Source organism: Cricetulus griseus, chromosome 8 (genome assembly GCF_003668045.3).
Source record: "Cricetulus griseus strain 17A/GY chromosome 8, alternate assembly CriGri-PICRH-1.0, whole genome shotgun sequence".
NCBI lineage: Eukaryota > Metazoa > Chordata > Mammalia > Rodentia > Cricetidae > Cricetulus > Cricetulus griseus.
Genome location: NC_048601.1, coordinates 16,708,662 through 16,780,750, shown reverse-complemented (window position 1 = coordinate 16,780,750; position 72,089 = coordinate 16,708,662). Strand labels below are relative to the sequence as shown.

Here is a 72,089-nt window from a genome sequence, read left to right as displayed (position 1 = left end):
ATTTTAGTTCATTGGTCCTTCAAGAAACACAGTTTTAGGGGACTTAGGGAATGGTAAGATTCACAGCTAATTTCGTCAAATACTACTGTTTTATTTAGGTCACAGGTGGTTTTCTTGTATTCCTTTGTAGCCTAGATGTAGGTATACAAGCATGGGATACATATTAAAAGTACCTCTACCAGGAATACAATTTGTTTGTTTTTGAGAAAGGGTCTCAGTGTTAGACTAGGCAGGCCTTGGTATCACAGAGATTCAACAGCCTCTGCTTCCTGGGTGTTAAGGCTAAAGGTATGCACCACTGAGCCTCCTTTAGAAATGTAGATTTTAATTCTGATATTCTATCATTTATTATACAAATGTTAAGAGTGAGAAATTTACTCATTCTGAGATTTTAGATGTCAAAGATCAACACTAACTTTATAGAATGTCCCTCAAAACTTAATGATTGGTAACAAGGATGTCTTTATTGCTTGCTTGGGGGGTGAGTTTCCCTTAGGTTCATAGACACTTGTAATTAGGCACTAAAATATTGTCCTTTGTCCCTGAACTGAGAGAGGAGGTGAAATAGGCAATTCTTTCCCAACAACTGCTTCATCAGCCACCATCAGAAGTGTTCCTGGACTAGGCCCAAACTCAGTAAGACTATTGCTCACACTAGTGTTTGCCAAGACAAAGTTAAGTTATTAAAAGGAGTTTTTGAGTGAATTTTAATAATAAAGGGTGTCTCTAAATAATTCCAAGGAGCATAATACACACAAGAGAAGTGTTGAGAGCTGTGTGATAAAGAACTGAGTCTCCTGCACCAACATAACATAAAAAAAAAAAATGAGGGGAGCGTAAAAATAAAATAAAAATGAAATAAGGATTTTTTTTAAGTGTCAGCCTAGAAGGGACAAAGAGATTTCTTGTAACTTACCAGTGGTTAAAATCTTGGCCATTTGCCCATTTCCATGTCTGATTAGCTTCGTTTTTCAGCCCAATCCAGTGTTCCTGTTCACCAGCGTGTCTCTTCAGAAATATCTTAAAGCACAATGAAGTTATGTTACAAACTTAACTGGGTAAGTTGATCTTTGTTAGCTGGGCTCCTCTGAGAGGCTGGTCTCTGAAACTAGGCAGCAAAACCACACTACAAAACTATACAGCAGACTCTCATTTTGACTTTCTAGATGGTTCCTATGGCCCCCTGTGACTGAATGTTCCTGCATGCGAGATAGGTACCCAGTTTCCACTTAGAAAATAACACAGTGAAATCATAGAAGATCTAAATAAAATAGATGAAATCAGTTGTGAATCTTACCATGTCCTTTCGGGAATCGATAACAGCAAGAGTAGCACCCTCTTGAGAACAAGAGTTTTGGGCCGAGGCCCAGCTGTTGGTTGTGGTAGAGAAAAAGTAGCATTTCCTCCTGTATGCCAACCACTCATCCTCGCAGGAAGCAACAGGGTGGTCAGATGATGCCAAATTCGTATACAGGCCCGGGCAATTGTACTGGCCCACTGTGGACAGGAAGATCATTTGTGTTAGTAACAGAAGAGACCAAACCCTCTCCACAGGCAAACCTAGCCCAGGGGCATGAGCAGAGGAATGTGTCATTATACTAGAAAATGACAAGAAATGGGGAAATCTCAAAAATAACATTTGGGCTAAAGGAGGAAACATGTATTGGGAGTTCCAAGTGAGTTTTGAATCTGAATGCCCACACATAGGAATCAGAAGGCACAATCTAGGGTGTAGTTTGTGAGATAAAAGAATGAAGGACTCTTTTCAGGCTGAGAATAAAGTACATGGAGAGGTCTGGGAGGAGGTGCAGGAAAGAAAAGTGTGATCACAAGATACTATGCAAATTATTTTCAATTAAAAATGCAGTAAGATGGATTATTTGGGGTATTTCCTCAAATTGTAACATTTCTTATTTGTAAAAGACACAAATGTGTCTTGTCATGCATGGTGGCACAGCATGATCCATCTGGCCCTGGGAGTCCTGGCTGTCATAATAATTCACTTTCTAGTCTGTTGGTTTGAGATAAAAGACAAAAATATTGGCCACTTTTTGATCAATCTATAGATACTGTTTTTTTAGATACCATTTTTTCCTGTCAACTGTGAATGAAGTCTACATTTTTTCTAATTTATCCACACATAAACACACACACACACACACACACACACACACACACACACACACACACACGAGCTATATATGTATATATATTCTTTCTTATAGATGTAAACATGTTCTATTCTACATAATGGATAAATCAGACGCTTTTTGTATTTATAAAATTGTTGCAGCTGTCATTTGGGAAACATTCATTATATTTCATGCTGACCATAAAACTGGTTGTTTATGGCATATGAGTTATTTCTAAGTTGACCAGAAGGCCTAATTAACTAGATTAGACTAAGACCCATTCATTTCAGCTGTAAGTGAATGCTTACTGCTAGCAGGCTTTGAGAAAATTCATGAAGTTTAGACTCACCAAGCAAGGCAACTAGAGCTATACTTAAGGAAGTAATGATGACCACAACCAACACAGCACAAGGGATAGGAACTTGAATGGATCCTTCGTGATGTTTCTCAAAATACATATGGGTGCCATGGTCTGAAAAGGGAGAGAAGTGGCTATGAATTCAGGCTGTAAGACAGAACATTTGTTATTTCTTAAGAAGTATAAAATTTAAAATAGTAATGTGTTATCCCATAATATAAAATGTCAATAGTCAATATTACCAAATTATGAGCACATTTGGAAAATGTTTTGTTGGCTAGGCAGGCAAAATGCTGACACAGATTATATATATATATATATGGGCATTTCATAGCTATGAAAAAAATCCAAGCATATTATTTTCTTGTTTTAAATACAATATAAGACCTCTTAAACATCCAGTCACCATAGTAGATATATAAAAGGAACATTGTGGCTGTAGTTTCTTAGTCTCCTTGGAGTTTGCTACTGTTTAGAAGAGATAAAATACATGGAGTAAATGTGAACAATGCAATAGAGTGAAATGTAAGTTTGTGCATAAATATCTAAAAGTGGGATTAAATAAGAATTTTAAACTTGATTATGATTCTTGGTAATGATAGTGTAGATATGTAACACCTGGGAACTTATTATATATTATTGCTAAGCAAGGACATTGAAAAAATACTTTGAAAATATTTTTTAAATGCTATGTATACATAGGGACTGCAGAGATGCCTTAGTAGTTAAGAGCATATACTGCTCTTGTAGAAGACCAGTGCTCAGTTTCCAATACCCTTGTCAGGCAGTTCACAACCACCTATAACTTAAGCTCTAGAGGATCCAGTGCCCCTTTTAGGCTTCTGAAGAAACCTATACATATATGACCTATACTCACACAGACACAAATAAAAAACAATGTTATGCACATACCACTATATGATATAGACAGTCTTTTACACAAATACATACACTACCTTTAAGGGATATAAAACATATTCCTAAAATATCTTGCACAAGAATACTCATAGATTTATCATTAATATCAAGTCCTGAAAATAATCCAAATATCTGTCCACTTAAGAGTAAATACATGCTTTTTGATATATCCATATAAAATAATTCTTAGCAATTCAAACAAAACCCCGATGCATACAATATGATTCTTAAAAAAGATAATGTTAAATAAAAAATATACTCGATAAAGATTGCATAATACATATTTCCATATAAGTGGCACTTTAGTGTAGCCAAAATAAGACGTGGTGTGAGATCTGAGACAGTGTTTGCATTTATGCTTGTGGAAATGGGACCTGCAAATGTCCTCAGGTGATGAGAATATTCAAATATTGATGGGAACTGTGGCTACACAGTTGTCATGTCATCACACTGCAGTTCTGTGATTTGTTCATTCATTGCATGTAAATTATACCACAGTTAAAATGATAACGTAAGAATGGACAGTGAAACATTTAATTTTCTAAGATAGAATTGAATAATAAAAAGAAATAACAGTTCTATAAAGGTGCTATATTAAGCAGAATTTTTCCATTTAACTTTCTCTATAAAGGTTGAGCAAAGTCACCATTACCTTTAAATAATAAGAAATGTTTCTAGCCAGGCAGTGGTGGCCTATGCCTTTAATCCCAGGCCTCAGGGGGCAGAGAGCGGAGGATCTCTGTGAGTTAGAGGCCAGCCTGGTCTATGGAGTGAGTTCTGAGCAGCCAGGGTTACACAGAGGAAACCCTGTCTTGGAAAACAAAACAAAACAAGAACAAGAACAAAAAACCCAAACAAGTAAACAAGATGACAACAACAACACAAAAGAAACGTTTCTTTGTCAGGATTTGCATAGGTAGGAATATGTCTGTTCTAGCATGTTAGATAAGTAGACAGAGGGAGAAGTCATTTTTGGCTTCAGATTTTGATTTGTTTTTTGTAGGATGACCCTCAACATTCAACACAGTGTGGCCCCACAAGAATGCCCTTATAAGTTCCCAAATTAGATTTAAAAATGTTCACAGAAGCTACAGTGTGAAATGGCTCCATGAATGACATTATAACTGGCAGTGACAATCTGTCTCCACTGTTGTAATCCCAACAAGTAGGGGGTCAGTGAGCTTGCAGCTGGTTTTGGCTGCAAGTTGAGAACTTGTCCCAAATGATTTTTCTCATTATAGCATATAACTTTTCAATGTGGATGACTTTTTATAACTAAAAGAATCATTCTGTAGACTGTATCTTGGAATTTGTGAATTCTTTTTTTTCTTTTTCTTAAAACATCTCATTACAGGTAAAGTTGCAGAGAAGGCACAGTCTAACTAATATCACCAACCCATGCATTTCCTAGAGGTTTTCCTTTTTCTTTTTCTTGGTTAGAGTCCATTTTCAGATTTTCTAAGAGAAGACTTTATCAATCCTGCCAGGATCTGTTTTTTCCCCTGCCTCCCTTTTTACACCTACAGACTTATCTTCAGAGGTAGTCTTTGGCAGGCTGATAACAAGTCCAGAGATGGGTCTAGTTTCACTTCTCCACATATGGTAGTCAGTCACACTGTTCGTACTCCATTTGTCAATAACTCTAGCTCCACAGAAAACACATCTACATCCAAAACAACACCTAGATATCAGCAAGCTCAACACATCGACCCACCTGGTGGACAGAGTGTGGAGACAAGCTCCCACGTGACACTTTATTTCCATCACTGGGGGTCACGGCTAACCACAGCTCAACCTGTCACCTAGGCAACAAAACATTCCCCCGTAACAGCACACGTCTGAGGCCTGTGACTTATTGTAGAGGTTGAAAACAGATCCACCTATTTATCACCTTTCAGTTACCCAAGAGGAGCCTGCTGATTCCTTTACGATTACGGTTATGACAATGAGAGCATAGGCTAAACATAGAAGGGTAGATGGGTCTAATCCTAGACCAGAATGGGATTTTCTGCATTAGCCCCTTCCTTCATTCCACTATTGATTATAGTTTCATTATTATTTGTTATACTTTTTTTTCATTTTAAGTGAGACATACAGGTATGGGTGACTTAGGTCTATAAAAATGAATATTGCAAACTATTTGTCTGTACTTGATTTCATGATCTCAAATAAGGGATGGGTTTTTAAAGGTGATGGAGGCTTTTTTTTTTATAATAAACCAACCTGACAATGAAACACTCATAAAATATCTCCCTCATCACCAACGGTCCCAGCTGTGTTGGGTCTAGCACATTCCATTATTAACTGCAGAGCTCTTACTTACAATCACTCTAGTTCCCAAGTGCTAAGAGCTTGAGGGCTCCTCATCTCTCAGAAACAGCATGGGGGAATTCTGACAATAGGAAGAATAATGTGTGTAGAACAGACACAGGGAAATGTGCAGAGTGATCATGTTTGGATAAAAATGAAGAAAAACATCAAAGCTACACAGAGAAACGCTGTCTTGAGAAACAACAACAACAACAACAAAAACGAAGAAAAAACATATAGTTGTTATAGAATTTGAAATGAGCCATTGGAGGACAGAAATAGGATAAAATGGAAAGAAGGTGTTCCAAAGAGATCATGGCAGAAGATGACATTTTAAAGAAAGGAAGGGCTACATCCCAATAGGTCATCACGAGACACACTGTGAATGTTTATGTGTGTGTATAGCTGTTTTCTCTTAGACTGGAGATCTGTGTGCTTCTGCCCACTGAAGGATTTGTGATGGGAGCACTGAAGAAGCAAGACACACAGAAAGCAGGACAACATACAAGGAAAGACCAAGAACATAACTGTTCATATGAAAAGGAGCTCTTCATAAAGAGGGTTAAGACCTCCTGAATTATGCACAGATGGTTATGGGAAAATGAAAGCAAGTAAGTAGGATAAGGCAGAGAATTTTCCATTTAAATTTGATAGTTGAAATGATGTAATTGATTCGAAGGAAAAGTCATCTAAAGATCCTCTGAAACTCATATAGCTCCCTCTCTGGTATTTACCTACGGCCAGTCTCTCTTTTCCCAACTGAAATAGAACCTAACCAAGTCCTCCAAAGATATCTGTCCATTCTGCACTCTCTTCCATTCACCAGACATAGAGATCATACCAGAATGTAAGAAATCACAAGACTTACCCCTCTCCCCTCTCTCCAGATGTGAAGAGCTGTTCTCTGTTACAGAGCCCTCTTCAGAATTCATCTTCTTTTTTTCTTCTCAAAATTCCCTGGCTTCTCTGGTGTATCTTAAGAGGGCTACAGTGAGCTCTTGCTGGAGCTGTCTTGTTCAGTGTCTTGGTCTCTGAAGCGTTTCAGCTTTTAAACCCCATCAGTCTGGCCCCACCCCTTCCTCCTCTCTTCTACTCGGTCAATTCTGCCAGTTCTCTTTAATTTATGCTCCAGTGGCCCAGACACTTCACCGTGTGTTGTGGTGGTGAGCTTCGGGCTTTCCCTGCTGTCTGAAATGTGCTTTCTCACAACAGTAGTTAAGTGGGATTTTCCCAGAATTGAAGACACCTTTCCCCAAATTTTTAGAAAATCATAAATAACTTAGGAAATAGCATAATCTAAGCAAAGAGTTAATGGTTTGAGGTCACCGTATTTGATATGGAAAAACACTGGAAGAGAGAGCAAACTTTGTTTTGTAATCCTACGCATGCATTTCTTTGTACCTGTAGCTATTGGCATTTATTGGGTATCTATTGTGTGCCAGGTGCTGCTGGTAGCCAGAAGGTGCGCTGTTGAGTAGGGAATTTTAAAATCTCTATCCGCGTGGCTCTCTCTCCAACTGGGACAGGTTTTATTTATGAAATTATGAATTTAAAAAGTGTGACGTTCACTTCTTTTCCCCCACAGGGACTAGTTCTTTCAAGTGTCATTTAGTCAGGAGTTGCTTTGGTGCAGGAAATAGAAAGCTTGTGGCCTGGAACTTCCTCGATGCGTTCTAAAACTGTTTATCTTCGGTAATCTATTTCATCGTCCCTTGCTCATTTTCTTGTCATCCTCCACTGTCAGACTTCCTTTGTTTCAGTGCAGAAAGTCTTTCTGTTTTCAGTCCCCATCCTGTAAGTTATTTGTTTGGTTCAGATATCTGTGACCTCAGATATTTGAAATGTGATTCCAATACCCATATCTCCCCATTGTACCAATCTCATCCCGGTAAGTTATTAAGTACAACACAAAACAAAGTGAGAAAGTGTCCATTTGGTGACTCAGGGGTTCTAATGAAAAGGATAAAAGTATCACTCTGATTAATAACTTTGGTGCCCAAAGAACACAGTCACTCCTGGAATAAGGTTGTCAGGTTTGCAGAATAAAGCTTTAGTGACGATGCTAGCTTAGGTAGGTTGGAAGATGCCATGCAGACAACTGAGGGGAGCCAGCAGGTGCATTTTTCTGCTTGAGACACAGACAGGTGCATATTGATCCTGGTGCCACTTTGTTCCCAGTACTTTCCTGCACAGCAGCTGGGGTGAGGTTTATAAATACATCAGAGCATCTTGGTGAGACAGTCAGCTCCCAAAGGCTTCCTCCCAAAGGCTCCCTAGAATCCAAAGAGCTCCTTAAGGCCAAGAAGAACCTATACAATGGCCTCTGGCCACCTCCTCCACCACTCTCTCTCCAACAGAAAACTTTCCACAAGACTGCCTAGCAGCCCCTCACTGCCGGGCCTGTAGGCCTTTAGGTTGTTTCTCAATGGTTCTTTCTCCATGAATGTACTGCCATGCTATCTGCTAATTAATTATCCCAGTACCAACTGAAATGCAGAAAGGTCTAGATACAATGAGAAAGCACACCCATTAACACTAAGAGTGGTGCTCTTAGAACTCATGCCTGTTGAATGGGACATGGCACAGCAGTGCCTCAGTGACACAGTAGGTACCTCCTCCTTCCTTGCCATTTGCTGCCTAGGTGCTGTACACTCCCTGGGAATGGGGAAGGCCTAGCCAAACTTTCCCTTCAATTTTACCACTGTTCAGGTATTAACTGCCCAGAAGCTCCCATCTTCCATCACGTGGAACTCAGAAAACACTGTGTACCTCTACATGCCTTCATCTTCCTTCATAGCATTGTAAATGTAAATATGTCATGCAGCATCATTGTTTATCATCACTTTTCCTTCCTGGACAGTCAGCTGTTTGAGGGCAGGAACCTTGTGTGACTTGTCCCTCCCTGTTTCTAATGCCTGCCATAGTAACCAGAAGCTAGTATGTTTTCAATGCATACTTATGGAATGAATGGATGGATAGAAGGAAGGATGGATGATTGCAAATTCATAAAAATGTGCAGAAAACTCTAAAATCTCCAAAGTGTGGGTGGTTGCTACTCAGAGAAATATGTAAGCCTGTGTAGGTGACTTTTGATGGACAGTGGGGGAAACGGAACCCATGGATATTGCTAATAAATTCTGAGGATGAAGTTAAGATTCATAAGTGGAGGAAAAGCAAAATTTATTGTAATGAGTTTTCTTTATATATACTATGTTACTTACTTCACACAATCTGGATAGAAAAAATTCATGGGACAATATTGCTATTAAAGATTTTTCTCATTATTTAAATCCTTCCTAATAGGGTAAAAAGGGAGACAAGTGTCTTACTTTGTATATATATAGTAAGAATACATATTGTGATTATGTATACACTCTGATATATATCAGTGTATATAATATATATACACTCTGATATATACACACACACACACACACATATATATATATATATATATATATATATATATAATTGTGTATCATACACACACACACGTTCTGATTACTTTAGCCTTCTGCCTTTTCCTCATGCAAAGGAGGACTTTCAAAGAACTGATTAACATGGACTTTATATTCCAGTATACACATCACTAGTATGTACCCTGTCCTGACAAGTTTTATATCAACATGAGCTACAGTCATTTGGGAAGAAGAAACCTCAACTGAGAAAATGTCTCCACCAGACTGACCCATGAGCAAGTCTGAGGGCTATTTTCTTGAATGATGATTGATGTGGGAGGATCCAGAACACTGTGGACATATGTCCGTACATACATATGTATGTACACACACACACACACACACACACACACACACACACACACACACACACTCTCTCTCTCTCTCTCTCTCTCTCTCTCTCTCTCTCTCTCTCTCTCTCTCTCTCTCTCTCTCCATATATATATATATGGAGAGAGAGAGAGAGATTGGTGCTAAGTCTACTTGGCTATTTGACTTCCTTCTTTCTATTCACTCTGTGACCCCAACCCATGAGAAATAGCCAGCAACATGCCGGCTGGCCTTATCTTGTAATTTTGGTTTTAAGCCCAGCCTTTAATGGTTGTAACATCACTCCAGTCCAAAGAGTAATTCTTCTCATTGAGTTGAAGCTCTCTAGAAGTGCATTCACAGACACACCCAGAGGTCTGTTTCCTAGGTAACTAAGTCCAGTCAGGTTGTCAATGAAGGTCAGCCATCACACCACATAAATGTGAAATCTAATTCCCCTATCTAGGTGCTAAGTACCCTTGGGATTTGAATAATCCCGGACAGCTTGGCATGTAAACAAAGTATATAAATAAATTTTCCAAACAGAATCTTCATTCAGGTCTCACTTTCCCACAGACTCTGCGCAGGTCAAATGTGTTTGACTTTGTTCTGCTCCTTAAGGAAGTTAAACCTGTTTTCACTGTAGAGGGAGTGTTCTTGTTTTCGTTCTTTATGTTCTCAGTTTTTTTTTTTCATGGCTAACTCATAGTCATCTTGTTTATATTTAATGCTACACATCACCTCCACATCAAGACTTTCCCTAACCACCATGTAAAGAACCTCCCATTAACCTCTATCAGTGAATTCTCTGTTTCACTTAGTACATTATGCTACTATCTGAAGATTTTTAGTTCTTCTACTTACGGAAGCCTTTAAAATCATTATTGTCATCTGTCTCTCACTTCCAGACAGTAAGGTGTTTATGGCCAGGGACACATCTGCCCTATTAATCAGCGATCTTTGATACCTAAATAGAGCCTAGAACACTGAAGGAACCCACCAAGTGTTGATGAATGTCACATGCAAGTCTTAATTCAAGGCTTTGTTCATAGTGTGTATTTGGGAAATCTACACAACTCCATTGATTTTTGGCTTTGCTATGTGCAAATCAACACTATCTCCAGAAGTTTCTGAGAGTTGCATGAAGAACAAATTGAACTGGAAAGTTAATGTTCTATAGCTGTTAGGTGCTTGTTGCTATGTTGTAGAGTGGGAGTCTGGTGTGTGAAGGCTTTTCATTTGAGGAGAGGCACTGGGAGATGAAAACTGAAAATTCTCAGCATCATTGCTGATGCAATGCAACCAGTCTGCTGTGTGTCAGGAACTTGGGCAGACAGAGGAAGCTGCTGCATCCTTGTCAGTCACCTCTAAAAGAGTTCTTCGTGCTAAGATTCTCGCTCAAGTGCTCTAGGTTTCTCGCTTCATTAACCACAACCAACTGCACTGGTCTTCTACATACAGTTATGTATGTGTTATGTACAACATGATAAATATGATATAATATATATATATATTTCACACATATGTGATTAGTCACAAATGATATCTAGAATTCTTATTGTGTGCAATTTGACAAATATCTTTAAACATTATGACACTGATGTGCTCTCAAAATCTGAATATTCCAGGATAGTCTGGCAGGCAAGCCTTATTTAAAAAGGTTTGGTTTTCCAAGCAGTTACTCACCATCTCTCATTCTCCCCTCATATTCTGCACAGGTCAGCTGTCCTGACCTTCCCTTTGGGCTTAAGGAAGTGAAATTTGTGTTCCCTGTCAAGGGCATGTTCTTTCTTTGGTTCCCTATACTCAAAGATTGGTTTTAACGACTGGCTCTTCTTGTTTATATTTAACACCACACACCATGGCTGCAAACAATTCTCTTTCCCTAATAAAACACGTACTCTTTTTATGAAGTCACTTATCCCTACTAGGCTTTTAAAGAACAGCCAAAATATTTTATTGAAGTCAATACTCATAGGGATGGGAGAATGAAGTCACTACCAATAGGAAAAAAAAAAAACAAATTACTAAGACTATGCATTGGTGGGCCTCCTGGCTACCACTGGCTCTCTTGATCTACACAATCTTGAAAAGGTTAAAATTTGTGGCAAATTTTTGTTATCCACCATTTACTCGTTCTACTTCTCTCCTGTTCCCCATTCTCACTGTCTTCTCTCCTTTCATTAGTTTTGAGAGGGTAGGTATCTTTAGCTCTTGCAAGAGAAGGACCTATGAGAAGAGGTTGGCTAGCTTTCGTCTGGCTCCTGCCTGCTGTCCTGCTGTAATTAGTTAAAAGCCACCATTGCACTTCGAAGAGTCTCCCCTTAGCTGCTATAAGTTTTATGGTAACTCTACTAAAATTGATTTGTTAAACAAAAGCTACAAAATGGACAGGGTCAGAAAAAAATGGCAGGGATATCTGGGAGCTGGGTCTTCAGTTGCCCCCTTTGCATTCTGAACTTTCTGAGCAATCAGTGCCAAAGGGTGTAACTCTTTTTCAATCTCTATAAAACATGACATATGTGACAGCAAAGTCTTAGCTACTTTCCAATTTTTGTTTTACTTTGTTTTTTGTTTTGTTTTGTTTTGTTTTTTTTGACGGTCTTTTTCACATTATGTATCTCTGACTGACCTAGAGAACTCCTTACTCCTTATTTAGCCCAGGCTGGTCACACCACAAAGTGCAAGGATTATATGTGCCACCACGCTTCAACTTTCCACTTCTTTAGAAATATTGTATGGGTTTCATTACATGAATAATATAAAAATTAAGGTGATATCCTTATGTTCATGATCATCTCTGCTGTGACTCCACAATTCATAATTAAGAAAACTGAGGCTTAGAGACGCCAAGGCTTGGGCAGGAGTTGAGAGAGGCCATTCAGACACTAAAAAGCCAATGCAGATCTCCCTCATGTGTGACCTTATATGAAGAATCCGGAGGGAGGTTTCTAAAAGGAAATGATGTAATGTGAGGCAGATGCAAAGTGGAGCAGGAAGACAGCTTGTACAGTTTTTATCACGGCAGCTGCCATAGTGGTACATGTTCAAAGAAACCACAAACTTCCGACCTGAGGCAGTTTCCGGTGACAACCTGCTCATCATGTTTTAAAATCATTTTTTTTTTCTAAGTGGTTGAATTTGGTATCGGAATGTCTTCAGTCTTCTCATGGACCAGAATTTCAGTTCATAATGTTAAATTAAATTAATTCAAATTATGTAAACCAGTACCACTTCTTTTCATATCACAGGTGTCTGTGTTTGAAATGGTTACTACTACATAGCGCCAGTAAGGTGGCCATGAGTAAGTGGGGGATTTCCAGTTCTCAGCAATTTCCAGTCTTCTCTGAGTTCACCAAGCTTTCTTACTTTCTTCTTCTGCGGAAATGTTCCACAGACACAAAAACAAATTGGAAAGTGTGAGTTGATACATTTCTTCTTGATTTGTAGTGATAAAATGCAAAGTTCATGTGCACATAAACTTGGACTCTGAAAACTTTGACTGCGTTTGAAAGTGAATTGTACAGGAAAACTATATCATACAAAAAGACATGGTGTTTAGCTATGCCTGAGAACATTCCAAAATTTTTTTCCAGGTACTTCACACATGCAGAGTGTGTTTATGGATGACTGTCAGAGAAAATGGTGTGGAGATGGCAATCACAACATAGAAATACAGGACAAATCAAAGCCCAAGATACTAAGTGACTGAGATGTGTCCCTCTGTGTTTGTCTCTTGCTTGACAGGTATCTAGTGAACTGAACAGAGTGTTTAACTTATGTAGTGAGAGAAAACCTTAGAGGAAGACATACAACACTTAGACCTTTCCTGGAGCTCATATGCATTGGAATATTTCTCAGGCATGAGATGTGTATTCAAGGTTAAAAAAGATACAAAGAACCATAATGATGTATTGTGGATAACTTTAAGCTACTGTGCTCAAAAAATGTAAGTGAAAGGTACACTCTCAAATCCGCTCTATCCAACTTTATCCATCAACACAGGAGGGAATAAAAACAATTTTCTATAACTATTAAGAATATATATAACTAAATATACCCAACTTGGAAAATAATTCCTTTTCTTAATTTATTTTAATTATCTCTATAAATGGGCATTTTGTCTGCAAACCAGTAGAGGGAATCAGATCTTATAGGACTATAGTTAGAGTCAGTTGTGAGCAGCCTTGTGGGTGCTGGGAGTTGAACTCAGGATCTTTGGGTGAGCAACTAATGCTCTTAACCACTGAACCATCTCTCCAGTCTCAAGAATCTCTTTCTTTTTCTTCCTTCCTTCCTTCCTTCCTCCTTTCCTCCTTTCTTTTAAAGGAAAAGCAAAACAAATAAAACCTTCAGGGTCAGATGCTTTTCTATAGCTATCAATAATAAAATTTTACTAGTGAAATTGAGATTTGCAAATTAGTCAAGAATAGTAAAATAAATATTAGAAAATGAAAACCTTCAATCAGTAATTGATCAGCCTAATTTCCTAATGCAACAAACTTAAATTCATCAACAATACATCATGAAACTAGACCCATTGAAGAATGAAATGCTTGCTTTCATTCAAAATCCATTAAGACTTGCCTTATGAGGAAATTAAAAGGAAAATGATTTCAGAAGAGGGAAGTTAAAGTATTTGGTAACTGACCATTCATTATGAAAGTCTTTAATTCATTAAGAATAAAATTTCCTTGAAGTATAGGCTCTATACGGGAGGAATAGTCTTCTATGAGCTACGCCATCACTGGTGAACAGCTGAGAACATTTTCTTGTGAAATCAGGAATGAGATGAGAGGCCTACTATTTCAAATCTCTCTCTCTCTCTCTCTCTCTGTCTCTCTCTGTCTCTCTCTCTCTCTCTCAAATACACACACACACACACACACACACACACACACACACACACACACACACACTTTTTTAGATAGGTTATCACTTTGTGGCCCAGGCTGGCCTTGAACTCACAAACTCAAACTCTCCCGGTGCTGGACAGATGAGCACCATCATTTTGAACTCAATACCTCATTGTAAAATTAAGTATATTCTGATGTAATAATTCAGTGATGATAAAGATGAAAAAAAAAACCAGAAACATGGTGACTGGAAAGAAGAGTTGAATTGTTAATTTTTTTTATATATGTTTTTCAAGACAGGGTTTCTCTGTGGCTTTGGAGGCTGTTCTGGAACTAGCTCTTGTAGACCAGGCGAGTCTCAACTCATAGAGATCTGCTTGCCTCTACCTCCCGAGTGCTGGGATTAAAGGCCTGTGCCACAATATTGCCATTCTGCTAAAGAAGCATAGCAATAACATGATTCCCAATCATATTTTGCTTTACTGATAGATTATTGTCTCCCTCCAACATCATCAGAGTATTTTCCTTCTGCAGCAGATGGGGGCAAATGCAGAGATCCACTGCCTGGCAAGATACAGAGAGTGAGAAATCTTGGAACACTCATCCCTAAAAGGTATGTGTCCATGAAACTCCTTCCCTCAGGACTTAGGGAACTCTGCTGAAGAGGAGGCAGGAAAGAGTGTAAAGGACATGGAGGACCCCAAGGAATCAAGGTTTTCTAGACACACCAGGGCTGGTGCACATATGAACGCATAGAGACTGTGGTAACATGTACAGAGACTGTATGAATCTGTACTGAATGTGGTCCTCGAGCTGAAAGGAGAAGTAGACACTTGTACTCATCTCTAAACTAGAAGTTGCCTCTAATTGATAGCCATTTGCAAATGAAAAATTAGTTTCCTCCAAGGGAAGTCACCGGGGAAACAAATCACTCTCTTAAGGTTAGGCACTATGCCCAGCAGTAGAAGGCCAACACAAAATATACTCAATAACATTTTTGGAGATTCCTTGTTTTCATAATGATGTCAGGGTGTTCCCCCTACCACCTTTCAGGTCCTTTGTGTATACACAGCTGGATATCCATCAGCTGATGAGTAGTGAGTCGAAACACTATACATATGCACAACAGAATTCTATTCAGCTATGAAGAAAAGTGAAATTATGAAGTTTGCAGGTAAAATATATAGAACTGGAAGACATATGTTGGTGAGATAACCCAGGCCTGGAAAAACAAACACGGAATGTTCTCTCTTAATGCAGATATTAGCCTTCTGCCTACAGATTACTGTGTTTAAGATACAGTGCGTTCAATTTGTACTGGATTGGGGCTTACCCCCTCACTGAACTTCTCTAACTTAAAGAGCTGTAAAGACCCTCTTCCTTACTATATTTCTTCCTTCATTTTTATTAATTTGTTGGGTTTGATTTGACTTTGGTTTTGAGACTTGGTCTTTTCAGGTAGTAGTCGGTAAAAGGGTTTAGTTTATCTGAAATTTTATGTAAAAATTTATCACAGCAAGGGAGTCAAGGCAGGAACATATTACAACTAGTCAACTAATCACATCAGAGAGAGAGAGGATCACTTTTAGGTTGGATGTTCCCATGTTAAATAAGCTAGTCAAGAAAATCGTCCACAGACTTGCCCACAGGTTACTTGATCTAAACATTCCCTTATTGAGTCTCTCTTCTCTCTTCCCAGATGATGGTAGGTTTAGTTAAGACCACAATAAACTAGTCATCACACATGGTATCCTAAGTTGAAGGTCCCTAGTGATATTTCAGGTTCATAGGTTTGTCTGTGTGTTGACATGATTTTTCTTGAAGTGCAGTGGCCTGGTTTGCCCGTAATGAAAGCCTGATATTATTCTGAATCAATTGAATAAACAACCAGTAGTTACAAAAAGCAGAGAAGTGAAAACCACCTACTGCACAATGGCCAACTGAGGAGGTAGACACTGGAATGCTTCTTCAGTGGATCTTCAGCTTTCTCTTCTCAGTGTAGACTTCTAGGCCTATCCCCAGGGCTGTTTAGTGAATTCAATGATCCCATGTGAAATATAAATTAAATTTGAGTTGAAAAAATATTTTGTGTGTGTGTGTGTGTGTGTGTGTGTGTGTGTGTGTGTGTGTGTGTGTGTTGGGGTTTTTGTGGGAAAGGAAAACATACATAAATGTGAAAATAGAGGATAAAATACTATAGGTGGGAATGTTTGATCAGGAATAAGAGTAAGGATATGGGGCAAAGGTTAGGGTAAAAGTTAATCAAAATAAAAGCTGTATGGAAAAACAACACACAGAAACCCATTACTGTATAAACTAAAAATATAATTGTAAGTAGGAGTTTCAAGGGAGGTATCCTGAATGAGATAAAGTTGAAACTTTACCACATATAAGCTCTCCAAACAATAGATGATATTGCCCTTGCTCTTGATTGCCCATGAGAGCTACATGGTAAGGCTACCAATGTTCAGCCCAATGGACATGTAGCCTAACTGCCTCCTAAATTCTTGTGTTTATACTCATAGACTACTGCTACCCTCAACCCATGTCAGAGAAGCTTCTCTTTTCAGAGGATGGTGAGAAGTGCAGAGATGCACAAAAGTTCAAATTGACTGTTGAGAGCTCATCCCTAAGAGGAACATTTATAAAACCACCCTAAAGGCCCAGGAAACGTCATAGAAGAGGGACCCCAAGATTGTGAGAGCTGGAGGATGCAGGAGATCATTGTGCGATGTTCCTTCTGGCTAAGGCGTGGCTGAAACATTTCATGAACACACAGCAGCAGCGGTTACCTGCACAAGACCTTCATAAAAGAAAAAAAGACACAGGTTCAAGGGTATCCAGTTGGGAAGAAGATTGGAGCTGGCAAGAGTGAGAAAGGATAGGTGAAGCTAACAGAGGTGGCATCTGATCACAGCTCCCTCTATTCATTTACGAAATGCTAAGAAATGAATTGAAATGTCCCTTGTTTACCCATAGCGATAATTGTTTATTGTTTATATTGTTTATTGTTATAACAATATTTGTTTATAATAATTGCTTATAACAATAACAATATTGTTTATTGTTATAAAATAATAGTGCATTTTTATAGCTGGGATATGTTTTTAAATTTTTATCTATTGTTTTTACAGTCGTGTGTCTGAATTTTTGTCTGCATGTATAAAAGTGTACCACGTGTCTTCCATCACATCAATGGAAACCCTAACTAAGAAAGTCCTTGAACTTTGTCCCGGCTGGCTTCTTCTGACAGTTCTCAGGGGTGGGAAGGGGACTGCATCCTCATTCCCGCCAGGTTCCCCCCACTCAGACCGTGAACATCCGGGGTCAAAGGAGCTGTTTCCTGGTGCTTGGCAGATACGGGAGTTACAGCTCTTCCTTGGATGTGTAGTAACAACGTAGCACAGATGTCGTCATGCCCAGCTACCCAGCTATTTGTGTGTGTGCTGATGATCAGATCTCAGGCCTCCATGCTGTGCAACAAGCATTTAACCCATTAAGCCATCTCCTCACCCCTGAAAGTTTGTTCTTTAATAGACATTAGTTATTCTGTCTTAGTGACCTTTTATAAGTCAGTTGATGGCATAGAATTGATGGCACCGTGACTATCTGATTCAGTAAGGCTCTGCTTTTTAAGTTTCAGGTTGGAATCTCCTTTTCCTAAAGCCTGGTGGGTCTAAGAAAGGGGATGGAGATAAAGGAGGGAGTTGCTCATGGGTAGGAGAAAACCGTGCAAAATAATTGAAATGTTTGCCCCAAGGATGTATTTGTTATTGATCTTCATTCTCAAGTCTAGGAACTCAGTGTTCCTAACTTATATTTGTCTAAATCTCCTAACAGGAAACTCTAAAACCACATCAGATAACTTGAATTGCTGTCCAAGTCCTGTAGAGACGTCTCCTGCAAATATAGTTGAAAGAAGTGGGTGGGGAGCAGCAGGATCAGATAAAGAAGAAGCAAAAGAGCTTCATACGCACCAGCGGTAAGACACTGAAATGGAAAAGATTCAACGGGCGTCTCAGAATGCAGGGGCCAGAGCTGGATAGGGAAGCATAAACGGAATCAATTAGAATCTGCTGTTGCTGAATGCTTGGGTCTAAGAAACACACTCTATTTAGTGTGTGTTTGTGTGCATGTGCCTATGCATTTGTGCGTGCGTGCGTGCGTGCGTGCGTGTGTGTGTGTGTGTGTGTGTGTGTGTGTGGTGTAGGTCAGAGAACAACTTCATGGACTTGGTTCTTTCCTTTCACCTTTGTGAAGAATCTGGGGATCAAACTCAGATTGTGTGGCAAGCATCTTTTCTTACCGAACCGTCTCTTTGGCCCTTCTGAGCTTTACTGAGTCACATTCACTAGTACGTTTATTCATTCACACAACACACACTTAATGATCACCTACATTGTGCCAAAAACAAAAATATGCACCGCAGATTTACACTGAACAAAGTAACAATGATTTTGTGAGTTCAGAGCCTCAGCCTAACAGACCATTCGTTAATATTTCAGTCTACTCTCTCACTTTTTTCATGTCTTTTTAGATAAAACTTTATCAATCTTGTTGATCTTTGAGACAACATAATTTTTCTTAGAATGGTTTTCTCTGTTGTTTGTCTTCCTTTTTTTACTGCTTTGAGTTTTTTTTTTCATTTTTCTAGTTCTCCAAAGTAAAAGGTTAATTATTGACTCTAATTTTCTTTTTAAAAATCTAGATCATAAATTTCTATATATTTTGTACAATACATTACTGATGAGGGTTTTTCCATAATCCATAAATCTGTGTATGTTGTGTGCTTATTTTCATACATTTCAAAGTATTTTATAGTTTAATCTCATGATTTCTTCTCTGATCCTCTGATTATTTATAACTGTGTCATCTAACTTCCTTTGTTTGTGTTTTTACGTTCCATGATAGTATTGATTTTAAATATTGATTCATCTCAGCCAGAGGACACAGTTATTTTAAACTGATTAAGATTTAACTTATTCTGCCCTAACTATCCTTAATTTGGAGAATATTTCATATTGCCTTGGGAAGAATCTAGATTTTTTTAAGTAAATTTTCCTATTCATCTCGGTTAGGTCTAGTTGGTTTATATGCTCCTTCAGTATTCTATCCTCTTTTTGATATTCTATCTTACTCTGTCCTCTCCTGTGAGAGGTCTGAAACTATCCAGCCATGTTGCTCAACTGTTTTCTCCCTTCTGTTATGTAAGCTTTTTTTCAGACAATTTGGTTAGATTTTTAATGTTCTTATGTTTAAATTATTGTGCTTTTTTGATAGATTGAATCCACCAATAATTTTTTGAAGACTGTTTCATCTGATCTTGACAAACCACCTCACCATTCTTTTACTATTTTTATATCACTTTTCTTCATACCAACCATTATCCTTTTTAGTAAAGATGTGTCTTGTACACAGTATTTAGCTGGATCTTTATTGGTAGCAATTTAGCTAGTCTGTGCCTTTTGATTGAACTGTTTAATACATTTGCATTTAATAGGATTTAATGTTTTTTGAGGGATGTTCAGATCTGCCATTTTGTTACTTGTTTTCCATGTTTTATATACTGTGTTTCCTCTATGTTCTATAACTTCCACCTGTACTTGGCAGTGATTTCAATCTATCGTTTCAATCCTTGAGGATTATGATTAATCTTAATCAATTGTTCTGTTCCTTCTTCCTTACTTTGTTCAATCACCATCAAAATTACATTTCCGGCTTGTATATGTGTATGGTATATATGTTCAGATGTGTGGGGGTAGATAGATGTCTGTGTATGAGTGAACATGTATATGTATGAACATGCATGTGACTGCCAACGGTTGATAGTAGGGTCTTCCTTGATCATTTTTACTTTACTAACTGAGATAAATTCTTTCACTGAACCAGAACTCACTGTCCATTTTAGCTAGCCAGATTATTAGAGATACTAACTGCTGTGATCATAGGCAGGTCATAATGACCAATCAATGTTTTCTTTTTTTTTGCTAAATTTCATTAAATTTATTTATTGATAATTTTGTACATGTATGTAATGCATTCTGAATACTCTCAGTCCTGACCTTCCCTTCTATCCTCTCACCCCTGCCAACCCTTATTCCTCCATAAGTAACCCTTCTTCACATTCAGGCCATTTTGCTTTCTTCTGTGGACTAAGGGGTTTATGAATTTAGCTAGTGAAGTTGGTGTGATAGTGAATTTGAAACTATCCATCCAAGTCTGGTGGACTCACTAGTGGGTATGCAGCTGAAGATAATGGCTCTCCCACTCCTAGAACCCATCAGTGGTCAATAGTTTGCTAGGGGTTGATCGGCTCTGTGAGCCCCTCCATGACTCATGACTAACTATTGGCAGGTTAAGTCTTGTGTAGGTCCTGTGTATGAAACCATAGTTACCGTGAGATCATGTTTACAATGCACATGCATGCACAAAAGATAACATTTCTGGGGCCCTCATTCTTATCTTACAGGGCTTACATTCTTTCTACTCCTTCTTCCCTGAAAATTCAACCATCATTTATTCCCAGTACATTAGGCAATCTCAAGTCTTTTCATCTACTGATGTTCATTGAAAAGGTAGCATTCTCTGATTAAGGCTGAAAGTAGCATTGTTTATGAGTATAAACCTGGGAAATGGGCATTGTTTATGAGTATAAACCTGGGAAATGGGCTCCCCCATACACTGCTAGTGGGACTGTAAATTGGCACATCTTTGGAAACCACCATGACATCAGTTACACAAAACAAAACAAACCCTAGAGACAGAACTGCTATATGATCCAGCGGCTCCACCCATGTGTATGAACCCAAAGGATTCCGTATCCTACTATGAAGATAGAGCTTCAACCATGTTCATTGCTGCTCCATTCACCATAGCCAGGAAACCGAGCCAGCAGATTTCCATCAACTGATAAATCGTTAATGAAAATGAGGTACATTTTCACCAGACACTTTTTTTTCAACTACACGGAAAAAATGAAATTTGCTGCTAAAAGAATGGAACAGACCAAGTTTATACTGGGGTAAACCATACCAGAAGGACAAATGCCACATTGTTTCTCACAGGACATGCTAGTTCAATTTGTAGCACCTGTAGAAACTGGGAAAATAGAAAGGGGACATTAGCTGGGGTGTGTCTTCATGGAGGGGGATAATAGACTATACCAGCTATGGCTGGTATTGAGAGGGGCAGGGGACATGAAGTGAGGGTATATGAAAACATCATCTAGAAACCAACTACTTTGTAAGCCGATTCTTAAAGCCTAAGTTTTAAAAAAGTGCATACCATTATTATACATACCAAGATAGTGCTGTTCCTAGAAAGCATTGATTGAAAAAAAAAAAAAAGCTCCAGATATATGATCCTTTCTTATGGTTAGGGAGGCCCAAGAGATCCCCAAGACAACCCAGGTTTTTGCCATCCTTTTGGTTTCCCATTAGAACTAATTGATAAGAACCTGGTGCTGAAGAAATCACATACCTTTGTAACAAGATGTAGTGAAATCAAGCTGCCAAGTGGGAAGCTGTCCCCCTGCTGCACAGTTTTTGTCATTATGGAAGTTGCTGTGCAGGCTGCTGGGGGTGAGAAAAAAGCAAATGTGGTATCAGCCTGCTTTGAACCCTATGAACAATACCAACCTGACAGCAAGATGAGCTCTCTGACGCAATATTGGCACAGATGATACGGTGTAACCAGCCACTCTGGCTGGTTTTGAGGCATACTCACAAGAGGGAAATTGTACTGTAAACCAATTTTTAAAACAAAAATCAAAAAAACAAAAACCTAAGGTTGAGGAGATTTTAGGCCCTAGGGACCAGTTTATCATTGTTGTATAGTTAAATTGACATTGTTACACACTGCTTTCTGAATATTTGTATTTATTTACGCCCAACTTTTACGTGGGTAATAGGGATCCGAAAGTCAGTCCTCAAGCTTGGCTGGCAGGCTCTTTAGCCACTGAGCAACCTTCCCAGCCCCATGAATTCCAGCTTTATACATCGTGTATCCACACCAATTTAAAGTGAAACACTTGAGAAACTTAAATCATTTCATTACACAAGTAAAACTCATTTTCTTTTAACAAGTTAGGAAAAATAGAGCTGTAATATGTGTTCATATTATCCTTTAATTTACCACTGAAATTAATTTTAATCTTAAATGTCTTTTTACTTAGTTGAAGCTCCTATACAATATTCTGTATGGAAGGACTCCAATATTTCTTGTAAGACGTGTCATCTAGTATCTAATCCTTATAGTTTTTACTTTTCTGGTTATGCTTTATTTTCTGAAAGATAGTTTCTATGTGTATAAAATTCTTGTTGTCAATTTTTAACCCTTAACTTTGAATGTGCCAATTTATTTTTTTCTGGTCCAAACTGTTTCACCCTGAGTCACTGAATTTAGCCATCCTGCCTCTAGCTAGTCATGGTGGTGTAACACCTTTAATCCCAATACTTGGAAAGCAGGGGCAGGCAGATGAGTTCAAGGCCAGGTTGGTCTACAGAGCAAGTTCTAGGACAGAGAGGGCCACACAGTGAGATCCTGTTTCAAATGAGAACAAAATGCCCTCCTGCCCCAGCTTTCAAAGTTCTGGGAGTACAGGTAGGGGGCATCATGCTCATCTCTAGGGTAATCTTTTTGTCATCACTTTTAATACTGTGTGTGTTTAGTACTAAATCTCCTAGGATATATCATATGGTTCATTGGGCTTACTGGATTCAGATATGATTGTTCTCGTTAAATTTCAGAATACATGTCAGTTAGTTTTTCCAAATACTCTTTCTTCTCCATTCCCTTTCATTTGTCCTCAGAAACATGATGCAGATTATTTATAATGTATATGCTGACATGTATGTATGTTACCGTAACACAGCTGTTTTCTTCATACTATATTCTTTTTTATCTCCCATATTTGATAATTTTAGTTTATCTTTGCCTTAAAATTTGTTTCAATCAGTTCAAATCAGCCTTTGTGCTTCTCCACTTTGTCTTCCAACTCTAGCCTTTCTATTTGATTATTTAAACAAAAATAATCCACAAACTTCCAACATAATCTCACTATATAGCTTACACCAGTCTCGGACATCCTTTGTAGCTCAGGCTATCATCAAACTCCCAGGGATGGTCCCACCTCCACAATCCTCATGCTGGGATAACAAGAGAGATGCACCATGCCCAGGACATTTTATATTTGCACCACAGTTTGCTCCCAGTGGGAAATCACTCCTTTTTTGGAGGGGGGCATGATCATTCTTATACATCCTTTTGTTATTTTAGAAGTGGTTTGCTTTAGTTCTTTGTATTTAAAACACTTAATTTGAAAACTTTGTCTTTATTTCTGTTTGACGAGAAACATAATTAGAAGGGGAATTTAGGGTCTTTCCAACTTTACATTGGGCAAGTACATAGATTTATACAGGCACATATTATTCTTATTAATAATGTTGAATTTTTAAAGCCCCCTCTAAGCACATCTTACTCCCATCTGGATTTTTCTTTTTACTTATTAGTATTTTTTAAGTATCACAATTTCATATATTTTTCAAGTATACTAAATTGAGAGATAGGATTATTAACCCTCCTGCTCTGAATTGTTTTTATATTTCATTGCTGGTTGTTCTATTTAGGATATGAAGAGACTATCCTGATGGATTCTCATTGTTTTTTTTTTTTTCCAGATTTTTTTTATTTGAACTAGAAGAAACTATTCTGAGCCAGGTAACCCAATCACAAAAAGACAAACATGGTATGTACTCACTCATATGCAGATTTTAGACATAGAGTAAAGAATTACCAGCCTACAATCCACACTGCCAGAGAAGCTAGTAAACAAGGAGGACCCTAAGAGAGACAAACTTGGTCCCTGGAGAAGGGGACAGGGTCAAGATCCCCTGAGCAAATTGGGAGCACGGGAAGATGGGGGAGGGAGCTAGGAGAATGAGAAGGGAGATGAGGAGGGAAGCAGAGGACATGAGGGAGCAGAAAGGTTGAGTCAGGGGAAGAATAGAAGAAAACAAGAATGGAGATACCACAATATAGGGAGATATTTTAGGTTTACAGAGAAATCAGGCACTAGGGAAATGTCTGGAGATCTACAAAGATGACACCAGCTAACGATCTAAGCAACAGAGGAGAGGCTACCTTAAATGCCCTCCCCGGATAATGAGATTGATGACTGGCTTATATGCCACCCAATAGCCCTCATCCAGCAGCTGGTGGAAGTAGAAGCAGACACCCACAACTAATCACTGGACTGAACTGGAATCCAGATGCAGCGAAGGACGAGTGAAGAGCAAAGGGGTCCAGACCAGGCTGGTGAAACCCACAGAAACAGCTGACCTGAACATCAGGGAACCCTTGCTCCCCAGACTGATAGCTGGGAAACCAGCATGGGACTGATCCAGACCCAAGCAACATGGGTTTCAATGAGGAGACCTCGGAAATCTATGGGACCTCCTGTAGTAGTTCAGTACTTATTCCTAGCATAGGTGTGGACTTTGGGAGCCCATTCCACATAGAGGGATACTCCCTGAGCCAAGACACACGGGGCTGGGCCTAGGCCCTATTCCAAAGGATACGATAGATCCTGATGACACCCTATGGAAGGCCTCACCATCCAGGGGGAGCAGAAAGGATATGTGATAGGTAGGGTTTTAGTTGCCTGGGGTGGGGGGTGGGGTGGTAGGGGAGAACGAGAGGGAGAAGGGAACTGGGGTTGTCATGTAAAACAATCCTATTTCTAATCCCATCTGGATTTTTTTTGTCAACTTTTCATTTGTTCTGATGATTATTGCCATGTGTGTTAGTTAGCTTTCTTATGTGCTAACAAAATGCACAGGAATGATATATATATATATATATATATATATATATATATATATATTAAAAAAAGGTTTGTTTACATGACAGTTTTGGAGGCTGAACATCTGAGACCAGGCAACTCCATTGGTTTGGCTTGAGAACCTCAGAGCAAATGGCATCATGATGGCAGAAGCAAGTGAAAGAATGGTCACGTGGGAAGACAAGACGGCAGAGAAATTCAGAGGCCAGGATCCTTTGGTTATACCCAAATGTCATAGGTGCCCATGAGAACTACTTTCCCAGGGCAGCCCCCTGTTACCAGAATCCCACTTCTGAAAGACTTCCGAACCCTGGAGACTGAACTTGTAGCGCACAAAGCTTTGGGGGCGGCACTCAAACCATATCCAGTCACAGCACCCCTTCAGGAAGCTACCGTGTGCAGCAGCTGGTGCTGTTTTTGACAGATGTCCCTAGGGGGAAAGGCTGTTTGTACCGCAGCTCAGGTGGTGTCAAGTCATACCCTACAGGTGGGAATTTCTAGGGGAATTCCAGACAGTCCAAGTGGAAAAGCTCTCAGAAGAGTCTTTTGAAGCCCAGCACCCTTTCTGCCCCCTCACAAGCCCGCTAGGCTATTTTCCACAAGAGTGCTAGTTGTAAGCTCTTTGTTTTCAAAGCTAAAGTGAAGCTGAGTTGAGGGGGGATGGGAACGAGTCAAGCTCTCAAGAATAGCTCACTATTCTCAGTATAATCCTGCCGTGGTGGGTCGAGTTCCTGGGGAGAATGACTGAATTAGAGGTTTGTGCGCAGGAAGGAGTTTCACATCAGCACCTGTGGCTGAGAAAGATGGGACTGGGGAAGGAAGGAGGTGGTGATGGAGTGTGGCTCAGGGTTTGAAGGGGGAAACTGATTCTGTAGAAGAGAGAGAGGAATTTACCTTCATCTCAGCCTAGCACTGGGCAAAAAGTGGTATTTAAGACAAGAAGTGGACCATGGGCAAAACTCTGTCACATGAATAAGCAATGAAAGCATTAAAATTTTAAGCTATATTTATTTGTGTATTTTATGTATGTGAGGGCTCTCTGTCTTTATGCACACCCGAAGAGGGCATCAGATCCCATTACAGAAGGTTTTGAACCCACATGTGGTTGCTGGAATTTGAACTCAAGACCTGTGCAAGAGCAGTCAAGGGCTCTTAACCAGTAAGTCATCTTTCCAGTCCTCATTTCTTTATTTTGTGTGTTGAGGTTGTGCTTTTGGGGGTCAGAAAACAACTTTCCAGGAGTCTGAACCCTTCTTCGACCATGTGGGTCCTGGGGATTAGACTCAGGTCATAAGGTTTAGTGGAAAGACCCTTTATCTACTGAGCCATCTTGTGGCCTAGAAATAAAAAAAAAAAAGACTAAATAATACAGTTCTCAGAAATGAAAGGAAAGATCATTCATTAGAGGAGCGGAAAAAAGTTTCATTAGATGGAATTACATCTGAGGAAGGAGGCAGGAGACAGAAACACACAACCAAATCTAAATAAAATCTATTAAATGGTTACAGCCATTCTGAAGAAGGCAAGAAAACAGCCTCAGCGTTGTAAAATTAGTGATTAACTGTGATCAGATTCTCGTTTTTTGGAAACATCACACAGTTCGTTTGGCACAGCCAATTTAGAGCAAACTGTCCTCTTCTCAGGTCACAGCAGGGATTCCTGACTTGGCTACAGAAAAGGGTTTCAGAGGAGCAACTACGAAACTGAGCTGACATTTATTAGAAAGGTTTCTTTTTTCTTTTTTTAAAAGATGTATTTATTTATTATGTGTACAGCATTCAGCATACATGCAGGCCAGAAGAGGGCACCAAATCTCATTACAGAGGGTGGTAAGCCGCATGTGGTGGCTGGGAATTGAACTCGGGACCTTTGGAAGAGCAGGCAGTGCTTTTAACCGCTGAGCCATCTCTCCAGCCCTAGGAAGAAGTTTTAAGGTCGACTTAAAGCACAGAAGTTAGTAGAGAGGTGCCTGGGGAAAGGATAAAATACACCCAAGTGTGAATGTAGGCATTCCCAAGAGATCACCCATGGCTAGCGCAACAGCAGACTCACTTGTGCTTTTGGTGGCTCTCAAGTTGCATTTCAAAGGTTTGTTAAGTGACCTTTTTTTTTTTCTTCCTGTGAATGAGAGTGTAGGTTGGCTCTAGAGCTGTATTGGATAGGAAAGGTGAAACTAGGGGTCATAAATGTTCTTAAAGGATGGCTCGACCACTTAAGTTTTAGATCTAGGCAAGGAGGCAGGCTATATTGGATGGTCATATTCAATGAGGCTTTGAGTTTGACTCATCACCGTCTTGACATTCCTGTATGAAACCCCTGTGCAGCAGAAGGATCTTGCCTGCATGAAAACAACCTTCACAGAGAATGTCAACTGGACGTCAATTAAGAAGCTTCAACCGGGTTCTTTGAGGGGCCCCTTTCCCTTCCCTTCTTCCCTTCCCTTCCCTTCCCTTCCCTTCCCTTCCCTTCCCTTCCCTTCCCTTCCCTTCCCTTCCCTTCCCTTCCCTTCCCTTTCCCTTCCTTTCCTTCCCTTCCTTCCTTCCCTTCCCTTCCCTTCCCTTCCTTCCCTTCCCTTCCCTTCCCTTCCCTTCCCTTCCCTTCCCTTCCCTTCCCTTCCCTTCCCCTTCATTCCCCTTCATTTCCCTTACCTTTCTATCCTATCTCAAAGGGTTTGATACATAAGGAATTGTGGAAGACCAGACACTTACATTCTGTCAAGATCTATCCAAACTTGAACGACACCTCCAGGGCTTCCAATGGGTTAGTTAGCTAATGCCTTTGTAGAACATATCTATTTACCCAATCCTGTATTTCTCAGCCACAGGTGTTGGTTTGGGGGATCCCTTGCTAATTTGTATCCTGTATCAAATGCAAACCTTCATGTGAATCCTTTTTTTTTTTTCTGGAGAACTTGATCTGCAGTCAAGAAGAAATATTGAGACACAGCCTAGCAAACAGTGAGTTGTTCACCTGTGACCAATTTGTTCTTTGCATGATGATGTAATCTTTACTCCCAGAAAGCAATACCAATGACTGTCACAGAGGGATACAGAACTCTTCTCAGGCTAAACCTCAATACCAGCTACTTCTTCAGCTCCGTGAATCTAGCACCTGGGAAATAATTGCCCCAGGTGTTTTCATTCTCCAATATACACATGAAAACGAACAGTTTGTGTGAAACATACCAGATTTACAGGAACCATCAGTGTCTCAGACAAAAGAAAAGCAAACAATTTTGTTTAACAAGGTGAGCACTTGTAGATTTTAATTTATCTCATCAGCAACTCGGTCTGCCCATTTTAAGGTAAAAACTTTGAACAGAGAAAGGATGTGATCTCATTGATGGCCTCTACTGACCATAGTGTGTACATTAATATTTTTCTCTTATAAATAAATGGCAAGAAATATCTCAAAAGACAAATTTTATAAATCTGACTGTGGTGTCTGTGTCGCGCGTGTGTGTGTGTGTGTGTGTGTGTGTGTGTGTGTGTGTTCATATAAACAAATGGTAGGCTTGACTGAGGATTATGCTGAGTTGAATATGACTTAATGGTAAAATAAATGAGTATTTTATACCCAGAAATGCAATAGAGCATACTCATATTAAGTTGATGACAAAACAGGATTTTTTTTCAGGGTTAAATGCAAAAAAAAATTCATTATTGTTCTATGAGTCACAAAAATACTTGAAAGATCCAACTATTAGAGATGAGACACTCAGACCATGGCCCTGCTATGTGTGTCTATAAACTGATTTTAAGTATAAACCTCACATATAACTCATTTTATCTACAGAGTCATTGTAAAATGTAACCACACAAGGTGATTGTAGACAGTAAGTTAGTAAATAATAAAGTTTACTAGGCAATTATATGATAAACCACCTTTCAACTAATATATATATATATATAATATTTGAAAATTGAAATAACTTCTTTCTATGCTGATTTTGGAAAATTCACCTTTTACTTTTCATTAAAATTTCAGAGCTCATTTACAACCAAATGAGAATGTAAATCCTATCTCACGTGTCTGCTTCCTCTTCAGTTTCTTTTCATTTCACCACAAAACCTATGTCATTTATCAGAAGTTCATTTAGTTTCTTTTCTTAGAAACAAGAAGTCACAAATCTGAAGGGCATTTTGGGATGTCTTATGCATTCACAATTTCATCAAAAATTCAGATATGTCTAAATGAGATCATTTGCAATTCTAATCAAAGAATAATACCAACTATATACAAATCCAGCAAATAATTGAATTAATCTAAAAGAAGACAACTGAGAGGATTCACAAAGAGTATAACACAGGTGTAGTGGTTCCCAACTGTAATCCTAGGATTGTACTCAGGGGGCAGAGACAGGTAGATTGCAAGGTATTTGAGAGAAAGCAGCTTGAGCTAGGTAGTTCCAGACCACCTTGCACTACAGAGTAAAACCCTGTCTCAGCAAAAGACAAAACAAAATCAAAACCAAGCAACAAACAGATAGTGTGGGATGGTTAGGCTGGAGAGAAGGTTCAGCTATTAAGAAAACTTAACTTCCTGGATACTTGTTGGGTAGCTCTAGCTCCGGGGGGATTTAATACCTTGGGCCTCCGTGGGTTCCTGCACTCACATGAACAGTCTCATACATGATCTATATACATACAAATAATTTAAAATAATAAATATCAATCTTAAAAATTAGATTGACTGGGGGCTGGAGAGATGGCTCAGAGGTGAAGAGCACCAACTGACCTTCCAGAGGTCCTGAGTTCGATTCCCAGCAACCACACGGTGGCTCACAACCATCCCTTATGAGATCTGGTGCCCTCTTCTGGTGTGCAGATACACGTGGAAGCAGAATGTTGTATACATAATAAATAAATAAATCTTTTAAAAAAGTATTTAAAAAAATTAGATGGACTATATGTGTGCCTTTCCTCTTCATGCTGGGATGATGAACGTGGCCAAGGTATTTGTCATAGTGCAAAGATATAGTCAATGGTTTCATTTTTAATAGAATCTTCATTTCCATCTGAAATCTCATCATCATCATCATCATCACCATCATCTCCATTTCTTTTCATCATTCTGGGCTTGTGAGGCCCAAAAGAGTCAAGCACCAAGCTCCCCTTGGCTGCATTATGAGTCTTGTCTAGTTTTCTTCACCAAACTATTCCATATTTCTGACAATCACTTCCAAAATTTGATTGATATTGTTAGGAATAATCATAGAAACCACTTCACCTCAAAGGAAACCCAAGTTACATAACAGAACTTGTGGGGAAAGAAGGAAGACGTAAAAGAAAATAGATGAGAGAGAGGGGGAGGGGATGATAAAATATGTAGAGGTGATCTGGCATTCAGAAATATTTTAGCAAACTTTTGGAGGGAGGTTACCTACATAATTTAGTCTGGAATGTAGCTCAGTGATGGAGCACTTCCATAGCATGTTCCAGCTCCTGGGTTCAGTCCTCAGTATTGCCCCCCACATGGGAATAAAACAACCCAGCTTGCTGGGTGCTTCTTTCTGAACACTGGGAGCTCGGTCAAAGCCACAGAGAAACTAAGAATTACAAATGTTGTAGTCACAGTTTGCATGATAATTTGGCAACTGTTTGACAAGACAGCTGTGGCTGAGCAAAAATAGCACCTGTAACCATAATTCTGCTATTGGCTGAGCTCTACTTTGATGCTCTACTTTGTTTTCTTAGTAGATGTTGAATGGGGAAGAGGCTTCAGTTAGGACTAGGAATCCCTAGGCAAGACAGGAAGCATTATGCAGAGGCTCCAGGCAGAGCTCAGCAGCACTTATTTTGGCACAGACTGAATAAAGACTATTCAGGGGCTGGACAGGGTAGATTATGGTCTTAGTCCCAGCACTCGGGAGGCAGAGGCAGGTGAGCCTTTGCGAGTTCAAGACTAACCTAGTCTACACAGTGAGTTCCAGCACAGCCAGTGCTACCCAGTGAGCCTCTGTCTCAAAACAAATAAAACTAGACACACCTAAGGACAATTGACTCTGATACCACAGCTTATTTTCAGTCTAAACTTGATATGAGTATTTGTTTATCTAACACAGAATTTAATAATAAGGAAAAACAAATTGAAAATGTTTACACATTTAAAATGCGTGTGTATGTGTGGTGTGTACATGCACACACTATGGTGTGTGTGGAAACTCGGGCACAACTTGCAGGATATGGCTCTTTGCTTCCACTATGTGGGTCCTAAGAATCAAACTCAAGAGGTCAGGCTCAGAGGCCTGACCTTTACCGGTAGAGATATCTCACTGGCCTCCTCAAATGTAAAATATTTTAGTAACTTTTGGAAGAGAAGACAATCTCTCTGAGTTAAAAAGATGAAACTATTTCAGAGGCATTTAAGAGATGGTGTGCAGCAATCCTGATGTGATGACTGGATCAATGAAAATGCCTAATCAACATGAAAGAAATGAAACTGAATCTATAGTTTCTTTGTACCCCAAGGAAGAATTAGCCCAGTTCCTGGAACCCTCAAAGCCAGTGAATTAAGAATCACCACCTGGTGATTTTGTGTTCCTGGACATAGATTTTCAATGCCAGCTAGGTTAACTGAGGTTTTCTGGCTTGCTGGTGCCCCCTCCTGGATATATTAAGCATAAACAGGGAGCTGTTTCATAAGCTATTATGATACATGCATAAAATAGATTCATTCAAATTGAATCCTGTGGCATCACTTTCTTATGATTATGGTTTTAGCCAAATATTCTAGATATTAAGTTAATATTGAGGAGATCAATGTATGCAAGCGTGCAGGCAGGCAGAGTGAAATTAACCTCTATACACTTAACACTTATTACTAAGAGACAGGACTAAGTGATTTGTTTTAGAAATTTGCTCTTATGCACAATGTGGGTTTTAAATCATGGATTTTGTCAGATATGGTGGCATAAGCCTAGAATCCCAGCACTTGGGAAGCTGAACCAAGAGGTTTTTCATGAGATTCATGGCAGCCTGAGCTACAGCAGGAGATGCTGACTTAACAAAACAAGACAATTTTCATATCTATCTATCTATGCATATATATTAATGTTATTTTAATTTTGTGTTACATGAATTCTTTCACAAACTATTTTATCCATAGCATTGCTTTTCTATTATATTATATTGGCTACTCATAAAATACAGTGTCCTTTTGTTCACAAGCCCTGTTTTCATAGACAGCAAAAGAGCTTCGTTTGGAAAGAAGTTTTTTTTCTCGTCTTTACTTTTCAGGACAGGGTTTCTCTGAGTAGTCCCATCTGATGAGCTGCAACAGGTGTGAAGGAAGATACGCTTTGTCCTCAGACTGTGCATCTTGAGCCACAGCATGATTTCCTGCCACTCTGGGGAAAGTTGGCATCTTAGTGACAAGTAGTCTTCAATGAGAGTCTAACTTCATTGGTTTTGACTTCTATTTGTATTAAAAAAAAAAAAACACTGAGGGTTTAGCAGGCAGATTTATACCCCTGAATATTTAGTCTTGGTTTCAGTGTAAATTGTGTTATACATTTTACTCTTCAATTGTCTGTCCTTAGAAAGTAGAAATGTGGTCGACTCTGTGTTGACTTGAGATCACAGGAGTTGGGGGAACTGTTCATGTTGCTGAGTTGATTGGCTTCTTAGATTACTTAGGCTTTTTTTTTTAAGATTTGTTTATTTATTTAGAAGAGGGTGCCAGATCTGAGTAACCATGTGGTTGCTGGGAATTGAACTTAGGACTTCTGGAAGAGCAGTCAGTGCTCTTAACCGCTGAGCCATCTCTCCAGTCCCTACATAGGCTTTTTTTTCTTTTTTCTTTTTTTTTTTACATGGGTGTTTATGACACCTGAGACCTGAGGTCACTTTACTCACAATTAGTGTTGTCTTTGTCTCTCTCTCTCTTTTTTTTATCTGGTTACAGAGCCACCTCTCCAAATAAATACTGGCTGCAAGACCAAAATTTTTGGAGAAAAACATTCATTTTTTTTTCTATTAACTATGTCGGTGTAGAATTTTGTAGATGATGCTCGGCTTTTTGGAAAACTCCCCTGTATTCTCGGTTTGTTGACATGTCCAGACATTATTCTACAATACTGAAGTTTTCAGATCACCATGTAGACTTTTTCTTATTTTTTCAATTCATTTTATTTCTTGTTACTTCACCTCCACTCCTCCTTTCTTTTGCCTTGGGTTCAGTTTTCTCCACTTTTATTTTGGACACCTAGGTCAGTTTGAGGCCTTTCTTTCTTCCTGATATTGGCGACCCAATGTTTCCTTTGCTCTACACTAATTCATCCTTCCATGTGACATTTTGAGTTCATTCAACTATACTTATTTTGTGATTCTTCCACTCTTATGCATTAATTTTGAGAGTAATTTTACATTCTGCTTAGGTGTGGATCTCCTAGGTATAGTATAGGTTATTGGTTCGTTTCTAGCTCTGTTCCACTCTGGACAAAAGTAGCATTTTAAAGATTTTGAGTGGTTTGAAATTTGTTTTCTTCTGTAATTCAATTGTGGTTGACTTGAATTTTTGTGTGACCTTGAGAAAATTAAACTTTGCTATTGTTGTGTAAAGCATTCTATATCAAAGTTGGTTGGTAGTGCTATTAAGTTCCCAGTTAAAACCTATGTCTATCTTTCCTTTCAGTTCAGTTTTTGCTTCACATATTTATTTAAAGCTTAACAAGTTTTACGTGTGTAGATGTTTTGCCTGCATGTGTCTCTGCAGCATGTTTGTGTGTGGTGCCAGAGGAGGCCAGAAGAGGGCATCAGATCCCCTGGGACTGAAGCTACTGGTTGTGAGCTGCTGTGTGGGTAACTGGCTCTTAATGACGGAGCCATCTCTCCAAATGTTACATATATTCTTATTCCTATTTTGTGTGTGTGTGTGTGTGTGTGTGTGTGTGTGTGTGTGTGTGTGTGTGTGTGTTCATATGCATGTTTGCATGTGTGTGTAGTTGCAGTGTATGTGGGTGAGTGCATATGGAAGCCAGAACTGACACCAGGTATCTTCCTGGATTGGTCGTATTCCATTCAGAGTCTCTTGATGAACCCAGAGTTTGCTAATTGAGCTACTCTAACTGGTCAGCTTACACTGGTGACTCCCCTGTCTCCACCTCCTGATCACTGGGACTGTAGGTCAGGTGACATGCCTTTCAGGGTTTTAGATAGGTTCTGAGGATCTGAACTCAGGTCCTTAGTATGTAGTAAGGACTTTATCCACCGAGCCATCTAGCAGCCTGCTTCCTGTATTTAAGATCTCTTATAAGACTATACAATCCTAATAATGTCTGTTAATTAATTTCTCTGTTTGTCCTTATATCTTTTTATGCACACAAATACTCAGTAATTCCATTGAAATCTGCTTTTCTATCTAGTGTTGTGGGCAGTCAAGTTTTATTTTATGTCAGTTTTCATGCACACATATTTGTAAGCATTTGTGAACACACACACACACACACACACACACACATATATGTGTGTGTGTATTGATATCTAGCATATGTGGATATACATTTACATAGATATGCAAGTATATATATAAAGCAGTGCTTTTGAATATATGAGTAGAGTCCTATATTTACAGAACTCCTTTCCATATCTCCAGGGGCAGTCATATTTGTAAATGCCATGCAAATTAAAGCTTATATATTAAACACTAAGTTTTAAAAGATATGAAATTCTACACTAAACTCTCCCACAATATTGCACCTGTTTTCAAAAGAAACAAAATTAGAACCTAGCCCATGACCCAAGGATGCTCACTCAAACTTATGGAACAGAAATGCTTAGAGTCATGACAGTTTACACAGTGGGTTCATTACAAACCTGGTTTTGTTGCTGTTTCACAGGTGGGAAAACTATGGACTCTTTTTCTGGTTCAGAACATTAGCTTTATTGCTGAAAAGGGTGTTATTGGAGTCATAGAAGCACGTAAAAAATTGGCTTCTAATTCTGCCTCTCACAATGAAGTAGGATACCTACCAAGCAATTGCCATCACTCCAAAGGAAAGGCACTGGAGAACGAAGATGAAAATGTGGGTCTTATATAGGTAAATATGGGGCAGGACCAACTCCTGAACTGACCCCAAATTCAGATAGGTTCCCTGATGTGACTCTTGAGAGTGCTTTTGGAAAACACTGATTAAAATCAAATAACTAGTCCTTCACACTTGCCAATATTTAGTATGATGACATAAACACACAGTACTTGCTACCTTTTGAATTGATTATTTGCATACATTCATGTCTCCATCATTTCAGTTATCAAGCATAGAGTCATGTGCTTGATACTGTTCTGGATGTTCAGGATATATGCATAAAGATTAAACAGCAAGAAGTTTCTGGACTCCTGAGTTTTCCATTCCAGGAAGACAAGCTAAAACTAAAAACTGAGTTAAAAATAATAAATCCTGTTACCATAAATCTTTCTGCCAAAAGCCACTGAGCCCCACCGCCGTGTGTACGCTTTTCGCCAGCCGCCCGCCTGAGTTAGGGTCCAAATGAATACACAGAAACTTGTATTAGGTACAATGCTGCTTGGCCAATGACTAGGATTCTCATCTGTTAGCTCAGTCTCAATTATCATACATCTATATATTTTATAAGACTTATCTTATCCGACGCCTTATTGGCGTCCCTCCTTGCCGGTGGCTCACATCCTGCCGCTGGAGGAGGCGAACAGGAAAAAGGGACCCTTCCTGTTTCTCCTTCACTTAAATATGAGTCTCCTTGCTATGTCACTTCCTGCCTGGATCAGCACTTCTCTACTACATTTCCCAGAATCCTCTTGGACTCCTAGTCCTGTCTGACTTCCTGTCTCATTGGCCAAACAGTATTTTTTTTTAACAATCAATAAGATAAACATACACAGTACATCAAAACCCTATATCATCTCATTGTGCAGTAAGTTCTATTTAGAAAAAGGAAGACAAAAAAGTTGGTCACTAACAAGATAACGTTCTAAAGGCTATACTCTGTCACAAGTGTGTCAAGGTGTTAAGCAAAGGTTACCCTGTATAAAGGGTAGGAAGCCAGTTATATCTGGAGAGAGATTGCAGTGAAAGATGGCTTCAGACAACAGACCAGTTATGATTTTGCCAATCTAAGGTCTCTGGTTAGCACTCCAAGGAAAATGGTAAGATGGAAAAGAATTCTGAGCTGTGTGATCATGTGAGAGGTCCATCCTGGGTACCATCGCTGGAGCAGGTTGGGAGTGGATAAAAACCACCCACCTATCCTGCAGAAAGGCATGATCTTCACCATGAAGTTCACCCCTGCCCCTTTCTTTGCTATATTTACGAAAGGGCAGCCTGGCTCTTTCTACTATATATATTTTCTGTCTCAGTACAGTTTAGTGGCAAGCACATCATACACAGACATAAGCCATTGTCCTGCCCTGAGTTCTGGAGAGCTCCGATGTACAAGAAAGTTGAGCATGTATGAGTTCCACTCAGACAATATATGGTTCTTGCACAGCATGTTGAGTCCTATTTTTAAACAAACAAAAAACTCCAAAAAACTCTATTTCCCCTACTAACCCATTTTAAACATTGCTAAAGGCCACTCCATACAGGGAATGAAAAATGTTGATAAAATCTTCTTGTGATGAGAATGTGAATTCTATTTTTTCTATTGATTGGGTGTCTCCACTGTGCATGAAAAGGAACAGGATTTAAATTGTGGTTCTACCACCTAGTGTAATGTCAGGCAAATAATTTAAGCTTTAATTTGCCCAAAGAATTAAGCTAAAATACTGAAGGGTATAAGAATACCATAGTTTGTAGGAGATGTTGATATTCAAAGGAGAATTCTTTATTGTATCGGGAAACACCAAAATAAAGCTAAGGTAAAACATTAAACAATGGAATTTCTTTTTAATTTGGCCTGTGTATGCATATGAGCATGTAGGTGCATTGCATCTGCAACAAGTTGACACTGGGTGTCTTATTCTACTGCTTACCACTTTATTATTCTTACAAAATATTAAAAAGTGTGTATTTGTGTGCATGCATGAGCATGAACATGTCAATGCAGGTATCCTTAGAGGCCAGAAGAGGGTGTCAGATGGAGCTGGTGATGCAGGCAGAGATGGGTTCCTGGGCATGGGTTTTAGGAACAGAACTGTGGTCCTCTACAAGAGCAGCTAGTCAATCTCTTCAGCTATATGCCTTAGTCTTTAGGAAGTCTCTCACTGGAACAGGAGCTTACCTTTTCAAGACTGGCTGGCTTGCAAGCCCCAAAAATCCTTTCTCTGATTTTCCACTGATTATGAATGGCGGCTTCTAGGCTGGGCTTCTGATATGGGTGATGGAGAATAAAACTCATGTTTGCACAGCAAGCACTGAATTGACCCAGCTATCTCCCCAGCACCTTATTTTGTTTTTGAAATAGGATCTCACTATGTAGCACAGGCTGACCTGGCCTCACCGTTCTGCTTCAGCATCTGAAGTGCTGGGATTACAGACATGTCACACCTCCCTTTCCTAAAAGATGCAAGATATTTAAGTCTTTAAATTAATTTATAAGTCAGCCTGCAAAGTAATTTAATCATAACGTTTTTGTACATGCTTTGTTCTTTTATTTAGAATAAATGATTGATTATGCTTTATGTATTTTAATTAATATCTGCTGGCTACTGAACAATTAGTGGGAACTTACCTTTGTTAAAATGATTCTGGAGATGATAAAAGCTATCACAGGACACTGTAGTTAAAGCCCTGAGCTAAGGCTACTGTAAACACACCTCGGTTAATGCAGCCTGCAATCCAAAGCTGTGTCCCCCATCATAATTATTTATAGACGGTACCTCACTGAGATTAAGGAAGATGAGCAACTCTCACAGATGATAAAGGTGGAGGAAGGAATTCCTAAGAATGAAAGGAAGAGATGAGAGTCCCCAACGGAAACTGTTCTAGGATTCTCCCAACCCAATCTGAACCAGTTCCTGTCTTCCCCAAGCTCGTCTCTATTTCAATTCCACAATGCAAACCCAGGCTCCTGACCACAGAAAACCAACTGACAAACCAAACTCTGAGTCACAAAGTTGCCTGAATGCTGCACGACCTTGCCCTCCCTTCCAAGATGAGCAGTGGCTGACATTTATCTAGCCCAGTCCAGGTTTACAGGGGCTGTACATTTTATTCTTGTAAGTCCTTTGTAAAATACTGTTTGGCCAATGAGAGGGCAAGTTAGACGGGACTAGGAGTCAAAGAGGATTCTGGGAAATGTAGTAGAGAAATGGTGATCCAGGCAGGAAGCAATATAGCAAGGAGAGTCATATTTAAGCGAAAGAGAAACAGGAAGGGCCCCCTTTTCCTCTTGCTCCTCCAGCAGCACGATGTGATCCACTGGCAAGGGGGGACGCCAATAAGGCGTCCGATAAGTAAGTCTTATAAAATATATAGATTTATGATAATTGAGACTGAGCTAACAGATGAGGAATCCTAGTCATTGGCCAAGCAGCTTTGAACCTAATACAAGTTTCTGTGTATTCATTTGGGCCCTAACTCGGGCGGGCGGGCAGCTGGCGTAAAGCTCACACGTGGCGGTGGGGCTCAGGTGGCCTTTGGCGGAAAGATTTATCCTAACAGTCCTTCTGCCCCACTCTCCTCCTCTGTCCCTCTGTCCTCCTGACAGTCCCACTCCTCCTCACGGTGGTCCTCCTGGTTTCATGTGACATGTATCTACAACCCTCTTCCCTCCTTCAGAGCTCTCACCCCAGCCGTAGTCCCTTTTCTAGTTTATGTCCTATACTCCTCCACAACTGTGTATGCAAATGAAACAAACCCTAGGATCATAGATGAGAAAAGATTGTGGTGGTTGAAGAGATTTTTAATGATGACCAGTGTTAGCCTCTTCTCCCTCTTCCCTCCAAGACCATTTCCGTATTATTCAGAATCTGAGTGAAACAGCTTTGCGGATCCCTGCTAATCTCTATGGATCCTTCAAGGTCGCCAGGGTTCTTCCTTCGTGTTCCTCTCTACTTCCGACTGCTCATGTTCTGCTCACAGTGACTCATGACAATATGTGGCTCCTTCACTCTTTCTGTCATTGTGGCAACAACAGATCCAGGTTATCTTTCGTCCTTCAGTTTTAGCAGTTTGACTGAGGGTCGAGAGACCTGTGGAGAGTTGCTTGGTCCCCAGTGATGACACAAGGCCCCATCATGCCTTTGTTCACAGTTCCACATGAACCGTGTATTGGAAGCAAATGAAGCAACTTCTCAGCTCACCTCGTCTCAGAGCTCTTGTTACTCTTTTCTGAAGATTTCAATGAATTTCAGACAAGCAGAGGTCTTTCTTCCTCTTCTCTCCGCCCTCCAGTGTGCCCCACTGAGATGAATCACTTCTGAGCAAGGCCTTTCATTCCTATAGCCTCCAATGTACCAACTTCGGGGACCCAGCAGTACCGTTTCAAACTTAGCTTATTCTTTAGGCTTCTTAATAACTATTTTGATGAAGATAAAATTCATGTAAATGTTCATCAGTCAAATTAGATTTGAAAACAATTTTGATGGGAACAAAAACCACGTCACCATCGGTTTAACATGCAGGAAGGAAGACACTGCTTTCATTTTCTTTTGGATGGAAGAATTCTTCAAGGGCACTGGCCTAGTTTGCTACAAATATAGTCTCTTAGCTCATCACAATTGGTACTGTCTATACCACTTTTATGCATGAAGGCACAATCCCCATGATCTTGGACTTCCTTCCTGGAACAAAACAAAGGGTTGACTGCTTTATTTATCAGACCCAGCACAGCCTCCTAAAATGAACCTAAACTTTGGTGAACACAGTTCAAATATGCTTTGTGGAGAGGATGCTATGTAAGCCATTGCTCTCTTTTGAGCCATCACACCTAACCTCTGGACTCTGCTGGGGAGGTGGTGTGTCACTCCACTCCTCAGCAGCTCACCCTGGCACTACATGCTGCCACCAAGGAAGAAAATATCCTCATCCTTCAGGGAGGGGTCAGATTCTTCCATTTCCATTGGGAATGAAAATTAGTAAATCAACATATTTAGGTATTTAGAGGTGTTGTGTGGGGGAGTGTAACTTGCATTTCAGGGAACATTTTTCATGCTTTCCAGTACAGGCCTGTCATAACGTACAAGTACAAGTATGGATTCACTTGGCCACTTGGGAACCAATTTCATTAGGAGATAGGTATTGTTTACTAAGTAGAGTGACATGGTATATGCAAGGCACTATGCAGAGTTACTAAGAAAGGTATTTGAAGTTCCTACTTCACGTCACATATACTAACATGTAGCATTGAGAATTCAAAATTAGAAATTGCCCGACAGTGAGTCTTGGTGAAGTTCTGATTATAATGTAATCAAAATGCCTTCAGTGCCTTATTTGGAGGGGCATATGTCAGCTGTACACTTTGCTGATTTCTAGGACACCCTCGAATTTTCGTCTTATTCTTTCCTAAAATATATGTGTATAGTCAGCTCTTCAGTATCCTTGAAGAAGTAGTTGAAAGACCACCAGCCACAGATGCTCAGGTCGGGCCCCCTACATAAAGTGATGCAGTGCTTGCATAGCTCCTACACACATCCCCTCATGGGCTTCAGATTCTCCTTAAATAACTCCACTAGATTCGTCCATGTTATGTAACCACGTCCAAGTGGTAGTTATGCTCTATTATCAAGCTATTATGACAAGAAAATAAGCCAGACACGTTCAGTAGAAGCATAATTAGCTTACTTTCTATAGATTTCCATCTGTGGTTGGTTGAGCCTGCACATGGAGTCTGTAGATGGAGAGGACCTACTGTACTTGCATCCCTACGTATTCCCATATGCCCATGTGCCAGTATTCCCATCAACTGTTACAGGAATCCCATATGTGAAAGCCCTACTCTTCAGGGGTGCAGAAGGTAACTGTATTTAAATATAAGGTTTTAAAAGGACCGACTAAGTAAGATAAGATCTTTCTTAAATTAATTGATATTTTTGAAATTAGATTGCAGGCATATCACCATGCCTGGCTTAAAATACAGCCTCTCTCTCTCTCTCTCTCTCTCTCTCTCTCTCTCTCTCTCTCCATCCCTCCCTCCTTTCCTCCCTCCCTCCCTTTCTCTCTTTGTAGACAAGGTTTCTATGTGTTAACAGCCCTGGCTGTCCTGGAACTTGCTCTGTAGACCAGGCTAGCCTGGAAACCACAGATATCCATCCGCCTCTGCCTTCCAAGTGTTGGGATTAAAGTAATGACTTTTGGATAAACACTAATATCATATAATCTGACTTTTTTGTTTTTCTTTGTCCATGTTGAGTGTATACCCAGGGCTTTTTCATTGCTAGGTATATTCCACCACTGAACTACACTCTCCTACTGCATGTACCACTGATACTCTTTTAAGGAGAAGCAATTCAGGCTGAGCCACAGGAAGATAAGAGTGAGATGGCAGGCAACCACACACCAAGGCAAAAGGGAAAAAAAAAAAAAAAACAGACCCTGGCAACACCTTGACTATGGACTTCTAGACTCTAGATCCGTTGCTTAAGTTGTTCAATCTGTGTCATTTATTGTGGTGATCCTAGCAAAGTAACACACTTTCACCAGCTCATACTTTTCCTCATTGTTTTTTAAAAGTGGGAGTATATAATATCTTAAACTGGCAATATTTACCTCAAGAAAACATCATAGGCATTATGTTAACTTGCTTTATAGATGTCTTACATTGGTTTTCAGAGTGAAAAACCACAATTATTGGTTACATTGCTGCTTTCAAGTCATTGTGTGTTTTCAACCTATGCTTGATATAAGTAGAATGACCCTGAAAACTTTTCTTGTTGGAAGAAATCTTTTGGTGAGGCACAATATATTAATACCACAGAGTGAGCCAAGGAAAACACGCTCAGTGCAAGGAAGCCTGTGGTTCCTCTGTGAAAAATAGAAGCGTCTTCTAAGTCCCTCTTCTACTCTGAAGTTGAAGGAAATTTTAAATGTTTCCAGAACAAAACCAGAGTCTAACGATAACAATTAATTCGTTAGGCATGGGACAGTAGAGAAGTTCTGGAATTTTGAAAAAAGGAAATCAATCATCTATCTTCCCAATCACTTCTCATCCATATTGTTAGGCCCCTGGTGGCTAAAGACAATGTAGTCATCAGTAAATCTTCAGATACTCACTCTTCAGCAGTGAGAAGTGACCTGTGCCCACTTGTGTGTGGGCGCTCGTGAGCACACACACACACACACACACACACACACACACACACACACACACACCACATGAGTGTGCACACAGGCATACACAAGAGTAAACTGTGATCAGAACTGCCTAGCCTTCTGTCAAGTCTACATTGAAAGGAAGATATGTGCAACCCAATTAAACACCCAGAAACCAACACTGGTGCTTGAGGGCAGATGCCCCCAAAAATAACCAGTTTGTCTGAAGGATCTCCTCAGCATCTGTTGGAGGGCCAGTTTGGGAAATGTAGTTAAAGAAGCAGTAGATGTCGTCGTTTATGGAATTAGAATCTTTACCATGATTTATACCTAACACTAAATAAAGCGTATGAAGGCTTACACGTTATTGTATATACTTTCATCTGTCCAAACCCAGAATCTGCGTAAATTTCGTCTGTTCAGTCCAATCCAAAATGAAGATCGTAGTGACTGCACATGGCGCATCAAAGTTTCCTGTGACAAAACAGAGCACTATCAGGAATACCTCGTAGCAGTCTCGTTCCCAGTACATGAAAAGGCCCTGCCCTTGGCTACATTCATCACACTCCTAATGCCCCACCTTTCTATTTGCTACATCAAAAGAAAAAAGAAAAAAAAAAAGTCTGTTAAGATTGAAGTTAGAATATAGTCCTTTTGACCCGAATTCTGAAATACCTTGCTTTGCCTGAAGCAGAAACCTAAAGTCTCTGTAATGGCCTACAAGACCCTTGTAGGCATACCCGTGCTCATTCATCTGTGGCAGACAGGTTGGTTGCCTGTCTGGTTTTGGTTCCTCAACTATTCTAGGCATTTACCTATCTCAATCCTGTGATGAAGCTGGCTTCCTCCCCCCCTCCCGCCCCCAGGTTTCATCCCCTCGATGTTATTTCTGTGCTCAGATGTCGTCATTTCAAGGAAATGTGACCTCATCTCCAATCTACCCACTAGGAGAAGTGATAACATACTTTGTGTAGTTTATATATTTTCTATGAGTATGTCCAGTTGTCTATCTTCCCTTCTGAGATCCAACTTGCCCAAAGGCAAAAGATCTGTGTCTTAACTACTCAGCATGATTAGTGGGAAATCTAACCAATTCCATCTTGGTGGTGAACTTCGCCAGGTTTGCTTCATAGTGTTGACAGTTCTCCTGTGCAGAGAGCCATGCATTTTTATGTTGGAAAAGAAAGAAGCAGTTCTGATTAATTTTAAGCCAGGTACTCGAGCATATCTTTACTTCATCATCGCATGTCTTATTTCTGATGACTCTTGCGTTTCCAACTAAAATGAACATACGACATGAAGAAACTGTAAGAGAAAAACAATCTGACTTTCATTGTGAAAGATTTGCCTATATTTCACACGGATAAAGCCGCTTTCGCTTTCACAGCTGATTTAAGCCAAATCACTTTAGCCATTAACTCCAAGATGACAGGTCAAGCAAGAGCACACCAGGTGAAAGGGAAGCATTGCAGAATTAAGATCTTCCAGTAACTTAAAATAGCAGTGACCAACTTCCAGTAATGTAACATACTTGGACTCGTCTTCTGATATTTTATACTACTGGAATTTATTTATTCACTTCTCTTAAAACTGGATATGGCACCTCAGATACTTTACCACAAACAAATGGATTCCTCTATAGTCATAACATCGAAGAGTTGGTTCTCTCCCATTGACCTAACTGATATTTTTTCTTGAAAACAGCATTTCCTCAGAAATTGATGCTATTACTTTGTCCTTTGTTCTTGAGGGAGGAATCAGAAAAGGGCAAAACACTGAAATTTAACTTTAACATTTCCTATTTCCTCCTTAACTCACAGCACTAGATATATGAATGTTGTCATTTAAGAAAAGCAGTGCTCAAGAGAAAGACGCCATACCACAGGGTTCAAGCAGAGAGGTTATTAAAGGCTGACTCTGGCTTCAATGAGAACCCATACTCTTGCATGCATACACACACACACACACACACACACACACACACACCTACACACAGAAGGAGAGGAAGGGGAAAGGGAGAAAGAGAGGGAGAGGGAGAGGGAGAGGGGAGGGAGGGATGGAGGGAGAAGAAGCAGAGCTGATCTGAGCCTGATACACGGAAGCCAACATTTCATAGCTCTCTTCCGCATCCATCAGTGGCTACATAGTTTGCACTCACTGTTCTGTGACACTCTATGAGCCTTGGATGGGGGAAGGTTAGTATAGCTGACTTATCCACAGCCGTGGGCTCACAGTTACTCAGATTGGCAGCTTGACCAGTCCTCTGTGTCTGCACCAATGACTAATTGCCTTGAAAAGACTTTTCTCAATATCAAGCCAGTTAAAATTCCAACACCAGTATGGGAGTTGGAGACCCTTTCTCTGAGGCACCATCCTTGTTGGATCAACAGTGCATCCTTGCGGGGGGAGAGTGACTCGCCTTTGGCGACCTGGCTGCAAGTAGGTTGTCCATATCTAGATATAGGTAGTCCTAACTGGGTTCAGGGGGTTAGCACAACAAAATGAAGATCATGAAATTGGAAGGGAGCTGCTGTGGATGGTGCTAGGGAGATGGATATGATCAAATTATATTGTATAACAGCACGAAATTTTCCAAGTGGCTAGTAGAATTATCAGCATTGGTGTTTCTGGTAAACTTGACTACAGGTTTCATGAGAAAAGCAGAAGCAGAAACCTGGTCAAAGTGGATTTAATGCAAATTTGGAAAAGGAAGGGCACGGGGGTTTAGTACCATGGCAAGAGCCCTGGTTTCATGTGAGCAAGGCCCTGAATCAGCTCTAAACACCAACCGTCTTCACAGAAAGTGAACTAAACCAAGCAGGCTGAGCTGGAGACGCAGTCTAGTGGCAGTTCGTGTGCTTAGAATACACGAGACCCTGAAGACAGAAAGGAAGGAAGGCTGAATGGAGAGGAGGAAGGCAGGCAGGGAGCAAAGGCGAGAGAAAGGAAGAAAAGACAAAGAAAAGATTTCAAGGAGGTTTCTGTATTAAGTAGCAAGCATCAGCAGCACTTATAGGAAGAACAGGGGCGAATGAGATTTTCTTTTGTTTTGTTTTCATTTAATCTGGGGGTATGCTGTGACCTTGTTACATTGCTGATGGAGATATCCAAGGGGAGCAACGGTGTATGAGAGAGAAAAGCGCAGTGCTCAGGATAGAGTAAGACCATCCTGGGTCTGTGCAGAAGCTGGACACCCTATGGTGTCCAGAAGAAGCTGTTTGCTGAGGTGTCTTCCATCACGGCTTCTGTTGAATAAAGTTGCCCACACTCTCGTGTGTCAGTGACTGGTAACGCACTCTGGAAATGCAACACAGCATAACCTCACTTTGCTCTTTACCTCCACCACCGTCAGCTGGCTCAGTTTTCTGCCATGAATATTGTACCTATAAGATCTTACCTAGGAGCACACAAGCCCAGCTGTTGGTAAGCTTTACCTGACCACCGTGACTGGTGCATAACCCCCTTTCATCCTGCTTCAAACTGAAGGAACTTCTGCACAGCTCTTACGCTACTCTTCCACAACTCTTCACTTGTGATTGTCCATGTCCAGTTAGGGGGAAAACCTTTCCGGGCATGAAATCCCATTTTTGAATGAATCAGCAGCAGCTGGCACTCTCAATGCAATGCATATTTATGAGAAGACTGATCTTCTAGGGGTTAAAGAGGCCGGCCGGAACTGATCACTTACATTTTCTAGGTAAAGTGAAAAATGCCCAAACAAGAACAACAACACCACCACATAGCAGGGTCCATAGTGTCAGCAATTTCTTCCCATCTGCACATAAGGCAAACAGACAGGTCATTATTTACCAGAGAAAAGCAGCAAGCAAACAAAACCCCCATTTTTTTTTTTAAAAAATCCACATTCTCTGTGTCCTATTCATAACTCAGTCATTGATCTATTTGGAAAGGGAGGAAGGTACTCAGGTGTGCCTCTGCAGCTATGTGTCATTTCCAACAACTGTGCCGTATGTTCTCCAGCAAGGCTTATGGAACAAAAACCCAGTCCCCGCCTTCCCCAGAGGGTTTGGTTTCATTTCGTGTTTTATTTGTTGGTTTTGCTTTGTTTTAATGAAATGTCTCCTTTCTGCAGGGAGGGAGGGAGGGGGGGTTGTGGTGGAGAGGTAATGTTATCCGTCTCCATTTTTCCTTTTAGTGTCGAGCCTCTGTTTTGTTGATGGCGTTTGCTTTTATTTAAGGTCCATATGCATACACTCTGTGTCACAGGCTAAGCAAGGGCTACCAGCCTTAGCCTGTGAACAAACCCTGTCATCTCCTTACCAAACGTTGCCCTGTGATGCCCGGGTGCATGGCTTGTCTGAGACGCTCTGTATACATTTTCTAGCATCATGGGTATGATGCTCCGGTGACTACAGAGGCTGAGAAAATTCTTAGGAGCAAAGGAGAACTGATAATCATATTCGTTGTCTTCAAACCTTTGGACTCTGAGGGCCGAGTTTCTCTGGGGTCAGGGATGGAGCAAGACGGATGGATGGATGATACAGCGCTGTGCTTGGATCCAGAGGGCCACAAGATCTGTCCCTGGCCCTGTCCTCACTGGCCCTGTCCTTGCTCCTCTGCGGGAGTAACGGCAGCAGCTTGAGAAGCCCCAACGGTGTCTGCTAGCAGCCCCTGATTGGCTGGCGATCACCACGGGGAAGCTTGCTTGGCATCAACTCTACCTTCTGCTATCCAGTCAGCAGATCATAGCTTGCCTTTCCCTGGACTTTGTGTTGTCCTCCCCAAATCTAAAACCTGATAAAGCTGTGTGACTTAGGAGTTATTTCAACTAACCGTAAACTGCACTTATTCTCTCTTGGTCCTTGAGTCCCGCCCCCATTTTGTTTTTATTTTAATATCTCTGAGTTTTCAACTGTCATACAGGTTGTATAGCGAAACTTTGTAAAGGAACCCATTGGTTTTACACGTTTTCATGGCAAATCAAGGCTCGTTTCGTACGTAGGCACTGTCTTCTGCACTATAGCTTAGCACCACAGATTCCTGCATAAGCTGGAACCATACCTACAGATTTCAATAATTGAAGGAGGGATTATAATTTTTGTTGACTTTTAATTAACCCCCCTAAGGATTCAGGCATTATGCTGGCCTACCCCTGTCACCTGGCAGAATGCACTCAGGCAGTACCCCAGTCAGCCAGGTGCCAAGGACCCCTTTAAAAGAAAGATCCCCACCCACTTACGCCCTTTTCCGGCTCCTCTCTTCGGGCTACTTCCTTTCCCGCTGTTCCCTTGGAAAAGACAGGACTTTTCCTGTCTCCCTCTTCTCTTCTATCCTCTCTCTGTCTCTGTACCTCTTTTCTCCCCTTTCCCTTTCTAATAAAACTTCTCACTAAGCTCTGTTTGCCTGGCATGTTTGTCCCTCTGCCTCGGTCACCCTCGCCTGCCATGGAATCCCCCAAGGACCCCCTCAAGCTTCATCATAACACCTCCAAAACATTGAAACTATTCCTCATATGTGTATTTGGAATTTAAAAACTAATGCAAGGAATATTTTCTTGCATTGTAATTAAAACATTAGAAACATGGAAAATCCCCATGTTTTGTATGCGGTGGCATGCACCTGAAATCCTATGTAAGAAGACTTAAGTGTTTAAGTTTGCTTTTCTGTTGCTGTGATAAAAAAAAGCTACTCAGGGGAGGGGAAGCTTTATTCTACTCACACGCTTTCAAGCCACAGTCCATTACTGAGGGAAGTCGGGGCAAGAACTCAGGCAGGAACATGGAGGTGGGAACCACCAAGGAATGTTGCTCAGTGGCTACCTCTGTTCACAGGCTTGTGTTCATCCTGGTCCACCCGCCTAGGGATGATGTGACTCAGAGTGGGCTGTGCCCCTCTACCTCAGTCACCAAGACAATCTCTCGTAGACATGGTTATAGTGTTCTGTTCTGGTCAGTCCCTCAGTTGAGACCCCCAACAGATGATCATAGGGTGTGGAAAGATGACAACTGAAGCTAATTAGGATACTTGGTGATAGACTTCTGCGAAAATTTACAGGACTCCAGAAGTTGAATGCCAGCTTCTGAGGAGGACCTTCCATTGGTGCGATGATTGCTGGAAAACCCTCAGAAGCACAGGGGCGAGAGAAAGGGCTCTCCATAGCACAGGTCCATGCTTCTATCACTCATAGAAGACGAGGTAGAATATAGAGCATTTGATGACACTAAGGAAAAGGAAGCCGACAGCTCACACCTCCTCTGTAGGTTTTCTGGTAGAGGAGGTAGAGTTTTTATGTGAAAATTGAAAATTATAATGATAATTTTGAGTTCTGATGGGCTGAAGGTGATGATTCCTCACTACGGACTTATTACGGAAAAGAAACAGAAACATTGCAATTGTGTTCAGGGTGGGGTAGGATGGGTTGGGATGGGATGGGGTAGGGCGGGGCGATTCCTCAGTTAGTGAAGTGTTTGCTTTGCAAACATGAGGGCCAAAGTTTGATCCTCAAAACCCAAGCAAATAAAGCCAGATGTGGTTTAGACACATTTCCAACAGGTAAGGCATCTCTGCCTCTACTCTCCAGCTTTGCAACTAGATGCATGGTAGTTTCATGTGTTGGAATTTTACCTTTTCTGAGGACCTACCTGAGCCTTATTAAAGACCAGGTTTAACTCTAAGTCTACTTCTTTAAGATGTAAATCTACCTTATTCTGCCAAAAGTTAAACCTTTGAAAGGACAGGCCTAAGATTATTGGTTGCCAGATACCACAAAGGAGAAAATCAAAGCAGTCCAACTTAAGTGTGGTAGAGATAAAAGAAAGCTCTCAGGCCTTGGCTTTAAGATCTGTCTTTGTGTATGTCTATGTTTATGTATGTGCTGTCATTACTTATCTTTTATGAAGTTTACTTGGTATCACATTGGCTTATAGGTGGGTGCTTACATAAATCGAGTTGTTAAGGTAGCCCACATTCACTTCAGGTCCTAGTTAAACTAGAATTTTATAGGAAAAATGAAACAAAACAAATGGCTCCCACAGCCCCAAGCAGTTAAACTTGGCTACCTGTCCAAGAATGCCAACGAGAGGGAGGGATAGGGAGGTGTTATTCAATCCATATTGCTACATTAGGGGAGTAGACAGAGGAATCTGGAAGGCACTGGGGAGGTGAGAGTGGATCTGGGAAGAGTTAGGGGCAGCAGTAGAGTGAATATGATCAAAATACATTGTATGCGTGTATGAAATCCTCAAAGAATTAATATAAATATTGAAATATAAAAGGAACCATCAAGTAGGAAAATGAAATATAAAGGTTAGACATACAGATATAATTTTTAAAAAGAAGGTTGAAGGAAAAGGAAATACCTTTAGATGAGAAAGGATTTCATATGATCAATTAATTTTTTTATCCAATGCTAAAAGTTTATTTCAAAATATAAAGAGATGAAGACAAGATTAAAATACATTGTAAGAAGTGGTAGACATTAAAACTTAAAGATGACATGGCCATAACTAAATTGGTAAAAATTAAAGATTATTAAAATTATTAGGGTCAAAATTATTCAACACTGTGAGACAATAAGGAATTTCTTAAATGTTGCTCTGGTCTTAACAGTGTTTACCTAAAACTTGTCTGTAAGCAGAATATTCTGTCCCACCAGCAAGCTCCCAAATAACAACAGACAGACTTATTAATTAATTATAAATGCTTGGCCAATCGCTCTGGCTTGTTACTAACTAAATTAACCCATTTCCTTTCATTCACATGCTGACATGTAGCTCATGCCTGACTTGTTACGTCACCTTCTACATTTCCTGCTTCCTCTGCATATGGCTGAGGGCTCTGCTCTTCTTCCCAGCATTCTCAGTCTGGCTGTCCACCTAACCTCTTCCTGCCTAGCTATTGTTCAGTTAGCTCTTTATTAATCCAATGTGAGCAACACATCTTCACAGTGTATAAAAAGATTATCCCACAACTTTCACCCCTTTTGTCTAATTAAAAAGAAAGACTTTAACATAGTAAAACTATATAAAACAAGAACAGTTATTAAAGAATTGTGGTTCCACTATCCAATCGATTTGTGTTTGCCAAATTTAGAGAAAATAGTCCATTATCTATGTTATTTTTGTGAGTTTAAAGTTTTATATTTAATTTACTTTTTATCACAACTAAGGAAAACTATAAGTCTGTAAAATTCACCCCATCCACTGTGATTTCTATTATATGTATGGTTGATTTTAAGCCTATTTACACCTTTCCAGTTTGCTGTGGATATTTTCACTATATTTTATTTTGTTGTATTATGCATTTAATTTTGATGCAGTCAAATTTGTTCATCTTCAATGACTTTTCATATCTGGTTGAGAAAACTTTCTCTACTCAGACACTGAATCCAGACTCATGTGATTTATTCTAAAATGTCAGCATTTTTATTCTTCCTATAGACATATTTGATGCCCCACCAGGAAGAAGGAAAGGCCAGTGCTCTCCCACCATTGGAGAATGTATTTCTGAAACAAGCAGCTGAGATCTGCTTACATCTCATCTCTTCATTTGCTATGACGTCTATGTGACCTTGGTTGAGTACTCTGCTTATAGTTTACTTACCTGCCTTGGGATCAAGGAGATAATAAGAATGCATGACTTGAAGGCTTGTAAACAGGAAACCAGCACTCATGAAGTAGTTAGAATCAGAATTCTGTATTTTTTAACAGTTGTGGTATGTTTATATGTGTGTGTAGGTTACTGGGAATTTTCATATATACACATGTAGGGGTGTATGTGAACACGCAGATGGAATCCACTTTGTCTTTTGAGACAGTTTCTCTTAGTGGGATCTTAGTGGAGGGATGGAAGCATCCAAAACATTTCATTGTAATTATTTTGAATTATACTCTAAAATACTCGTTTTAAGTATCAGGAATGTATCCATTATTGTTTTAATTCAACTAATGTTTATTGAAACTTTTACAAATGATTTTACACTGTTCATACTTCTAATATTAAAGCATGCTTTCCTGTTTTATTTTCTTAGTAGTGTGGAGTTTTTCTTCAATATGGTTTTGTAAATATCTGGTTTATTTGTACTTGTGATTCTTTTGCTTACTTTTAGTAGGTGTTATAGAGTCTCTTCGGTTTGCTATCTTTTTAAAAATTAAAATATAATCACTCCATTCCTTTCCTCCCTCCAACCTCTCCCAAAAGGCATGGCCTCCTTCTCTTTGATTATTACTGTTATTCACATCTAAACACAGAAACACACGCACACAATTCACAGGAGTCCATCTAGTGTTGCCTGTCTGTATAATATTTTATCACAAAAAAGCACTTTTAAAAATAATGCCAACCTACTTAACATTATTTGTGTGTCAATAGCACTAAGACTTTCAAAGAAATATTAGAAGATATTAAAAATAGGCATCGCCCACTGATGAGACACCCAGTCTCTCATTGGGTAGTCTCCAAACCATGGAAATACCTAGTTTCCCTGAACAACAACAAAAAACTATGAACCTGGGGCACTGAACCACAACCTTTTTCTTAGAGTAACAACCTGTGCTTGAGGGCTCTGTCAACAGCCCTGCAGGCCAAGAAACTTGAAACCAGATTTAACCTTTTGCATTAAGACTCAATCCACATGTGGTGTTTCAGTAAGCCACTGGAAAAGGGAAGGAAGCTGGTACCAGCATGACGCAGGTTATGGCTTATGCTTTGATTCGCTATTACCACAGTTTTGAGCTCATTTACAAGTGGTGGTGGTGGTAGTGTCTCATGTTATTTGTTTGTTTATTTAGGTAGTTAGTTATTTCGGGCCTGGTGGTGGTTTGAGACAGTGTCTCTCTATGTAATATTGGCAGTCCTGGAACTCACAGAGATCCACCTGCTTCTGCCTCTCCAGTGCTGGAAGCGAAGATCCTGTTAATCTAGCCAGAACCTTTGCACAAGAGAGAGCATGGTCCTTTATCTCTTACTCTTTGCATGCCATCTCTGTGCGCATGCAGTTCTGACTAAGCCGATCTTTCTCTGGGAACCTGACCATCCTACTCACAGGGCACCGTGCTAGCTCCTGTGGTTGCATCAGGGGGCATTTGAGAGCCAAATAATTCCAATTATTTCCCTGCTAATCAAAAACACCAATGACAGTTCATGTTGGAGAGGATGTGGAGAAAGGGGAACACTCCTCCACTGCTGGTGGGAGTGCCAACTTGTACAGCCACTTTGGAAATCAGTATTGCGACTCCTCAATGAGTCTACCACAAGATCCAGCTATTCCACTCTTAGGCATATACCCAAAAGAAGCACATTCATACAACAAAGGACATACGTTCAACGATGTTCATAGCAGCTATTTGTAATAGCCAGAAACTGGAAGCAGCCTAGATGCCCCTCAACGGAAGAATCGATAGAGAAAATGTGGTACATTTACACGATGGAGTACTACTCAGCAGAAAAAAAAACAATGGAATCTTGAAATTTGCAGGAAAATGGATGGATCTAGAAGAAACCATTCTTCTAGGTAACCCAATTGCAAAAAGACAAATATGGTATGTACTCATTCATATTCGGATTTTAGACATAGAGTAAGGATTATCAGCCTACAATCCACACTGCCAACGAAGCTAATAAACATGGAGGTCCCTAAGAGAGACATACATGGTCCCCTGGAGAAGGGGAGAGGCTCAAGATCCCCTGAGAAATTGAGAGCATGGGAAGAGGGGGGAGGGAGCTAGGAGAATGAGAAGGAGAGGGGAAGAGGGATGCCGAGGACATGAGGGAGCAGAAAATATGAGTCAGGGGAAGAATATACGATAACAAGAATGGAGATATAATAGAGGGAGACACTTTTGGTTTACAGAGAAATCAGGCACTAGGGAAATGTCTGGAGATCTACAAAGATGACACCAGCTAACTATCTCAGCAACGGAGGAGAGGCTACCTCAAATGCCCTCCCCTGATTATGAGATTGATGACAGACTTATAAGCCCTCATCCAGCAGCTGGTGGAAGTAGAAGCAGACACCCATAACTAATCACCAATCTGAACTTGAACCCAGATGCAGATAGCTGGAATACCAGCATGGGACTGATCCAGGAACATGGGTTTCTGTGAGGAAACCTCGGAAATCTACGGGACCTCCTGTAGAAGCCCAGTATTTATCCCTAGCATAGGTGTGGACTTTGGGAGCCCAGTCCATATAGAAGAATACTCCCTGAGCCAAGACACACGGGGGAGGGCCTAGGCCCTACCCCAAAGGAAATGAAAGACTCTGATGACACCCTATGGAAGGCCTCACCATCCAGGGGGAGAAGAGAAGATATGTGACAGATAAGGTTTTAGTGGGGGGGGTAGGGGAGGATGGGTGGGAGAAGGGAAATGGGATTGTCATGTAAAACAATCCTGTTCCTAACTCAAATAAAAAAAGTTGGAAAAAAAAAAGTTTACTCCTATGCTGTACCTGCACCGTGTGGTAGGAATGAGTTGTGCAACTTGCCTGATACTAATATTATCCAAACACAACCTCAAAAATTTCTTTAATGTAGAAATGAAAAAAAAAAGGAAGAAATAAGAGGAAGAAAGATGTTTCCTCTTTTGACTTTTATTTGTTCTTGTCTGAGGTTTCAAACTGTCTGTGGCTCTTGAGCAGATATTTGAGAGACTGGCACAGTGGGTTTTTGAAAAAGAAATCCTAGCTTGTGAGATTAACTTCAGTTTACACACAGAAAATTAAAATTCCAGATAGACTTATTCATCCTTCAGCTCTCTCTCACCTTTTTCAAAGGATAATCTGCTTTCTTTGAGCAATGTCTGAAGAAATTGTTTATGCACATCTCAAATTGCGGGACTCTGTTAAGAAAGAAAATATGCAGAAGTCTGAAAAACATCGGGGGGAAGGTAAGATTGTGAGCAGTGGATGTGATGAAAGGCTGTGGCCGTGGTTACAGCCCCACACTTCAAATCTCTCGATTACTCAGTGTGAATTCTTAATTAAGCCTTTTGCTTAAACTCAGAGTACCAAAGTGATTATAGAGATTTGTTTCTTTAAGGCATAAATCATTGCAATTACAGTTTTTCTTTTAAAGTATTCAACTTGGTGCATGGTACAGGATGCTATTTTCAAATGTGGTGTTTTTTTGTTTGTTTGCAAGACAGGGCATCTCTGTGTAGAAATGTTGGTGTTTTATTGTGAAGGGTTTATTTTTGTTTGTTTGTTGTTGTTGTTGTGTGTTTATTATATGAAGCCATGGAACTAGGACTATATATTGTGTAGTAAAGTTATAGACTCATATGTTCCTGTTTTTATAGTTTTGAAAAGTAAAATGCTTGCAGAACAGGAAAAAGAGAAAGTGGGAGAGAACACTGTGTGTGTGTGTGTGTGTGTGTGTGTGTGTGTGTAGAACAGTTTTTATCTGGAGTCTTTCCTCATTGTTCACAGAGCTGGCTCTGGCCCAGGTTTCCTGGGCTTCCTTGTTTTGTCCTGGCATTCAGATCTCCATTCTTTGTTTTATATTTAGATTAAACTTAATTTGTGTATATGTTTGTGTGTTTAATGTGTGTGTGCAAGCATGTGTATGAGTGCGTGTGCATGTGTGAAGGTCTGAGGACAGCTTGAGGAGTCAGTCCTCTCCCTCTACCATGTGAACTCAGCTTGAGTCCTTAAAAGCAAGCGCCTTTAATTCCTGAGCTCTCTCACCACCCCCTCCCTTTATGCTTTCACTGCTATACTTCCCTACTGTTTTCATAATGCCGAACTTTCCCTTTAAAAATCACTCTCTTTGCTAGCCTTGAGGGAGTAGTTCTCTAATCTCAGCTACTACAGAGGCTGAGGCAGGAGGGTTACAAGTTCAAGACCTTACTGGACCACAGAGTGAGTTCAGAGTCAACCCTGGGCAGTTAGTTTAGTGAGATTCTGTCTCATAATAAGAGGTAAGAAGAGAATTGAGGGTAGAGCTTTGTGCTAGAGCACTTAGTTAGCATGTGTGAGGCTCTCCCTTCAGTACAACATGACACAATCAACACAACACTCATAACACACCAAAACCTAAGTGAAATTCCTTCACACTGGGTGTTCTCTGGAACATATTCTCCTGAATTTCATTATTCCTGTGGTTGAGTTGGTGTTGATGATCTGCTTGTCCTGACGTCTTGCTTGTGCTTTTGGTGACTCACTCTAGGGCATTTTCCATCCTTCTTTTGTGCCATTCAATATAGTTTCTTTTTTTTTTTAAGATTTGTTTATTCATGTATTTTATGTATATGAGTGCTCAGTCTTCATGCACACCGGAAGAAGGAATCTGATCCCATTATAGATGGTTGTGAACCACCACGTGGTTGCTGGGAATTGAACTCAGTACCTTTGCAAGAGCAGTCAAGTGCTCCAAACCGCTGAGCCATCTCTCCAGCCCTAATGTCATCCCACGCCTTTCAGCTTCCAGTACCATGCCTTCTAAGTATCCTCTCATGACTTCTTCCCAGCCCGCAGCACCTGCTCCACTCTTCCACAGGCAGATTTGGCTTTGCTTTAAACTCCCTGAGCATTCCTTCTACTATAGGACAGTCTTTAGCTGTCAGGAGCCAGCTCTGGTCAGATATAAAAGTCCCCTTTACAGAGGCGTGTCGACCTCCATGCTAAACTGCTAATTAGTCAAGCACCCCACCCCTTAGGTTAGTGTTCGAGACAACCACAGGACTTTCCGGACACCTGGCCTGGCCTGAGAGCAATTAACACTCATACCTCCCCCACTTCCTCTCTCTCTCTGCTTCCTCCTTTCTCTTTAAAAACTCCTTGTGGGACTTCAATAAAGAGACCTTCACAAGAGAAAACTGCTTGGTCCTGCTCTTTCTTTCTCACCCATTATTTTCAGGCTTAGTTCACCTTGAACCCACGAATTACCGGAGCCCCACTGGCCAGGGCATTTAGCTACTCTCAACGTCTTCTGTTCCACAAGTAAAAATATCTCTCCTGAATTACAGTCTTTGAGCTGGGTGATCTTACCACCATGTTCTTCACACCAATTCTGCACATTTCTTCCCAATGTCAATGACATCTAAACCACATACTTTCTAAGATATGTGGGTTTCAAATATCTATTTTTTATCTACCTATCTATCATCTATCTATCATCTATTGATCTATCATTTATCAATCAATCTTTCTATTTATCATCTATATATCATTTATTAATTCATCTATTTATCATCTATCATCTGTCTATCTATTTATCTATCATCTATCTTTCTATTTATCATCTATCTATAAAGCATTTAGCTGTTTGTTCCCTATCACTTTAATAAGCATCAATCTGACCACTTAACATGTACACCTTTTTATTTCGTTTTATTAGCAGCCACAAGAATGTTTAGTACCTAAATGGTACATGTTGTGCCCAAATTGCAGAACTCCAAAAGAACCCACCGCCAAGGAGATGACTCTCTGAAGGCAAGGACAAAGTTTTCTTTATTGACTCAAGGATTCGAGCTGCAGCAAGGACCTCATTCATTCGGGAACAAATGGAATCTTTTATCACATTTGTTTAACGAGCTAACCCCATTAACTTGGGCCCTTCATCCATCCACCGAGTGGATGGCTATAGAAAGACCCCGAGAAACCACGAGACAGGGATCTTACAGGGCAGCATAAGGGGAGTGTCTAGAGTACCAAAACGGTCTCAGAATTGGTGCACTTCCAGGTTTGGACAACCTGCCCTGTGGTGATCTGACCTTCTAGTGACCAGGGCAGGCCCAGCAAGATCAGGCGAGCATGTGTTAGCCTGTCATGGCTGCCAAACCAGGAGGGGGAGTGTGGTCCCTTCAGTACACAACTGATAATTTTTAAATAATTGAATACATAAATGAAATAATAATTCTGGTAAAAGATAGCTCATAACTGTGTATTTTGAACCTCAGACAAGGAGTGGAAGATTTATAGTACTTCCACTAACAAAAATTTTACAAAATAGTAAGAAATCAAATTTTATGTTTTATATGTCTCTTTTGTGAGAGTTTACAACATTGTTATGCTATAAGCTGTTGACATAGATAAGACAAATTTCAGGAACGGAGTAAGAATATTAGGTAATTCCTTAATTAATTTCTTGAAACAATGTTTTCATATATCTATATATGGTGATAATTTAAATCATCGTAATGCTTTTGAAGGGACCAGCTCCCCATTTTGGCAGCCATAACAGCCAAACTCATGCTTGCCTGACCTTGCCTTGGTCACTAGGAGGTTAGGTGCCTGCCTCATGGCAAGGAACCAATCAGAAGTTAGCTGGTGGCGCTATGCTTTACGGCTCTGGGTGTGCTTTACCCACAAGTGCACAGCAATGACGGGCAGAGCATAGCAACTGCCCTGGGAGGGCCTGTGGGCCTTAACAACCAGTTGACCAATCAACACAGGGCAAGTCCTCCAAGTCTGGAGGCACACCAATCCTGAGCCTGTGCGTACCCCTAGACACTCCCCTTATGCTGCCCTATAAGATCTCTATCCCTTGGATTCTCGGCATCTTTCCCCAGCCATCCATCATGGTGGGTGGATGAAAGGCCTGAGCTAACAAGGGGTTAGCTCGTTAAACAACTACAATAAAAGACTCATTGCTTTTGCATCGAAATGGGCCTCTTGGTGATTTGGGGATTCAGAATTTTGGCACAACACCTACCTTAACAGTAATTCACAATTACTTATGGGAAAATGGTCTAGTCTATGATTCATTGTTCAGAAAATAATGAAAATCACAGAAAATATTGAAAAAGTTGTAGTGAGAAATGCAGACCCAGACTAAGCAAGGCAGAGAACTGATGAGGGATGCCCAGACATAGCCAGTGAGAGCCTGCTTTGTTGTTCTGCATCTTGGAGTTAGAGAGGGATGGAACTCATTAACATCCAGAATGACTTCCTCTGCCAAGCCTCTTCACCTCTGCCTTCCAAGAGACTCCTCAGCTTGACTTGGCTTCCCTCAACCTCCAGACACTCACTTCCCACAAATGTATCCAAGGAGATACTCTATCCGCAGCTTCCGTTTTCCTTCCTCCTCTCTATTTATAAACTGTATCTTTACTTTTTTGAATCTTTTATCAGTCCAGGGGTTAATGTCTTTGTTTATATGTGACACCTTTCTCATTCTAAGGAACTTCCTGAATGTTTCTTACTTTAAAAAAAAAAAAAAAAATCATTGCCTCAGTCTTATTAGTAAGAAATTTAAGACTTTTCATGAGCAAACAATTCTGGGTTGTAAGACAGCATAGTTAAAGACTCAAAATAAAACCTTGTCTGATTATTCTTGAAAAAAAAAATAAAGTCTTTGGGTTTCCCGTAAATTACTTTTCATGATAAAATACACAATAGAAAGGAGATGAGGGAGGCGGGCGTTGGTGGCGCACGCCTTTAATCCCAGCACTAGGGAGGCAGAGGCAGGCGGATCTCTGTGAGTTCCAGGCCAGCCTGGTCTCCAGAACGAGTGCCAGGATAGGCTCCAAAGCTACACAGAGAAACCCTGTCTCGAAAAACCAAAAAAGAAAAAAGAAAAAAGAAAGGAGAGGAGGGGAGGATCAATGAATGAGTGAATGAATGAAGTGAAGGTGTGAGCTGCTTCTTGAACGCTGTGCTCTTTTTCTTTTCACAGTACCTTCTGCTCCTTCCTGTTCACAGCATAAAACAGTCTTGATTCTGATTCTTCTGTGCCTTCTGATGCTCGTTGGGCTGGGAGTCTTAGGAGGATTATGTATGTATCACCCCATTCTTTAAAAAGAAAGTTTAAACTCAATTAAAATATAGTGGCTTCATTCCTCCCTTTTTCCTATAATCCCTCTCATGCCCCTGCCTGCTCTTTCTCATAGACTCTTAGTCTTTAATTATTATTGTTGTATAGGTATATAAATAAATATATAAATGCAACCTGCTGAGTTTGTATAGTGTTGCATATGTATATATTTGGACGTATTTATAAATGTGTGTATCTATATAGATATTTTATGGCTGACTTTGAATGCCATGAGTTGTTGAACAAATGTTTATTCTTTGAATTAAGGCTTTATGCCCCAAAGAGCATCTTATAATATAATGTAGTCCATAAACATATACTCTAGCTCCTCCAATAACTCCTACAGAAGAAGCCTTTTTCTACCACTTTAATATTTTAATACTATTTCTTAAGGAAAATAATCACCAAATTTCCAAAGGTCATAGGAATAGCTGAAAATTTATGTTTTTTTAATCATCTACTTTTTTCTTCTCTTCTTTTTTTTTTTTTTTTTTAAACCTGGAGTTCATACAACTTTGGAGACAGAAATCATAAAATCAAATGAACTACAAGGCATCAAGGAAGAACTTCAGAGAAATATTTCCCTACAGCTGATGCTCAATCACAACAGCTCCAAGATAATTGGGAACCTCTCTGCCATGCTGCAAAAGACAGCCACCCAGCTGTGTCGTGAGCTGTATAAAAAAGAACCAGGTAACCCTATATTGCTGGCGAAGCTGTTTCCTGGGCAAAAAAACTAAACCTTTAAGAATCAGTCTCTTACAGAGCCAATATTAAATGCGGAATGAAGTGTGTTTGGTAAACGAGTCATCGATATTTCTTTGCCAGATTAGAGGGTTCTGACGTCTCCATAATGAAGCATCAGATGGCTTATTAGTTTCTTTAATCGGCACGTTATCACCCTTGTCCTGGGCACAAAGCTCAAGAGGTGATGAGTAGGGAAGGATGCCTCTCTACACATGACCTCATTCCTAAATTTCAGCTAGTGCTGACGGAGTGAAAGGCCCTGGCAAAGAAATGAATCCTAGGTGATGTACGGAACCAGGGGAAGGAGTGTTCCCTTCTGGCGATTGTGCGATTTCTGTGGCTAAACTATGTTCCTGTGCTTCTAAGGCTCCTCTAAAACATTCCAGGGGTTGAAAGCCAGAGAGACACGTGCTGGGAAAAGCAGACCGACGTAGCTCAGTGGATAGCATTTTTTTTTTTTTCTGGATAGCATTTGCTGTGATTAATATTTAGAGTCTGCAAGTGAGAACAAACAAACAAAGGAAAACTACCCAGGTTTCTTAATAATGGGCAATACATTTGAATCTGACCAGGTACTTGAACTTTTTTGTTTGCCCAAGTTATGTTCCTAGGGTGATGTATAGAGATGTAGAGGACTTGGTTTCTTTCTTGTTGGCCTAAAGAGAAGAAACAGTAAATCTTGTCAATGTCACATAGACAGTGAAGGAACAATAGACAAGTGTTCACACAAACCTGTATGTCTCTGTCCTCTTTCTAGAGCACAAATGCAAACCTTGTCCAAAGGGTTCAAAGTGGTACAAAGACAGCTGTTATTTCAAACTTGGTGGACTTAGAACATGGCAAAAGAGTGAAATACAGTGTTCTGTTCAGAATGCCAGCCTGCTGAAGATTAAGAACAAGAGTGTGCTGGTAAGTTTCTATGTCTCTGTTCCCTCTGAAAGGAATTCACATCATGAAATAAGGGGTGAAGAGGGACGTGTTGGGAAGACACACAGTGACCCACTCATGACTCAGGATCATTTGTGTTGCACGGGGAGGGGAGTGGGACTTGCACATCTGTCTCAGGGAAAATTACAGTCAAGCTAAAACCCACAGGCTTTAGCTTAAGCAGAATCTTGGAAGCTTCAAGATAAAAGGGTAGAGCAGGAACTCCCAGAATCCTCAGGTCTGTTATTTCCAAGTTGGAAGTATAGAAGCAGGTTTCTTGTGTATGCTCCAGAATAGCTATACAAAGACAGAGAGTGTGGCTAGGGCTCACTACCACCAACACACACACACACACACACACACACACACACACACACACACACACACACAGGAGGATATTCTTTATTGTCAATTTTTGTAGTTTTTATTTACTAGTATTTATTTACAAAAAGACAGGTTAAGCCAGATAGGGTAATACTTGTTTAAGTAAGTATACTGGGTTGATAGAGAGGAGGCAAATGTTAACCAGACATATTGCTCAGAGTATTTAGGATAAATGAAAAGTGAATCCTCTGGTTTGTTTATGTCTAAATCGGTGGTTCTCAACCTTCCTAATGCTGCATCCCTTTAATGCAGTTCCTCATGTTGTGGTGTACCCCAACCATAAAATTATTTCAGTTGCTACTTCATAACTGTAATTTTATTACTGTTATGAATTGTAATGTAAATAGCTGATATTTCTGGTGGTCTTAGGCGACCCCTGTGAAAGGGTCATTTGATCCCCAAAGAGACAGTGACCCACAGGTTGAGAGCTGCTGGTCTAAACAATGTCTTTGTGTTTCACTTATTAGTAAATAGTCCTGGTCTCTCACATAGTAATTCTTTATTATTTTCTTTCTTTCTTTTGAGACAAATCTCACCCAGTAGTCCTGACTTATCTCAAACTTACAGCAATCCATCTGCCTCAGCCTTCCAGTGCTGGAATTACCTGTATGAGCTGCTGATCCTAGATTGTAGTCAGTTATCTTGGAGTAAAAATATATCCACCTAATGGCTCAGCCTCTCTCCCATAAGAAACTTGGTCATCTTTTATAGGAGAAGGGAATTTGGTTGATTATGCTGTATCATTGACCTTTATCAAGTAATCAGAATTACTTATTTTAAAAAAATCTGGCTTTAACAGAAAAACCCATTACTTTGGGCAAAGAATTGTGCAAATACTGGATTCTGTAGCCACTGCTCTTCTCTGCCTCTGTTGCACAGCTCTATCTCACCTCTCTTTTTCTGTTAAGTCTGGCTTGCAGTCATTAGCCACCTCCTTTGCCCCAGTCTGAATATTCACAACCCAAATATTTAGAACTGGGAAATTGTTAAGCTTTTCATTGACCCTATATTAAGGTTATTCAGTGAACCAGTAGGTTCTTTTGTCACCAGTGGTGAAGGCTGAAGAGATCTCAGAGACTTCAACCCACAGTTGCTTCTCAAGGGAGAGTCTGTAGGGGAAGCTGTAGCCACGCCTACTTAGGGGCTGGCTACAGGTGTGTCTGACCATGCTTGTCAGAATGACGTAATGTGACTGCGTTTGCTCTTTCGGTTTTACTTTGGTACTTACTGTACAGACTGCTGCCATGTCTCATTGCTGGGAGTTTGCATAATTTGTCTTATGAGAAGTTTTACTGGGAGAAAAGAAAGAGATAGTCATGGGTTTAGGAGGGGAGATTCTGGAATGAACTAGGATTAGCCAAGATTGACCCTTTCTGTTCTTACACAGGTAGAGTTGGGTATGTTGTGGTATTAGATGCATTATAGAAGCCGAGCTTTATGCAAGGCTGATCACATCATAACAATGAAGCGAAGGGCTGTTTGAAGTTACCAGGGTCAGCCATGATCCTGACTAGCTTGGGGTGGTGTTGGTTTTTACTGTTTGAGCAATTGTAGGGTGCCCTGAAAAAACACAACTCTGTGACTGCAGCTGCCCCCAGGCACTGGAGTTTCCTTCTCAGTCTTCCTGTATCTACACAACAGGTCCAGCTTTCTTTCTGCAAGCAGGAAACTGTGCTGACATCTTAAAAATGACTTTCTGTTTCTTTTAAATGACATTGAAAAGTGGTAATGCTACAACAAAACTCTAATGTTAAAACAGTAGCCTGCAATACATAAGAAACAGCTTCTTAAACCTGCCATCTCTATTTCTCTAGGAATTTGTAAAGTCGGAAAGGTTAAATAATTATTGGCTGGGATTGTCGCCCAGAAAAGACCAGGCAAAATCTGAGAAACTGACTGAGACAATATTTCTCTCTGCAGGGTAAGTCTCTGTTCTTGTTGGATTTTTGTGGTTAGGCTTGAAGGGAGACACATCTTCAGGGGTTTGGCAGAGCGCCTTTAAAAGAAGCTTCAGCTGACACCACATCATTAAAGGCAACCGCCCCCACCCGAAGGCTTCCGGTGATGCGTTTGATTATGTAGACAACGGCCACACATGTTGATTCATTAGGTTGGCAAATCTCCAGTAACCCACAGTAATCGAATTATGGATTTTTTTGTGTGTGTGTACTTATGTTTTTTTTGTATATAATTAATGCTTATAGTTAAAGATTGCAAAAACCAAAACCATTCACTAAATGCCATTAAGTACTTAATATTGTTCTATATTCTGGAGTTCAAAGGTGAATGAAATGTTGACAGAGCTCTGAATTACCTAAACTTGGGCTGTATGTATTTGTTTGTGTGTATGGGTGTGGTGTGGTGTGTGTGTGTGTGTGTGTGTGTGTGTGTGTGTGTGTGTGTGTGTTGTACGTGTGTGTGATGCATATATATGAGGTGCACTTGTTTGGTATATGTGTGTATATGAGTGTGTGTGTGTGCACGCAAGCGTGTGCATGCGTGTGTGTGCGTCTATATGTGTGTAATCAATGCAAGTCAGAGGACAAATTCTGAAGTTATTCTTCAGATGTCTTCCACTTTTTGTTTTTGAGGCAGAATCTCTCGCTGGCCCAGAACTCTCCAAGAAGTCTAGGTTGCCAGTGAGCCCCAGGGATCTGCTTGTCTATGTCTCCCCAATGCTAGGATTATGAGCCTGTGCTGCCAGCTCCGATTTTATCCAAGGGATCAGGGACTGAACTCGAGTCTTTGTCCTTGCTAGGCCAGGACTCGACTAAACCATCTCCACAGCCCTGAAGTGGAGACTGTTGAGTGCATTATTTGAAGTCTCACCGAACGAACATTAAAGTGTATAAAACTAATACAAACTCCTCCATAGATTTGAATGATTTGTAAGTGCGTTTATCACTTGTTAACATATTTAGGAAGGTATTTATAAGTAGGCTGCAATAACTGGATTTGTGCATTGTATTTGTTCTGCTTTTTAATGAGAACAAATTCAGGCCTTAATTACAAAGCCACATGAAAATTCTGCTTGTATTTATAAGCCATGAACTTTGAGGAACAGAATATGAGTCTAGCAAAGAAACTTTAGTCTGGGTCTGATGGGTATTTTTGCAGGCCCCACATTCATCACAGGTGCACAAGAGTGCAGCGCTCACACAAGCTGTAATAGGGCCTCTGAGCCCTTGACCTGGAGTTACCGGCAGTTGTGGGCCAGGTGCTGGGGACTGAATTTGACTTCTGGGCAAGAGCAGTGTGCTCTTCAATGACTGAACCATTTCTCTAGCTCCTCTCTATGTTTGTTCCAATACTGGGGATTGAATCCAGAATTATGCATTGGATATGCAAGAATACCACCATCCTGTAGAATTTCAACACCCCCACCCCACCCCCCCCCCACCCCCACCACATACTTGTTAGTTTAGGACACAGGAAGCCGGCCAGGCCTCCCTGGCTGAAAGTCTACCATGCTGAGGGTAAGCACTGTGATTTCTGCATTCTCATCACCACTTTGTCAGTGACAGGAAGGGACCCAGCTGAGACTGTAGTACCCTATGCTAATGCTGAAATTATGCAATTGTGGATGATTACGGATGATTGGCCAAGCTTATAACAATTTCTTAGGAGAAATTAACAACAAATATTTGAAAAGTAAGTGGCTTCAATTTATAAAAAGAACTGAATGGATTCTTCCCTGCACAGTGAAAAACAGCACCCTTAGCCTTAACATCACACTTTCCCTGGTTTCCCTTCTGATGTTAAAACATCCTTGTTATACACAGGCTGACTTGGTTCATTAATGCCTTTCAGCAGCTGCTTCATTAGCATTTAAAAACTTTAAAATTAGTAAAACATCATGCAATCTCTCCCTGGGAGTCCTCGTAGCCTCCTTCTGTTTGAAAAGCATCTCTTTTAGAGCATGATGAGATGTTTCAACAATAGCTTGTCCTGTAGCATTATACAGTATCCCTGTAAATTGTTTTATGTTATAACGTGCAAAAACTTGTTTTACTTTATTGGGAACATAAGGAGGAGCATTATCAATTTTAATTTATATCGATATGCCCATTATAGCCATTACTTCTAATAAATGTGTAATTACAGAATCAGCCTTTTCAGAACTTACAGCCAATGCCCATTGAAACCCAGAGTGTGTATCAGCGGTATGATGTATCTATTTTGAAGTTTCAAATACTGTTAAATGAAATGCATACATTTGCGCTCTCTCTCTCTCTCTCTCTCTCTCTCTCTCTCTCTCTCTCTCTCTGTGTGTGTGTGTATGTATGTGTGTGTGTATACTTTTAGGATTACTTACTGCAGGTAAAGGAACTTGATTATATAAAGAACAAGTAGTACAGTTTTTTGTTTGTTTGTTTTATTTTGTTTTTAATAATTTCCTTAGCCTGTTGACCAGTAATGGAATTTTTTTAAGCCTTTACTATTAACACGATGGTTCTTATTAAATTCTGAAGCTTTTAACACACTTCCTATTAGTAATTGATCAACATCTTCATTTCATTTTGCTAGTAACCCAGACAATACCAGTTGCATGGATAGCAAAGTTAATTCTGAATTATCAGGAATAAGTTCAACAGTTTCTATTTCTATATGCCATATAACCTCTTATACATAGTGAGAATCAACAATTATTTTAAGAGGTTCTCTAAAGTCTATTAAAATGGCATATAACTGTGATTTTTGAACAGAAGCATATGGGCTATATGTGGTGATATCTTTCTTGCACAAATAAAGCCAGGCTTCTATAGTTAGCTAATAGCAAGCTCCATTCTTTGACCCTTAGACAAGCTTTATTTGTGCAAGAAAGATACCACCACACTATGAATTACTTTACTTAGGTTTTCTGGTTGATAACCAACTATTTCTAATTTATTTGTGTCAGTATAAAATGTAAGAGACCCAGAAATAGGTGTCTTTTCCACTATACAGCCCATACTCGAAATTTGGATAGCTAATTCATTTTTTTCCCATGTTGTTGGACAACCTGTACAACCTATGATTTTCCTTGATAATTCTTTCTTGTGCCTTTTCCAGAAATGTATCCCATTTTTAAGAACATTTTATGGGCTGTTTCTGAAATTGGAGGAATATTAATTGGAGTTTCCCATTGTTGTAACAAATCTCTCCCCCATAAATTTGTGGCTATATCATTTATATAAGGCTTTAATATCCCTATTTGTGCTTCAGGCCCTATACATTTGGTCTATTCTACACTTTGTTCATCTGAGATAATATTCTAATGCCCCCAAACTCAGTGAAAACATCTTCTAAAGGCCAGTTGGGATTCCAAGACTCTTGAGATATTACAGACACATAAGCTCCAGTGTCCACTAAACCTTCAATCTCAATGCCATCTACTTGTAATTTTAGTTTTGTCCTCTTGTCATTAATAACAGTTTGCCACAATACTTTCTTTCCAGTGCTTATAACACCTCCTGTTTTAGATATTGGAGCTGCTTTATGTTTAAGATATGGGAGTAACAACAATTGAGCAATTCTATCATCAGCTTCTATCTGCATAGTCCTTTTTATAGAAGCCATCTATAGAAGAATTAAAAACAATCTCTATAGGATTTTAAGAGGTAATTTTAGGCAATATCCAGGAATGTTTTCATAAAATCTTAAAAGGAGGATCCCTTTTTATAGATCCCAAGTGACACATTAATGTAACTTGTCAATTATTAATAATGGATTATCTGCATTTTATTTAGTGGAAAAGCAATTTTCGTAGGCCCTTTATCAGCAAGAGATTATTTCTATGAATGTTTGCCTTAGCAGCCATATTATTTAATAAGCTAACAACCGCTCTGTTTCAGTTGCTACATTTTTATGGAATTTAGCCAAGAGTTTTTAGACAGCAACTTAAAGAGCAGAGGCAAATTCTCAATAATGATAAACAGACCAGAACATATCCAATAATATAGCTCAAAATCATGAATTCTGCTCTTTTAGTTCATTTACTATGAAAATTAAACATTCAGTTGAGCATTAATCAGATGATCAAGAGAAGATAACATCTTCCATACAATGAATGACTAATACCTCTGGAAATTCCAACAACATTGGCCTAGTACTTACGCCCTGACTGCAATTGTTTTGTTTTTTTCCAGAAGTTGGGCTTGTTTTAGTTTTTTTTTCTCCCATCAATGAACCATTGATTGATAGTGAGCTATTCCTGCTATTTGGGTGGGGGGAGGCAAAAAAATTTAAACCAAATTTAAGGAAGCAAACAAACAAGAAAATTCTAAGTTCTGGGCCAGCTGTACTAGCTCAGGATGAAGCAGTTAAGCCTCATCCATCCTACTTTGAAATTCAGATACCACCTCTCTGTGCTGGTCTGCCCTTGACTGCAAGAGCTGGCAGGTAGCCTGAGCCAGGGAACTCTGAGTTGCAGTTATCATGAATTTCTTCCTTTTATTGGAAAGAGACTTTTCCTTCCTCTATTCCTACTGGAAATAGTTTTGTTTTGTTTTGTTTTGTTTGTTTCTTTCCCTCATTTTTTGTTTATGGAGACTTTTTATTTCTAGGCCTTGATTCAACATTTTCCCTTCTACTGGGGAAATCACTTTTCTTAATTATTTTTTCTATTTCCATTGAGAAATTTTCTTTTTTGTTTTCTTCCCTTCTCTTTTCTCTACTTAAAAAGGTCTTTCCCTTGATTTAGTCTTTGTTTAGAGCCATTTCACTTGTTGCCACTTCTGAGAGGGGGAAATTCCCCATGACCCTGACAAATCCTGGACTCCTCATACCCTGAAAATGCACAAAACAATCTAACAAACAAAACAAAGACAAAACAACAACAAAAAACCCTCAGTCCTGGAGCAACTGGATCCCTTCTTTCTGCAAGCCCACCAAGTGTCGGTGTTGTGTTTTTTGGTGGGTCTGTGGAAGACATTGAGTCACTCCAAGATGAATTTTGGCTTAACAGCAGCAGAGGAGCCAGTTTCTGGTGACCTGACTGTCACTGCTTGATAAAAGGCCCGGTGTGTGTGTGTGTGTGTGTGTGTGTGTGTGTGTGTGTGTGTGTTATACCATCTTCACCTTAGCAAATCAAGTCCTGCATATGAAAACCTCTTATCTGAAGTTCCCAAAGGAAACAAGTGTCAAAGCAATTCTCAGTCACCAGACCCTTCAGTTTTCAGAGTTCTTCTGCAACCAGTTTTTGCAGAGGCTTTGGAAGTTTCAGGAAGAAGTCAGATAAGCTTCAGACACTTCAAACAAAAGACAGCTGTCACTGTTAGACCCCCGAAAACTCAAGTATCCGGGGTCCCAGGCCACGTTCGCGGTCACCCCAATCACCAGGCGGATTCGAGAGCTTGCTGCAAACTGCACGAGGCTTTATTGTAATTTAACGAGCTAACCCCATGTTAGCTCGGGTCTTTCATCCACCCGCCATGGTGGATGGCCAGAAAAGACGGCTCCTAGGGGCTCCCAAAAAATCTTATAGGACAGTGTAAGGGGAGTGTCTAGGGGTATGCACAGGCTTACGATTGGTGTGCCTCCAGCCTTGGAGGGCTTGCCCTGTGTTGATTGGTCAACTGGTTGTTATGGCCCATAGGCCCTCCCAGGGTGGTTGCTATGCTCTCTACGTCATTGCTGTGCGCTTGTCCGTAAAGCACACCCAGGGTCGTAAAGCATAGTGCCACCAGCTAACTTCTGATTGGTTTCTTGTCACGAGACAGGCATCTGACTTTCTAGTGACTAACTTCTGATGGGTTCCTTGTCACGAGACAGGCATCTGATCTCTGTTCGGCTGTTATGGCTGCCAAAAGGGAAGCTTGTTCCTTCATCACAAAAGTTAACAGTCACAAAAGGCAGTTCAAAGCCCAGATGCTAACACCCTGAATTCAAGCCAGCTAAATTGCAGAGCTCCCCTGCCCCCATCTCCCACTACAATAAGGGAATACTATCAGTGAATGTTTGATATTATCAAACAATCCTTAAATAATCATTATATATATGTGGTGTGTGTGTGTGTGTGTGTGTGTGTGTGTGTGTGTGTGTGTGTATGAGTGAAATTTTGTTGTTATTCTCAGTGTTATTGTTTGGGGGCTTTTTCTGGAAGATGGTGATGTTTACTTTGACATCATAGAAAAACACTTTTTTTTCAACATGTATTTTACTTTTAAATATGTGTCTCTTAGTGCATCTGTTTGTATGAATATTCACACACCATTTCAGGTACCCCGGCAGCTAGACGCATTGTACATTCCAGAGCTGGAGTTACAGGTGCTTGTGAGCCACCATAAACAGGGGCTCAACTCAGGTCCACTGGGATCTCCATTTTAGCCACAGAGCCATTTCTCTGGTTCCTTAGAAATCTCATTCTTGAAAATTTAACTTGTTACAACCTTGTGCTGCCTTAGGGGTGGACCTAACTGGGGTGGTAAGGGATGAAGAAAAGACAGGCAAACATGCACACACAGAAAGTCTGGGTTCCCTGGTGGATAAACAGTTGTTTATCTCTAGCTACTATCCTGCTGTGGTGGTTTGAATAAGAATGGCCCCCAAGAGCTCATATGTTTGAATGCTTGGTCCCTGAGGCATCTCAGAAGTATGTTTATTCTATACTGTTGGGGGGAGGGTGCTATTTCATACAGATAAACTAAGGAGGCAGGTTTAGCTCAATAGGACAGTCTCTGAAGGGGAAGGAACACTCTTTAGGCTACAAATACCCAGGGGGAGAATGTTATGGTGGACTTTGCTATACCATCAGCAATTGCACATTGACAAGAGGAAGGCCTTCCCATCCTCTGAGCCTCACACTGGGGGTAGGGGGAAGGAGGAAGACTTCACCATCCCCTTGAGCCTCAATCCAGGGAGAGAAAGGCTTTGCCATCCTTCTAAGCCTCACCCAGGAGGATGAAGGCTTTGCCACTTTGCTGTGGGTCTGAGGCCATGGTCCTCAACATGGCCAGCTCATGTCAATAACACACACCTGCTTAAGCCTTCACATACTCAGGGCTGCTTCTGCTTCCCAAAATAACTGATGAAGTTATGTGATGACCATTATTAATTGACCCAAGAATCAATGTTATGTTATGTTTATCAAAATGTTGTTTTTAATTTATAAATATGTACTTATGATCACTCATCCAGTTTGCAAACTACTATAGCAAAAGGGAGTACGTGAGGCATTGCTCTAAGGATTTGCCTCATTAGAGATGATGAGGGACTTGATGTTTCCTAAATTAGGCTTATTCTAGCTTTGGTCATTATTATTGAAACACTTGGTGAAGATAGTGCCAATGTTTCACTATGGGAAATTAAGGCATAGACTTATGACATGGCATTATTGTAAATCATAACAGCCATGGAAAGAAAGGTTAGTCTGGAATTAAAAGAAAATATTCCAGATGTGGAAAGTCAAGTAAAAAGGGTTTTGCACCACATATATGTAGCCCAATCATCAACTCAAATTTGACTTAGACAGTAGAATGCACAAACAATAATTTTGTGTTGAAAATTCTCTTCTGTGGGTGTAATCAAAATATAACTCGCCAAGTGTCCTCATTTTTCTCTTACAGGTTTGAAGGAAGCATGCCTGACTTAAGTAAGATGTACTGCGGACACATACAAGGGATGTATGTTTATTATTCACCTTGCATTTGGGAGAAAAATGTCATGTGTGAGGGGACAGCCAGTAATGTACAGGTGGAAAGTGTGCTGAATGACCTTCCAGAGGAAAGCTTGTAGCTACCACAGTTGTTTATCTCTAGCTACTATCCTATCCTGCTGTGCTGGTTTGAATGAGAATGGCCTCCAGGAGCTCCTATGTTTGAATGCTTGGTCCCCAGTTGGTGGAACTGCCTGAGAAGGATGAGAAGGCGTGGCCTTGTTGGAGGTGCTGTTTCACTGATGACAGGCTTTCAGTTTTTGAAAGTCCACACCATTTCCGGTTAACTCTTTCTCCGTCTTGTGCTTGTGAATTGAGATGTGAGCTCTCAGCTACCGCTCAAAGCAGGTCTGCTTGCCTGCTGCCTTGCTCCCCAAGACGACAACCAAGGACTCTAACCCTCCAGAACCGAGAGCCCCAAGTTAAACCCTTCTTTTTATAACTTGTTTTAGCCATGGTGTTTTGTCACAGCTGTCACACAGAGGAACTTTAAGTAATGAGCATCTCCTGCTTCAAACACAGTAACAATAATGTGACTACAGTTCTGATTCTCCTAGTGCTTATGTCCAGATTTCTTTTCCTCATTTGCTAACTCATGGCTTATCACCATGTACTTTTTAAGCACACAGTTCACTGAACATAAAAAGACCATGAAGTCTAATTTGCCTCTTTTTCCAAAGATGAATCAGGCAAATTTCAACCTCCGAGAAAATTAAGTCTGGGAACATACAGGAAGAATAATATGATATGACCGACTTGTATCAGAAATTTATTAGCACTTTCAAAATAAAGTTTGGAGGGAAAGAATTATTCAAGAGATGAATGCTTAAAGCCCTGTTATAATAAAACTTAGGGAAACTAGGAGTGGACTTCCCAAAGACAATCAAGTCTTGATATGAAATAAACAGCACACAAATAAGCAAATAGTCTAATGCTGAAATTAACACCATAGTTCTAGTAGAGAAAACATATTTCTACCTTTGGAACAAGATAAAGGTGAACTTCATCAGTCACTTAATTCAACAATTTCTATTGTCTGTTAGAGAGATGAAACTCCTCAGTGGAATAAGGCAAGAAAAAGACAAAAAAATTTAATGTAGGGAAAGGCCAAAATAAAACATTTTATTTGTAGGTTATATATTCTGAACCAATATAGTTTTTTAAATTGCTAAAGTAAACATTATATCATATCAAAGGCAATGGATAAAATTTCAACAGAATGCAAACATATTTCCTACGTATTAGCAATGAACAACTGGAAATAAAATTTAAAATGCAATCTCATTTTACAGCTTTCCCAAACATAAAATATTAATAAAACTACTAAAAACTTT

General features: G+C 40.1%; 3 protein-coding genes across 3 annotated transcripts in view; 1 reads left to right on the top strand and 2 right to left on the bottom strand.

Annotated features, from left to right (window-relative positions):
• Positions 1-6,650, bottom strand: part of LOC100769507 (early activation antigen CD69) — a 7,032-nt gene extending 382 nt beyond the window's left edge. Inside the window, exons 1-4 of the mRNA XM_027429820.2 lie at positions 6,587-6,650; positions 2,482-2,604; positions 1,298-1,497; positions 917-1,020 (exon numbers count right to left, since the gene is read on the bottom strand). Of these exons, the coding sequence (XP_027285621.1) occupies positions 917-1,020; positions 1,298-1,497; positions 2,482-2,604; positions 6,587-6,650 (491 nt within the window). The remainder of the gene's footprint in view (positions 1-916; positions 1,021-1,297; positions 1,498-2,481; positions 2,605-6,586) is intronic.
• A 33,116-nt stretch (positions 6,651-39,766) lies between these two features.
• LOC100771905 (C-type lectin domain family 2 member F-like) lies at positions 39,767-48,406 on the bottom strand. Its single transcript, XM_027429821.2, has 5 exons — positions 48,334-48,406; positions 46,037-46,123; positions 43,439-43,626; positions 42,710-42,822; positions 39,767-39,881 (listed from the first exon to the last, which is right to left on the bottom strand). The coding sequence occupies exons 1-5, from the start codon at positions 48,404-48,406 to the stop codon at positions 39,767-39,769; spliced, it is 576 nt and encodes a 191-aa protein (XP_027285622.2).
• Positions 48,407-54,104: 5,698 nt separating this feature from the next.
• Clec12a (C-type lectin domain family 12 member A) lies at positions 54,105-71,567 on the top strand. Its single transcript, XM_027429822.2, has 6 exons — positions 54,105-54,195; positions 58,926-59,024; positions 59,568-59,756; positions 60,568-60,719; positions 62,936-63,042; positions 70,667-71,567. Exons 1-6 carry the CDS (start codon positions 54,105-54,107, stop codon positions 70,833-70,835), a joined length of 807 nt encoding a protein of 268 aa, XP_027285623.1. The 3' UTR covers positions 70,836-71,567.
• The last annotated feature ends 522 nt before the right edge of the window (positions 71,568-72,089 follow it).

Excerpts from the sequence above, each read along its gene's own strand:
- LOC100771905 (XM_027429821.2), bottom strand. The coding sequence starts at position 48,406 with ATGGAAGGTCCTCCTCAGAAGCTGGCATTCAACTTCTGGAGTCCTGTA. Across the intron at positions 46,124-48,333 it reads TCGCAGAAGTCTATCACCAA|ATGGGAAGAAATTGCTGACA; the intron begins GTATCCTAATTA and ends CCTTATGTGCAG. Across the intron at positions 39,882-42,709 it reads GAAAGTATATACAATAACGT|GAAGGAAGTCCAAGATCATG; the intron begins GTAAGCCTTCAT and ends GTTTTGTTCCAG.
- Clec12a (XM_027429822.2), top strand. The coding sequence starts at position 54,105 with ATGTCTGAAGAAATTGTTTATGCACATCTCAAATTGCGGGACTCTGTT. Across the intron at positions 59,025-59,567 it reads GGGAGTCTTAGGAGGATTAT|TTCATACAACTTTGGAGACA; the intron begins GTATGTATCACC and ends TTAAACCTGGAG. Across the intron at positions 60,720-62,935 it reads TTAAGAACAAGAGTGTGCTG|GAATTTGTAAAGTCGGAAAG; the intron begins GTAAGTTTCTAT and ends CTATTTCTCTAG.